The sequence below is a fragment of the Leuresthes tenuis genome, unplaced genomic scaffold, assembly GCF_036924035.1.
Source record: "Leuresthes tenuis unplaced genomic scaffold, fLeuTen1.0.hap1 SCAF_5, whole genome shotgun sequence".
NCBI classification, from domain to species: Eukaryota; Metazoa; Chordata; class Actinopteri; order Atheriniformes; family Atherinopsidae; genus Leuresthes; species Leuresthes tenuis.
The window spans coordinates 24,616,195-24,669,227 of NW_027325359.1; the positions used below are offsets into that span (position 1 = coordinate 24,616,195).

General features: G+C 45.5%; 6 non-coding genes across 6 annotated transcripts; all 6 read right to left on the minus strand.

Annotated features, from left to right (window-relative positions):
- Positions 1-11,087: 11,087 nt before the first annotated feature.
- LOC140308164 (U5 spliceosomal RNA) lies at positions 11,088-11,201 on the minus strand. Its single transcript, XR_011916136.1, has one exon. It is a non-coding gene; the product is annotated as a U5 spliceosomal RNA (small nuclear RNA).
- A 411-nt stretch (positions 11,202-11,612) lies between these two features.
- LOC140308387 (U2 spliceosomal RNA) lies at positions 11,613-11,803 on the minus strand. The gene has a single exon (XR_011916339.1). It is a non-coding gene; the product is annotated as a U2 spliceosomal RNA (small nuclear RNA).
- A 285-nt stretch (positions 11,804-12,088) lies between these two features.
- On the minus strand, positions 12,089-12,202 carry LOC140308385 (U5 spliceosomal RNA). The gene has a single exon (XR_011916337.1). It is a non-coding gene; the product is annotated as a U5 spliceosomal RNA (small nuclear RNA).
- Positions 12,203-33,665: 21,463 nt separating this feature from the next.
- On the minus strand, positions 33,666-33,779 carry LOC140308167 (U5 spliceosomal RNA). The gene has a single exon (XR_011916138.1). It is a non-coding gene; the product is annotated as a U5 spliceosomal RNA (small nuclear RNA).
- Positions 33,780-34,190: 411 nt separating this feature from the next.
- Positions 34,191-34,381, minus strand: LOC140307873 (U2 spliceosomal RNA). Its single transcript, XR_011915898.1, has one exon. It is a non-coding gene; the product is annotated as a U2 spliceosomal RNA (small nuclear RNA).
- Positions 34,382-34,666: 285 nt separating this feature from the next.
- On the minus strand, positions 34,667-34,780 carry LOC140308168 (U5 spliceosomal RNA). The gene has a single exon (XR_011916139.1). It is a non-coding gene; the product is annotated as a U5 spliceosomal RNA (small nuclear RNA).
- Positions 34,781-53,033: the final 18,253 nt, after the last annotated feature.

The window sequence follows — 53,033 nt, forward strand, 5'->3', positions numbered from 1 at the left end:
CCTCAGAATCGGGTCTCTGCTTTTTGCAGATGATGTGGTTCTGTTAGCGTCGTCAGGCCGTGACCTTCAGCTCTCACTGGAGCGATTCGCAGCCGAGTGTGAAGCGGCTGGGATGAGAATCAGCACCTCCAAATCCGAGACTATGGTTCTCAGCCGGAAAAGGGTGGAATGCTCTCTCCGGGTCGGGAATGAGATCCTTCCCCAAGTGGAGGAGTTCAAGTATCTCGGGGTCTTGTTCACGAGTGAGGGACGAATGGAGCGGGAGATTGACGGGCGGATCGGTGCGGCGTCTGCAGTGTTGCGGGCTCTGCACCGACCCGTCGTTGTGAAGAGGGAGCTGAGCCAGAAGGCGAAGCTCTCTACTTACTGGTCAATCTACGTTCCCATCCTCACCTATGGTCACGAGTTGTGGGTAGTGACCGAAAGAACAAGATCGCGAATACAAGCGGCCGAAATGGGTTTCCTCCGCAGGGTGTCTGGGCTCTCCCTTAGAGATAGGGTGAGAAGCTCAGTCATCCGGGAGGGGCTAGGAGTAGAACCGCTGCTCCTCCGCATTGAGAGGAGTCAGATGAGGTGGCTCGGGCATCTGGTTAGGATGCCCCCTGGGCGCCTCCCTGGGGAGGTGTTCCGGGCACGTCCCACTGGGAGGAGACCCCGGGGAAGACCCAGGACACGCTGGAGAGACTATGTCTCTCGGCTGGCCTGGGAACGCCTCGGGGTCCCCCCGGAAGAGCTGGAGGAAGTGGCCGGGGACAGAGACGTCTGGGTTTCTCTGCTCAAGCTGCTGCCCCCGCGACCCGACCCCCGGATAAGCGGCAGATGATGGATGGATGGATGGATCTGACATCCACACCTACTTGCAGTCGAACAGTTCTGCTCCCGCTTTTGATTATGTTTGGTTGGATATTCGAACCTTTTCTTAACTGCTTTTTACAAACTTTGGTTGGACGTTCACACCTTCTTGTAGCCGAACACATCTACAGCTGCTTTTGATGATGTATGGTTGGGCATTCGCACCATTTTTTTCCCCTTTTTTCAGGAATTATGGGTGGATATTCACATCTTCTTGCAGCGGAACACCTCCTCTCCCACTTATGATCATGTGCGGTTTGATTTTCGAAATTTTTACTTTCATGTTTTCTAGCAATTATTGATGGACATTCAGACCTTCTTGCAGCTGAACACCTCCGCTCCCGCTTTTGATCATACATTGTTGGGCATTCGCACCTTGTCTTACCAGATTTTTACGAACTTTAGTCGAACATTCACACCTTCTTGCAGCTGAACACCTCCGCTCCCGCTTTTGATGGTGTAAAGTCGGGCTTTCGAGCCTTTTCTTACCCGGTTTTTAGAAATTATGGCTGGACATTCAGACCTTGCAGCCAAACACCTCCGCTCCCTCTTTTGATCATACATGGCAAATGGATTTAATTTTAACAAGTCAGGGGTGAAACTGTTCACCTCCAACATATTTTATTTCCTACGTCATCCATCTGTGCTCGGGGCCAAGGCTGAGATAAACAAGGAGTTATCTCATAGAGAGGAACAAACAAATCCCAGCAGAAACCTTGAGGAGGAACTCCATCTGCCCCCACCCAAGAGGAACTTTGGAAAGGAGAGACATCAGAGGCAAGAAGAGAGGTCTTTATTTGCCCCAAACCCTCTCAACAGCACTAATGACCAGGACCAGGGACCAGGACCAGGACCTTCCCCAGCCCCCCAAACCCCTGACAGGTCATTGTGCTCCTCACCCTCCCTTTCTCCCTCCTCCTCCCCTCACCTGAAATTCACTGAGGAGATGATGGAACGGGTCAATGCTGGGCTTAGATCTACCCCCCAGCCCAATCCCTTTTTATCCCCCATAAACCCCCCACCAAAGCGGCCAAAGGTTCCCCGCCGAGCCCCGCCCCTACTAGAGCAGCCGAAGCGACGGAGCCCAGCCCCACCCCCTTCTGTCCCTTCACGCTGCCACCATGTACTGTCTCCGCAGTCTGATGTGTGATGTGTGAGGGGTCCAGGCTGTGTGAATTCTGACAGTCGTGACTTTTCCCAGGACAAGCTGGGACCCTGTTTATTAGAAGATCTTAAAATTTCTGTACTTTTAGGTGACAGAAGGAGAAATGTGACCCAGTCAAAACACAGAGAGTTGCACTCAAAAAGATCTTTAAATAAAGTAAACATACCTTGTGTGCCACAGACTGCACCCAAACACGAGGGGGCAAATAATACCTCTAAAACACTTAAGTTGGCTTTATTAAATGTTAGGTCTTTAGCTGGGAAAACATTCTTAATTGATGATTTTATCACTGAGCACACCCTGGATTTTATGTTTTTAACTGAAACTTGGTTGGAACAAAATAACAGTGCTGCTGTTCTTATTGAGTCAACCCCTCCTGGTTACAGTTTTATCAGCGAGGCCAGAGTGAGCAGGAGAGGAGGAGGGGTCGCAGTCTTATTCAATGAATCCTTTCAATGTAAGCAGTTATCTCCTGGAAGTTTTCAGTCCTTTGAATATATGGCTATACAGGTGAAGGCCTCACCCAGTGTCCTGTTTCTGAATATTTACAGGCCCCCTAAATACTGTTCAGATTTTTCTGAAGACCTCAGTGAACTGCTGTCTATGATCTGTGTTGATTTTGACTGTATAATTATTGTTGGTGATTTTAACATCCATATGGACAATCCTCAGGACAGAGGGACTAAAGACCTGAGTAACACTCTGGACAACTTTGGGCTGACTCAGCATATAACAGAGCCTACGCACAATAGGGGGCACACTCTAGACTTAGTGATCTCCAAGGGTCTAAGCATTTCAAAGATTACTGTGTCTGATGTGGGCCTGTCTGACCATTCCTGTGTTTTCTTTGAGAGTACGATTTCAGTGCACACAAATGTCTCAACAGCAGTGATCTCAAAACTGAAAACAGTAGTAAGATCTTTAACCAGGTTTTCTCCTTAGCACCTGCCCTGTCCGGGGGTTCAGTCAGTGAGCTCGTCAGTAGCTTTAATACTAAAATGTTAAATGTTATGGATACTATTGCTCCCATTAAGGTGAAGGTTATCTCTGGAAGGAAGAAGTCTCCATGGCGAAATTCCACACTGGTGAAAAATGGGAAAAGAGTGTGTCGGAAAGCTGAGCGCCGATGGAGAAAAACAAATCTCCAGGTTCATTATGACATCTATAAAGAGAAACTTCACTCTTATAATTTACAACTGAGGAATGCAAGGAAATCCTACTTCCCTGACATCATCACCAAAAACAGTCATAATGCTCGGGCCTTATTTGCTACAGTTGACAGGCTAACAAACCCTCCTGTGTCAGTGGCAAATGAACTCCATTCCACCATGGCCTGCAATGACTTTGCCAAATTCTTCATAGACAAAGTCCAAAATATTAGACAAGCAGTTGGTACATCAGCAGCAGGTTCAGCATATGTACTGTGTCCACCGAAAACCGGTTTAAACACCATGACACTATTTCAACCCATTAACAGTAAAGACCTGGAGGACATCTTACGTCACCTGAAGTCCTCCTCTTGCTGTTTAGACATCCTACCAACAGGTTTTTTCAAAGGGGTCTCAGAGACTTTGGAGTCAGACCTGTTACTGATTGTGAACCTGTCCTTAACGTCAGGTGTGTTTCCAGAGCCACTAAAAACAGCTGTAATTAAACCTCTGCTGAAAAAGGACAATCTTGATAAGACGCAAATGAACAACTACAGGCCCATCTCAAATCTCCCATTTTTAAGTAAGATCATTGAAAAAGCGGTTTTTCAACAGCTTAATTACTTTTTAACACAAAATAACTGCTATGATACCTTCCAGTCAGGCTTTAGACAGCACCACAGCACTGAGACTGCTCTGACCAAAGTGTTTAATGACATATGTCTGAATACAGACAGTGGAAAAATGTCAGTCTTAGTTTTACTGGATCTCAGTGCTGCCTTTGATACAGTTGACCACAATATATTACTCAAACAACTGGAGAACTGGGCTGGTCTTTCCGGAACTGTACTAAACTGGTTCAAAACATACTTAGAGAACAGGAAGTACTTTGTGTCAATAGGTAACTTTACATCTGAGCAGACAAGAATCACAAGTTCCCCAAGGTTCCATCCTGGGACCTCTTCTGTTTAACATCTACATGCTCCCACTGGCACAGATTATAAAAAACAACCAAATAAACTACCATAGCTATGCAGATGACACACAGATGTATATAACAATGTCACCAGGAGACAGAGGGCCTGTACAGGCCCTTGGAAAATGCATTGAGGAGATTAATGACTGGATGTGCCACAACTTCCTCCAGCTAAACAAAAACAAAACTGAGGTAATTGTCTTTGGAGCCAAAGATAAACGATTGAAAGTCACCACAGAGCTTCAATCTATAAATCTAAAAACGACCAACCAGGCCAGAAATCTGGGTGTAGTGATGGACTCAGACCTAAATTTGGACAAACACATTAAGGCATTAACAAAGTCAGCCTACTATCACCTTAAGAATATATCAAGGCTAAAAGATCTGATGTCTCAGCAGGACCTGGAAAAACTAGTCCATGCATTCATCTTTAGTAGGCTTGATTATTGTAATAGCATCTTTACAGGTCTGCCTAAAAAGTCAGTTAGACAACTGCAGCTCATCCAGAACTCAGCTGCTCGAGTCCTCACTAAGACCAAAAAAGTGGAGCACATCACAGTCCAGCTCTCAAGTCTTTACACTGGCTGCCTGTCCATCAGAGGATAGACTTTAAAGTTCTGATGCTGGTCTATAAAGCTCTGAATGGTCAAGGACCAAAATACATCAGTGACCTCCTGACCCACTATGAACCTTCCAGACCCCTCAGGTCATCTGGATCCGGTATTTTATCAGTTCCCAGAGTCAAAACCAGACATGGAGAAGCTGCATTCAGCTTCTATGCTCCACATGTCTGGAACAAAGTCCCAGAAAGCCTCAGATCAGCTGAAACACTCAGTGTATTTAAGTCCAGGTTGAAGACACATCTATTTTCAGCTGCATTTGAATAAGCTTGAGTTTCAAAACGGAATCATGTTTTAACTATTGATTTTATCTTTCATATATATAATTTTTTCTGATTTTATCTATTGTTCTTATTTCCTTCTTTTGTTTAAATTTTAAATCATGCTTTTTATTTCTTCTGTTTTAATGTCTCTGTGAAGCACTTTGAATCACCTTGTTGTTGAATTGTGCTATACAAATATACTTGCCTTGTCTTGCCTTGCCTTACATTGTCGGGCATTCGCACCTTGTCTTACCTGCTTTTTACAAACTATAGTCAGACATCCACACCTTCTTGCAGCTGAACCACCTCCGCTTACTGTTTTGATCATGTATGGTCTGGCAATACTACCTTTTCTTACCCGTTTGTGAGTAATTATGGCTGGACATTCACACCTACTTTCAGCAGAACACCACCTCTCTCGCTTTTGATGATGTATGGACCGGCATTCTTACCTTTTCTAACACATTTTTCAGCAATTATGTTCGGAGATTCACACCTACTCACAGACGAACAACTCCGCTCCCGCATTTGATGGTGTATAGTCGGGCATTCTCACCCTTTCTCATCAGCTTTTTGCAAATTATGATCTGACATCCACACCTACTTGCAGTCGAACAGTTCTGCTCCCGCTTTTGATTATGTTTGGTTGGATATTCGAACCTTTTCTTAACTGCTTTTTACAAACTTTGGTTGTACGTTCACACCTTCTTGTAGCCGAACACATCCACAGCTGCTTTTGATGATGTATGGTTGGGCATTCGCACCTTTTTTTTACCCATTTTTCAGTAATTATGGGTGGATATTCACACCTTCTTGCAGCTGAACACCTCCTCTCCCACTTATGATCATGTGCGGTTTGATTTTAGAAATTTTTACTTTCATGTTTTCTAGCAATTATTGATGGACATTCACACCTTCTTGCAGCTGAACACCTCCTCTCCCACTTATGATCATGCGCGGTTTGATTTTAGAAATTTTTACTTTCATGTTTTCTAGCAATTATTGATGGACATTCAGACCTGCTTGCAGATGAACACCTCCGCTCCCGCTTTTGATCATACATTGTCGGACATTCATACCTTGTCTTACCAGATTTTTACAAACTTTAGTCGAACATTCACACCTTCTTGCAGCTGAACACCTCCGCTCCCGCTTTTGATGGTGTAAAGTCGGGCTTTCGAGCCTTTTCTTACCCGGTTTTTAGAAATTATGGTTGGATATTCAGACCTTGCAGCCGAACACCTCCGCTCCCACTTTTGATCATACATTGTCGGGCATTCGCACCTTGTCTTACCCGCTTTTTACAAACTATAGTCAGACATTCACACGTTGCAGCTGAACCACCTCCGCTCCCTGTTTTGATCATGTATGGAGTGGCAATACTACCTTTTCTTACCCGTTTGTGAGTAATTATGGCTGGACATTCACACCTACTTGCAGTCGAACAGCTCTGCTCCTGCTTTTGATTTTGTTTGGTTGGATATTCGAACCTTTTCTTAACTGCTTTTTACAAACTTTGGTCGGACGTTCACACCTTCTTGCAACCGAACACCTCCGCTTCCGCTTTTGATGGTATATATTCGGGAATTCGAACCTTTTCTTACCCGTTTTTTAAAAACCATGGTCGGACTTTCACACCTTCTTGTAGCCGAACAACTCCACTCCCGCTATTGATTGTGTACAGTCGTGTAGTTTAACCTTTTCTTACCCGCTTTTTAACAACTATGGTCGGACATTCACACCGTCTACAGCGGAACACCTCCGCTTCCGCTTTTGATGGTGTATAGTCGGGCATTCGAACCTTTTCTTACCCGCTTTTTACAAACTATGGTCGGACATTCAAACCTTCTTGTAGCCGAAAAGCTCCGCTCCCTCTTTTGATCATACATTGTCGGGCATTTGCACCTTTTCTTACCCGCTTTTTACAAACCATGGTCGGACTGTCACACCTTCTTGTAGCCGAACACATCTGCTCCCGCTATTGATTGTGTACAGTCGGGTTTTTTAACCTTTTCTTACCCGCTTTTTACCAACTCTGGTCGGACATTCACACCTTCTTACAGCGGAACACCTCCGCTCCCTCTTTTGATGGTGTATGTTCGGGCATTCGAACCTTTTCTTACCCGCTTTTTACAAATTATGCTCGGACATTCAAACCTTTTTATAGCCGAACACATCCACTCCTGCTTTTGATGATGAGTGGTTGGGCATTCGAACCTACTTCTTGCCCGCTTTTCATTAATTATGGGTGGACATTCACACCTTGTCGCAGCCAAACACCTCCGCTCCCTGTTTTGATGGTGTATGGTTGGACATTCGCACCTTTTCTCACCCGCTTTTTGCCAACTATGGTCAGCAATTCACAGCTTCCTCTCCACCATACTTGTATGGTGGGATATTCACACCCACTTGCATCCGAAGACCTCCGCCCCCACTTTTGTTGATATTTAGTCGGTCATTCGCACCTTACCCGCTTTTGGCAAACTATGGCCTTCTTGCAGCCAAACACCTCTGATCTCACTTTTGATGATGTAAGGTTGGGCATTCAGACCTTGCTTCACCTGCTTTTCACCAAATATAGTCGGACATTCACACCTTCTTGCAGCCGAACACTTCCGCTCCACCTTTTAGTGTTCTATCACACCTTTTTTTCACCGCATTTTATAGATTATGGTTGGAAATTCTCAACCAATCTATCCGAAGACCTCTCCTCCCGCTTTTGTTAATATATTTGAACTTTAGTCAGACATTCACACCTTCTTGCAGCTGAACCACCTCCGCTCCCTGTTTTGATCATGTATGGTCTGGCAATACTACTTTTTTTTACCCGTTTGTGAGTAATTATGGCTGGACATTCACACCTACTTTCAGCAGAACACCACCTCTCTCGCTTTTGATGATGTATGGACCGGCATTCTTACCTTTTCTAACACATTTTTCAGCAATTATGGTCGGAGATTCACACCTACTCACAGACAAACAACTCCGCTCCCGCATTTGATGGTGTATAGTCGGGCATTCTCACCCTTTCTCATCAGCTTTTTGCAAATTATGATCTGACATTAACACCTGCTTTTGATGATGTATGGTTGGGTATTCGCACCTTTTTTTTACCCATTTTTAAGGAATTATGGATGGACATTCACACCTTCTTGCAGCTGAACACCTCCTCTCCCACTTATGATCATGTGCGGTTTGATTTTCGAAATTTTTACTTTAATTTTTTCTAGCAATTATTGATGGACATTCAGACCTTCTTGCAGCTGAACATCTCCGCTCCCGCTTTTGATCATACATTGTCGGACATTCATACCTTGTCTTACCAGATTTTTACAAACTTTAGTCGAACATTCACACCTTCTTGCAGCTGAACACCTCCGCTCCCGCTTTTGATGGTGTAAAGTCGGGCTTTTGAGCCTTTTCTTACCCGGGTTTTAGAAATTATGGTTGGACATTCAGACCTTGCAGCCGAACACCTCCGCTCCCTCTTTTGATTATACATTGTCGGGCATTCGCACCTTGTCTTACCCGCTTTTTACAAACTATAGTCAGACATTCACACGTTGCAGCTGAACACCTCCGCTCCCGCTTTTGATGGTGTAAAGTCGGGCTTTTGAGCCTTTTCTTACCCGGTTTTTAGAAATTATGGTTGGACATTCAGACCTTGCAGCCGAACACCTCCGCTCCCTCTTTTGATTATACATTGTCGGGCATTCGCACCTTGTCTTACCCGCTTTTTACAAACTATAGTCAGACATTCACACGTTGCAGCTGAACACCTCCGCTCCCGCTTTTGATGGTGTAAAGTCGGGCTTTTGAGCCTTTTCTTACCCGGTTTTTAGAAATTATGGTTGGACATTCAGACCTTGCAGCCGAACACCTCCGCTCCCTCTTTTGATTATACATTGTCGGGCATTCGCACCTTGTCTTACCCGCTTTTTACAAACTATAGTCAGACATTCACACGTTGCAGCTGAACCACCTCCGCTCCCTGTTTTGATCATGTATGGTCTGGCAATACTACCTTTTCTTACCCGTTTGTGAGTAATTATGGCTGGACATTCACACCTACTTTCAGCAGAACACCACCTCTCTCGCTTTTGATGATGTATGGACCGGCATTCTTACCTTTTCTAACACATTTTTCAGCAATTATGGTCGCAGATTCACACCTACTCACAGACAAACAACTCCGCTACCGCATTTGATGGTGTATAGTCGGGCATTCTCACCCTTTCTCATCAGCTTTTTGCAAATCATGATCTGACATTCACACCTACTTGCAGTCGAAAAGCTCTGCTCCCGCTTTTGATTATGTTTGGTTGGATATTCGAACCTTTTCTTAACTGCTTTTTACAAACTTTGTTCGGAGGTTCACGTCTTCTTGAAGCCGAACACCTCCGCTTCCGCTTTTGATGGTGTACAGTCGGGCATTTTAACCTTTTCTTACCCGCTTTTTACCAACTATGGTCGGACATTCACACCTTCTTGCAGCTGAACACCTCCGCTCCCGCTTTTGATGGTGTATAGTCGGGCTTTTGAGCCTTTTCTTCCCCGGTTTTTACAAATTATGGTTGGACATTCAGACCTTGCAGCCGAAAACCTCCGCTCCCTCTTTTGATCATACATTGTTGGGCATTCGCACCTTGTCTTACGCGCTTTTTACAAACTTTAGTCAGAAATTCACACCTTGCAGCTGAACCACCTCCGCTCCCTGTTTTGATCATGTATTGTCTGGCAATACTACCATTTCTTACCCGTTTGTGAGTAATCTTCTAAAAGGTCATACCTGTCATTTTTTCCATTGAAACCATAAATATTTAAGAGGTTAAAGTCTTGCCCCATAAAATTCAAGTGTGCTAAAAGTGCCCGTCCGTCTCGCACCAGAACATGCGGATTTTTAATTAGAATGGCCACACCATCATTTTTAATTTGATTTGAGCCACTCCATATCGATAAATTGGGCCACATTTCCTCCCATTGTCTATGGTTTTTCAAAAAAGGTAGTCCACATTCTTGTATTAAAAACACATCTGATTTTATGGAGTCTAAGAAGGATATAATACTCTGGGCTCTTGTCTTTGATTTCACACTTCTCACATTTAGTGTTGAGAAGGTGAGAACCATTAAAAGGATAAAGGAAAGTAGGTATGTCATTTTCGTTTTTCTAAGTTATCAAAACAAATTACACACTCAGGTTATTTCTTGGGAAACTAGCTCTCCTTTTCGGACTCTCGTGTTGGCCTCTGATGCAATGTTGCATTTAACTTTGAGTCCCTGGGGGTTGATTGCAGAGCTAAAGGGAATCAGAGGACAACTCAGATGCCGTCCTCCTCGGCTGTTGACCTTCGGGGAGGTGAGTACCTTCACTAGACTCACCTGTCTGCTCTTCCTCCTCATTTAGCTTAGCTCCACCCTCTGCCTGTGAATTCTCACAGACTTCAGCACTGAGTGGTGAGGCCTCTACAGGCCCCTCTCCTTTTTGCTCCTCACTTCCAATCCAAGCTTTTAGCGGGAAGTTTGAATTTATTGGGTCAACCTCTTCACTTTGTTCACCAACTGCCACCTCTGGTCCTTCTCTTTGTTGGCTTGACTGTGGCTTTACCGTCTTTAATTTGTTGGCAAAAGATTTAGGGCAATCTCAGAAGAGGTGATTTAATTCTCCACAGAGATTACATTTCCTGCCATTTGGACACTCTCCAAAAGTGTCCCCAATTTCTCTGCACTTCCCACATATCACCTTGGTACAAGCCTCAACCAGGTGCCCATGCTCACCACACTTGCGGCAGAGCTTGGGCTGCCCCTGGTACTGGATGTAACCTCGGTTTTCGAGGTGGCCAGAGTGTCACTTTGCATCTCCGCCCACCCGCTGCACTGAGCACTCTTCAGCCCTTTTAAATGGTATAACTTTGCACTCCCGCACGCTCCAGCAAGCACCATCCAAGCAACAACGTTGCACTCCAGCTTCAAACATCGGCACAGTCGCAACAAGTAAGGCGACTCTACTCAGAGAAGTCACTCTGCACAGTAACAAGATTTCTTTTGCACAGACGGAAAGGGCTTCACCCGCAAAGGTAAAGCCTGCCAAAAATAGAAACAACTCATTAGTGCTGCTTTCCACGGAAGTCTTTAGTAAAAGGCGAAAGACTTGTACGTTATGAAGAGAAACCAGAGTACGATTATCCGTCACTGCGGGAGCAGGGCATCAGGCTAGTTGGCATAGCCACCTTCCCCATGGTGAGCTTTGCTTGGTTGAGACGCTTGCTCCCCCTCCATGATCCTCGGCTGACCAAGTAGGAAAAATCGGGCCCTATTCGATGGCTGCCTTGTCTTTTACTCTGTGCAAAAGACAAGGCAGCCACAAACACCACGGGAACACTGTATTGAGGCTTTGTTCTGACCGCTCATTCAGTGTCGCGTTTCTTTCAAGTAATTCTCCCGGTTAGCCCGCACTCGGCTTGCCCCCAGAGCTGTGTTAAAGTCTACTTCGCATTCACTCTCTTTTCTCAGCAGACTAAAAGAAAGTTTCATCTTGGGCTCCCTGAAACTTCCATCCTGCACCACTGTTTGCTTTTTCACAAGAGCAGAGAAGAGCGCACCGTTCCCAGCGGCACTGCAGTACCGGGTCGATGCTTGGAGTGAACGGAGCAAGCTCCTTTTTCAACTCCTATTGCTAAAAATCAATTTAATATGTAGTCCTCGTACAAAGGCCATATCAGATATTAAACTGATAAGAACAGGTACTACACTTGATCTTAGCCAAAAGGCCGAGAAGTGATATCTGTCCACTGGTTCACGTCCAAGGGCCCTTCCTGGCACAATGCGCACTTGTAGCGGTGTTCTTTTTATGGCCATAGGTGGCCAGAGTGTCACTTTGCACCTCCGCCCACCCGCTGCACTGAGCACTCTTCAGCCCTTTTAAATGGTATAACTTTGCACTCCCGCACGCTCCAGCAAGCACCATCCAAGCAACATCGGCACAGTTGCAACAAGTAAGGCGACTCTACTCAGAGAAGTCACTCTGCACAGTAACAAGATTTCTTTTGCACAGACGGAAAGGGCTTCACCCGCAAAGGTAAAGCCTGCCAAAAATAGAAACAACTCATTAGTGCTGCTTACCACGGAAGTCTTTAGTAAAAGGCGAAAGACTTGTACGTTATGAAGAGAAACCAGAGTACGATTATCCATCACTGCGGGAGCAGGGCATCAGGCTAGTTGGCATAGCCACCTTCCCCATGGTGAGCTTTGCTTGGTTGAGACGCTTGCTCCCCCCCTTGCTCCTCGGCTGACCAAGTAGGAACAATCGGGCCCTATTCGATGGCTGCCTTGTCTTTTACTCTGTGCAAAAGACAAGGCAGCAACAAAAACACCACGGGAAAACCGTATTGAGGCTTTGTTCTGACCGCTCATTCGGTGTCGCGTTTCTTTCAAGCAATTCTCCCGGTTAGCCCACACTCGGCTCGCTCCTAGAGCCGTGTTAAAGTCTACTTCGCATTCATTCTTGATTCTCAGCAGACTCTTGGGATTTTATCTATAAAATGAATTCCTTCACTCAAACTATGTTAAAACTGCTTTGTCCTTCATATTTACCATGTCTAGAAAGATTTAAACAAAAAAAACAACGTTGTACTTTGCAGTAAAAGACAGAGCAAATCTAAAGTTTCATGAATCCGAGAATAAGCTTACTTTCATGAGTTCTTCACGATTTGGGATTTTGCTATAAAATGAATTCCTTCACTCAAACTAAATCGCTAATCTGTTACATGTAAGGCAGATGTCAAATTCACCGAAATAGGATCTAAGGGTATTCGGCCAATCGAGCTGTAGCAGCTTCGGTAAAAGAGTATAAGTTGAAGAGTTTGTGAATAAAGGTGTGCGCACACATAGTGAGCTGTAGGAAAATAGGCAGGGAGCAATGCCGGCTGGGGTATATGTTCTTGTATGTTGTCTGACTGTTTGATTTGAATGTGTTGTGTAAGTGTCCCGTTGAATGTTACATGTTTGGGCTTTGACACGCTTCACTGTGGTTGTTAACTGTGTGGTGTGTCCTGAAATGTTATATGTTTGGGCTGTGTGACATGCTTAATGCTTGTCAGTAGCTACCCACTTATTCATATATAGCAACTGACAACATAAGAAGTCCGGACATACTTTGATAGTAGTTGTAGAAGTATCCTTATTGATAATAGATAAACTAATTCATAGTGATAGAACAGTAGATGAACAGGTGCCTGCACATGTCTCACGAAAATAAAATGGGTGTATGATTGCTGACGGCAGAGCAATACTGCCAAACTTATGAGTTCTTGTGGCAAACTTGATTCAGTGTCTTGACGTGTATATGCTGTTTCGCTGACTTGATTGTCACAAGAAACAAAGTGTGTTTGATAAGATCCGACCATTTTATTACGGGAGGATCAGTATCAGTATTCGGCTGCAAGTAGGTGTGAATGTCCAACCATAATTTGTAAAAAGCGGGTAAGAAAAGGTTCTCATGCCCGACTATACATTAACAAAAGCGGGAGGAGAGGTCTTCGGATGAGAGTGGGTGAGAATTTCCAACCATAATCTATAAAATGCGGTGAAGAAAAAGGTGTGAATGCTACATAGAACACTCAAAAGTGGAGCGGAAGTGTTCGGCTGCAAGAAGGTGTGAATGTCCGACTATATTTGGTGAAAAGTAGGTGAAGCAAGGTCTGAATGCCCAACCTTACATCATCAAAAGCGAGATCAGGTGTTTGGCTGCAAGAAGGCCATAGTTTGCCAAAAGCGGGTAAGGTGCGAATGACCGACTAAATATCAACAAAAGTGGGGGCGGAGGTCTTCGGATGCAAGTGGGTGTGAATATCCCACCATACAAGTATGGTGGAGAGGAAGCTGTGAATGGCCGACCATAGTAAAAAGCGGGTGAGAAAAGGTGCGAATGTCCACCATTATACACCATCAAAACAGGGAGCGGAGGTGTTTGGCTGCGACAAGGTGTGAATGTCCACCCATAATTAATGAAAAGCGGGCAACAAGTAGGTTTGAATGCCCAACCATACATCATCAAAATAAGGAGCGGAGGTGTTCCGTTGTAAGAAGTTATGAATGTCCGACCATAGTTGGTAAAAAGCGGGTAAGAAAAGGTTAAAATACCCGACTGTACACAATCAATAGCGGGAGCGGAGTTGTTCGGCTACTAAAAGGTGTGAAAGTCCGACCAAGTTTTGTAAAAAGCGGGTAAGAAAAGGTTCGAATGCCCGACAATTTATGATCAAAAGAGGGAGCGGAGTTGTTCAGCTGCAAGAAGGTCTGAATGTCCATCAATAATTGCTAGAAAAAATTAAAGTAAAAATTTTGAAAATCAAACCGCACATGATCATAAGTGGGAGAGGAGGTGTTCAGCTGCAAGAAGGTGTGAATGTCCACCCATAATTACTGAAAAATGGGTAAAAAAAAGGTGCGAATACCCAACCATACATCATCAAAAGCAGGTGTGGATGTGTTCGGCTACAAGAAGGTTTGAACGTCCAACCAAAGTTTGTAAAAAGCAGTTAAGAAAAGTTTCGAATATCCAACCAAACATAATCAAAAGCGGGAGCAGAACTGTTCAACTGCAAGTAAGTGTGAATGTCAGATCATAATTTGCAAAACAACAACTATACACCATCAAATGCGGGAGCGGAGTTGTTCGTCTGTTAGTAGGTGTGAATCTCCGACCATAATTGCTGAAAAATGTGTTAGAAAAGGTAAGAATGCCGGTCCATACATCATCAAAAGCGAGAGAGGTGGTGTTCTGCTGAAAGTAGGTGTGAATGTCCAGCCATAATTACTCACAAACGGGTAAGAAAAGGTAGTATTGCCAGACCATACATAATCAAAACAGGGAGCGGAGGTGATTCAGCTGCAAGAAGGTCTGAATGTCCGAGCATAGTTTGTAAAAAGCGGGTAAGAAAAGGTTTGAATGCCCGAAAATACACCATCAAAAGAGGGAGCGGACATGTTCCGCTGTAAGAAGGTGTGAATGTCCGACCAGAGCTGGTAAAAAGCGGGTAAGAAAAGGTTAAAAAACCCAACTGTACACAATCGATAGCGGGAGCAGATGTGTTCGGCTACAAGAAGTTGTGACAGTCCGACCATGGTTTTATAAAAAGCGGGTAAGAAAGGGTGCGAATGCCCGACAATGTATGATCAAAAGAGGCAGCGGAGGCTTTCGGCTACAAGAAGGTTTGAATGTCCGACCATAGTTTGTAAAAAGCGGGTAAGAAAAGGTTCGAATTCCCGACTATACACCATCAAAAGCGGAAGCGGAGGTGTTCCGCTGTAAGACGGTGTGAATGTCCGACCATAGTTGGTAAAAAGCGGGTAAGAAAAGGTTAAACTACCCGACTGTACACAATAAATAGCGGGAGTGGAGTTGTTCGGCTGCAAGAAGGTGTGAACGTCCGACCAAAGTTTGTAAAAAGCAGTTAAGAAAAGGTTCGAATATCCAACCAAACAAAATCAAAAGCGGGAGCAGAGCTGTTCGACTGCAAGTAGGTGTGAATGTCCAGCCATAATTACTCACAACCAGGTAAGAAAAGGTAGTATTGCCAGACCATACATAATCAAAACAGGGAGCAGAGGTGGTTCAGCTGCAACGTGTGAATGTCTGACTATAGTTTGTAAAAAGCGGGTAAGACAAGGTGCGAATAACCGACAATGTATGATCAAAAGAGGGAGCGGAGGTGTTCGGCTGCGAGGTCTGAATGTCCAACCATAATTTCTAAAAACCAGGTAAGAAAAGGCTCGAAAGCCCGACTATACACCATCAAAAGCGGAAGCGGAGGTGTTCGGCTTCAAGAAGACGTGTACCTCCGAACAAAGTTTGTAAAAAGCAGTGAAGAAAAGGTTCGAATATCCAACCAAACATAATCAAAAGCGGGAGCAGAGCTGTTCGACTGCAAGTAGGTGTGAATGTCAGATCATAATTTGCAAAAAGCTGATGAGAAAGGGTGAGAATGCCCGACTATACACCATCAAATGCGGTAGCGGAGTTGTTCGGCTTTGAGTAGGTGTGAATGTCCAGCCAAAATTACTCACAAACGGGTAAGAAAAGGTAGTATTGCCAGACCATACATGATCAAAACAGGGAGCGGAGGTGGTTCAGCTGCAAGAAGGTCTGAATGTCCGACTAAAGTTTGTAAAAAGCGCGTAAGACAAGGTGCGAATGCCAGACAATGTATGATCAAAAGAGGGAGCGGAGGTGTTAGGTTGCAAGAAGGTCTGAATGTCCAACCATAATTTGTAAAAACCGGGAAGAAAAGGCTCGAAAGCCCTACTATACACCATCAAAAGCGCGAGCAGAGGGGTTCAGCTGCAAGAAGGTCTGAATGTCCATCAATAATTTCTTTAAAACATGAAAGAAAATTTTCGAATATCAAACCGCACATGATCATAAGCGGGAGAGGATGTTTTCAGCTGCAAGACGGTGTGAATGTCCACCCATAATTCCTGAAAAATGGGTAAAAAAAGGTGCGAATGCCCAACCATACATTATCAAAAGCAGCTGTGAATATCAGATCATAATTTGCAAAAAGCTGATGAGAAAGAGTGAGAATGCCCGACTATACACCATCAAATGCGGGAGCGGAGGTGTTCGGCTCTGAGTAGGTGGGAATGTCCGACCATAATTGCTGAAAAATGTGTTAGAAAAGGTAAGAATGCCGGTCCATACATCATCAAAAGCGAGAGAGGTGGTGTTCTGCTGAAAGTAGGTGTGAATGTCCAGCCATAATTACTCACAAACGGGTAAGAAAAGGTAGTATTGCCAGACCATACATGATCAAAACAGGGAGCGGAGGTGGTTCAGCTGCAAGAAGGTGTGAATGTCCGACTAAAGTTCAAATATATTAACAAAAGCGGGAGGAGACAATGGTTGAGAATTTCCAACCATAATCTATAAAATGCGGTGAAAAAAAGGTGTTATAGAACACTAAAAGGTGGAGCGGAAGTGTTCGGCTGCAAGAAGGTGTGAATGTCCGACTATATTTGGTGAAAAGCAGGGGAAGCAAGGTCTGAATGCCCAACCTTACATCATCAAAAGCGAGATCAGAGGTGTTTGGCTGCAAGAAGGCCATAGTTTGCCAAAAGCGGGTAAGGTGCGAATGACCGACTAAATATCAACAAAAGTGGGGGCGGAGGTCTTCGGATGCAAGTGGGTGTGAATCTTCCACCATACAAGTATGGTGGAGAGGAAGCTGTGAATTGCTGACCATAGTTTGCAAAAAGCGGTTGAGAAAAGGTGCGAATGTCCAACCATACATGATCAAAACAGGGAGCGGAGGTGTTTGGCTGCGACAAGGTGTGAATGTCCACCCATAATTAATGAAAAGCGGGCAAGAAGTAGGTTCGAATGCCCAACCACACATCATCAAAAGCAGGAGTGGATGTGTTCGGCTACAAGAAGGTTTGAATGTCCGAGCATAGTTTGTAAAAAGCGGGTAAGAAAAGGTTCGAATGCCCAAACATACACCATCAAAAGAGGGAGCGGACGTGTTCCGCTTTAAGAAGGTGTGAATGTCCGACCAGAGTTGGTAAGAAGCGGGTAAGAAAACGTTAAAAAACCTGACTGTACACAATCAATAGTGGGAGCGGATGTGTTCAGCTACAAGAAGGTGTGACAGTCCGACCATGGTTTGTAAAAAGCGGGTAAGAAAAGTTGCAAATGCCCGACAATGTATGATCAAAAGAGGGAGCGGAGCTTTTCGGCTACAAGAAGGATTGAATGTCCGACCATAGTTTGTAAAAAGCGGGTAAGAAAAGGTTCGAATGCCCGACTATACACCATCAAAAGCGGAAGCGGAGGTGTTCCGCTGTAAGACGGTGTGAATGTCCAACCATAGTTGGTAAAAAGCGGGTAAGAAAAGGTTAAACTACCCGACTGTACACAATCAATAGCGTGAGTGGAGTTGTTCGGCTACAAGAAGGTGTGAAAGTCCGACCATGGTTTGTAAAAAGCGGGTAAGAAAAGGTTCGAATTCCCGAATATATACCATCAAAAGCGGAAGCGGAGGTGTTCGGTTGCAAGAAGGTTTGAACGTCCGACCAAAGTTTGTAAAAAGCAGTTAAGAAAAGCGTCGAATATCCAACCAAACAAAATCAAAAGCGGGAGCAGAGCTGTTCGACTGCAAGTAGGTGTGAATGTCCAGCCATAATTACTCACAAACGGGTAAGAAAAGCTAGTATTGCCAGACCATACATGATCAAAACAGGGAGCGGAGGTGGTTCAGCTGCAACGTGTGAATGTCTGACTATAGTTTGTAAAAAGCGGGTAAGACAAGGTGCGAATGCCCAACAATGTATGATCAAAAGAGGGAGCGGAGGTGTTCGGCTACAAGAAGGTGTGAAAGTCCGACCATGGTTTGTAAAAAGCAGGTAAGAAAAGGTTCGAATGCCCGAACATACACCATCAAAAGAGGGAGCGGACGTGTTCCGCTGTAAGAAGGTGTGAATGTCCGACCATAGTTGGTAAAAAGCGGGTAAGAAAAGGTTAAAATACCCGACTGTACACAATCAATAGCGGGAGCAGAGTTGTTCGGCTACAAGAAGGTGTGAAAGTCCACCCATGGTATGTAAAAAGCGGGTAACAAAAGGTTCGAATGCCCAAATATGTACCATCAAAAGCGGAAGCAGAGGTGTTCGACTGCAAGTAGGTGTGAATATCAGATCATATGCAAAAAGTTGATGAGAAAGGGTGAGAATGCCTGACTAAACACCATCAAATGCGGGAGCGGAAGTGTTTGGCTGTGAGTAGGTGTGAATGTCCGACCATAATTGCTGAAAAATGTGTTAGAAAAGGTAAGAATGCTGGACCATACATCATCAAAAGCGGGAGAGGTGGTGTTCGGCTGCAAGAAGGTGTGAAAGTCCGACCATGGTTTGTAAAAAGCGGGTAAGAAAAGGTTTGAATGCCCGAATATACACCATCAAAAGTGGAAGCGGAATTGTTCGGCTGCAAGAAGGTGTGAACGTCCGACCAGTTTGTAAAAAGCAGTGAAAAGCGAGAAAAAGCTTTTCGTTAGTTTTGCATGATTTGGGATTTTGCTTATAAAATGCATTCCTTCACTCAAACTATGTTAAAACTGATTTGTCCTTCATATTTACCTTGTCTAGAAAGATTTAAACAAAAAAAAACCCCAACGTACTTTGCAGTAAAAGAAAGAGCAAATCTAAGATCTAAAAGTTTCAGGAATCCGAGTATAAGCTTGCTTTCATGAGTTCTTCACGATTTCGGATTTTGCTACAAAATGAATTGCTTTGCTCAAACCAAGTTAAACCTGCTTTGTCCTTCCATATTTATCAATGTCGAGATAGATTTAAACAAAACAAAGAAAACACGTTGTACTTTGCAATATAACAAATAGCAACACTGAAGGATCAGGAATCCGAGAATAAGCTTTTCATGTGTTGTGCATGTTTTGAGATTTTGTTTTAAAATGAATTCCTTCACTCAAACTATGTTAAAACTGCTTTGACATTGATAAATATGAAGACAAAGCAATTTTAACTTGGTTTGAGCAAAGCAATTCATTTTATAGGAAAATCCGAAATCATGCAGAACGTATGAAAATAAGCTTATTCTCGGATTCCTGTTCCTTCAGTGTTGCTCTTTCTTCTACTGCAATATACAATGTTGTTCTTTGTTGAAGTCGATCTAGACATTGATAAATATGAAGTTAAAAGCAGTTTTAACATAGTTTGAGTGAAGGAATTCATTTTATAGCAAAATCCCAAATCATGCAGAACGTATGAAAAGAAGCTTATTCTCGGATTCCTGTTCCTTCAGTGTCTCTCTTTCTTCTACTGCAATATACAATGTTGTTCTTTGTTGAAGTCGATCTAGACATTGATAAATATGAAGGACAAAGTAGTTTTCACTTGGTTTGAGTGAAGGAATTCATTTTATACATAAAATCCCAAATCATGCAGAACGTATGAAAGTAAGCTTATTCTCGGATTCCTGTTCCTTCAGTGTTGCTCTTTCTTCTACTGCAATATACAATGTTGTTCTTTGTTGAAGTCGATCTAGACATTGATAAATATGAAGGACAAAGTAGTTTTCACTTGGTTTGAGTGAAGGAATTCATTTTATACATAAAATCCCAAATCATGCAGAACGTATGAAAGTAAGCTTATTCTCGGATTCCTGTTCCTTCAGTGTTGCTCTTTCTTCTACTGCAATATACAATGTTTCTTCTTTGTTGAAGTCGATCTAGACATTGATAAATATGAAGGTAAAAGCAGTTTTAACATAGTTTGAGTGAAGGAATTCATTTTATAGCAAAATCCCAAATCATGCAGAACGTATGAAAATAAGCTTATTCTCGGATTCCTGATCCTTCAGTGTCTCTCTTTCTTCTACTGCAAAATCTAATGTTGTTCTTTGTTGAAGTCGATCTAGACATTGATAAATATGAAGGTAAAAGCCGTTTTACCATAGTTTGATTGAAGGAATGCATTTTATAAGCAAAATCCCAAATCATGCAGAACTCATGAAAAGCTTTTTCTCGGATTTCTGAACCTTTCTTTCTTTTACTGCAAAATACTACGTTGTTTTTTGTTCAAATCTATCTAGACATTTATAAATACCAGCCGAACATCTCTGCTGCCGCTTTTGATAATTTATGGTTTGGTATTCTTACCTTTTCTTACCCGTTTGTGAGTAATTATGGCTGGATATTCACACCTTCTTGCAGCCGAACACCACCTCTCCCGCTTTTGATGATGTATGGGCTGGCATTCTTACCTTTTCTAACACATTTTTCAGCAACTAGGGTGGGACATTCACACCTACTCACAGACAAACACCTCCGCTCTCGCATTTGATGGTGTATAGTAGGGCATTCTCACCCTTTCTCATCAGCTTTTTGCAAATTATGATCTGACATTCACACCTACTGCTTTTTACAAACTATGGTCAGACATTCACACCGTCTTACAGTGCAACACCTCCGCTCCCGCTTTTGATGGTGTATAGTCGGGCATTCAAACCTTTCTTACCCGCTTTTTACAAACTTTGGTCGGACATTCAGACCTTCTTGTAGCCGAAAACCTCCGCTCCCTCTTTTGATCATACATTGTCGGGCATTCGCACCTTTTCTTACCCGCTTTTTACAAACCATGGTGAGACTTTCACACCTTCTTGTAGCCGAACACATCCGCTCCCGCTATTGATTGTGTACAGTCGGATATTTGAACCTTTTCTTACCTTCTTTTTACCAACTATGGTTGGGCATTCACACCTACTTACAGCGGAACACGTCCGGTCTGTCTTTTGATGGTGTATGTTCGGGCATTCGAAGCTTTTCTTACCCGCTTTTTACAAACTATGCTCGGACATTCAAACCTTCTTGTAGCCGAACACATCCACTCCTGCTTTTGATGATGTATGGTTGGGCATTGGAACCTACTCGTTGCCCGCTATTCATTAATTATGGGTGGACATTAAAACCTTGTCGCAGCCAAACACGTCCGCTCCCTGTTTTGATCATGTATGGTTGGACATTCGCACCTTTTCTCACCCGCTTTTTGCAAACAATGGTCAGCAATTTATAGCTTCCTCTCCACCATACTTGTATGGTGGAATATTCACACCCACTTGCATCCGAAGACCTCCGCCCCCACTTTTGTTGATATTTAGTCGGTCATTCGCACCTTACCCGCTTTTGGCAAACTATGGCCTTCTTGCAGCCAAACACCTCTGATCTCGCTTTTGATGATGTAAGGTTGGGCATTCAGACCTTGCTTCACATGCTTTTCACCAAATATAGTCGGACATTCACACCTTCTTGCAGCCGAACACTTCCGCTCCACCTTTTAGTGTTCTATAACACCTTTTTTTCACCGCATTTTATAGATTATGGTTGGAAATTCTCAAACACTCTCATCCGAAGACTTCTCCTCTCGCTTTTGTTAATATATTTGAACTTTAGTCGGACATTCACACCTTCTTGCAGCTGAACCAACTCCGCTCCCTGTTTTGATCATGTATGGTCTGGCAATACTACCTTTTCTTACCCGTTTGTGAGTAATTATGGCTGGACATTCACACCTACTTTCAGCAGAACACCACTTCTCTCGCTTTTGATGATGTATGGACCGGCATTCTTACCTTTTCTAACACATTTTTCAGCAATTATGGTCGGAGATTCACACCTACTCACAGACGAACAACTCCGCTCCCGCATTTGATGGTGTATAGTTGGGCATTCTCACCCTTTCTCATCAGCTTTTTGCAAATTATGATCTGACATCCCTCCCTCCTGAGCTGTCACCTTATCGTGGTGGGGGAGTTTGCGTGCCCCAATGAGTCCGGGAGCTATGTTGCTCGGGGCTTTAAGCCCCTGGTAGGGTCACCCAAGGCAAGCAGATCCTAGATGAGGGACCAGACAAAGAACAGCTCAAAAGACCCCTTATGATGAACAAAAAATTTGGACCTCGTGATCCCTTGCCCGGATATGGGACACCGGGGCCTCCCCCCGGAGCCAGGCCCGGGGGTGGGGCCCGGCAGCGGGCGCCTGGTGGCCGGGTCTGTGCCCATGGGGCTCGGTCGGGCATAGCCCGAAATGATGACGTGGGTCCCCCTTCCGACGGGCTCACCACCCGTGGGAGGGGCCAAGGGGGTCGGGTGCGATGTGAGCTGGGTAGCGGCCGAAGGCAGAGGCCTTGGCGGTCTGATCCTCGGCTACTGAAGCTAGCTCTTGGGACGTGGAATGTCACCTCTCTGTTGGGGAAGGAGCCGGAGCTGGTGCGCGAGGCTGAGCGGTTCCGGCTAGATATAGTCGGACTCACCTCGACGCACGGCTTGGGCTCTGGAACCAGTCCTCTTGAGAGGGGTTGGACTCTCTTCCACTCTGGAGTTGCCCGTGGTGAGAGGCGCAGAGCAGGTGTGGGCATACTTATTGCCCCCCGGCTGTGTGCCAGTACATTGGGGTTTACCCCAGTGAACGAGAGGGTAGCCTCCCTCCGCCTTCGGGTGGGGGGACGAGTCCTGACTGTTGTTTGTGCCTATGCGCCAAACAGCAGTTCAGAGTACCCACCCTTTTTGGAGTCTCTGGGGGAGGCACTGGAGAATGCTCCTACCGGAGACTCCCTCGTTCTGCTGGGGGACTTCAATGCTCACGTGGGCAATGACAGTGAGACCTGGAGGGGTGTGATTGGGAGGAACGGCCCCCCCGATCTGAACCAGAGTGGTGTTATGTTGTTGGACTTCTGTGCTGGTCATGGACTGTCCATAACGAACACCATGTTCAGACATAAGGGTGTCCATATGTGCACTTGGCACCAGGACACCCTTGGCCGCAGTTCGATGATCGACTTTGTGGTTGTATCATCGGACTTGCGGCCGTATGTCCTGGACACTCGGGTGAAGAGAGGGGCGGAGCTGTCAACTGATCACCACCTGGTGGTGAGTTGGCTCCGCTGGTGGGGGAGGATGCCGATCAGACCTGGCAGGCCCAAACGTATTGTGAGGGTCTGCTGGGAGCGTTTGTCAGAATCCCCCGTCAGAAGGAGCTTTAACTCCCACCTCCGGCAGAGCTTCAACCATATCCCGGGGGAGGTGGGGGACATTGAGTCCGAATGGGCCATGTTCCGTGACTCCATTGCCGAGGCAGCTGATCGGAGTTGTGGCCGTAAGGTGGTCGGTGCCTGTCGTGGCGGCAACCCTCGAACCTGCTGGTGGACACCAGTGGTGAGGGAAGCCGTCAAGCTGAAGAAGGAGTCCTATCGGGCCTTTTTGGCCAGTGGGACCCTGGAAGCAGCTGATAGGTACCGACAGGCCAGACGGGCTGCGGCTTCGGCGGTTGCTGAGAAAAAAACTCGGGCCTGGGAGGAGTTCGGTGAGACCATGGAGAACGATTTCCGGACGGCCTCGAAGAGATTCTGGTCCACCATCCGGCGTCTCAGGGGGGGGAAGCGGCTCACAGTCAACACTGTTTACAGTGGGGACGGGGCTTTGCTGACCTCAACTAGGGATGTTGTGAGTCGGTGGGGGGAGTACTTCGAGGAACTCCTCAATCCTACCAACACGTGCTCGGAAGAGGCAGAGTCGGAGAGCTCGGAGACGGGGCCTCCCATTTCTGGGGCTGAGGTTGCCGAGGTGGTCAAAAAGCTCCTCGGTGGCAAGGCCCCGGGGGTGGATGAGGTCCGTCCTGAGTTTCTCAAGGCTCTGGATGTTGTAGGGCTGTCTTGGCTGACACGCCTCTGCAGCATCGCGTGGACATCGGGGACAGTGCCTCTGGACTGGCAGATTGGGGTGGTGGTCCCCCTCTTTAAAAAGGGGGACCGGAGGGTGTGTTCCAACTATAGGGGTATCACACTCCTCAGCCTCCCTGGTAAGGTCTATTCGGGGGTATTGGAGAGGAGGATCCGTCGGATAATCGAGCCTCGGATTCAGGAGATGCAGTGTGGCTTTCGTCCTGGCCGTGGAATAGTGGACCAGCTCTATACCCTCGGCAGGATCCTGGAGGGTGCATGGGAGTTCGCCCAACCAGTCTACATGTGTTTTGTGGACTTGGAGAAAGCGTTCGACCGTGTCCCTCGTGGAGTCCTGTGGGGGGTGCTCCGGGAATATGGAGTGCCGGACCCCTTGATAGGGTCCGTTCGGTCTCTGTATGACCGGTGCCAGAGTTTGGTCCGCATTGCCAGCAGTAAGTCGGATACGTTTCCGGTGAGAGTTGGACTCCGTCAGGGCTGCCCTTTGTCACCGATTCTGTTCCTAACTTTTATGGACAGAATTTCTAGGCGCAGCCAGGGCGTTGAGGGTGTCCGATTTGGCGACCTCAGAATCGGGTCTCTGCTTTTTGCAGATGATGTGGTTCTGTTAGCGTCGTCAGGCCGTGACCTTCAGCTCTCACTGGAGCGATTCGCAGCCGAGTGTGAAGCGGCTGGGATGAGAATCAGCACCTCCAAATCCGAGACTATGGTTCTCAGCCGGAAAAGGGTGGAATGCTCTCTCCGGGTCGGGAATGAGATCCTTCCCCAAGTGGAGGAGTTCAAGTATCTCGGGGTCTTGTTCACGAGTGAGGGACGAATGGAGCGGGAGATTGACGGGCGGATCGGTGCGGCGTCTGCAGTGTTGCGGGCTCTGCACCGACCCGTCGTTGTGAAGAGGGAGCTGAGCCAGAAGGCGAAGCTCTCTACTTACTGGTCAATCTACGTTCCCATCCTCACCTATGGTCACGAGTTGTGGGTAGTGACCGAAAGAACAAGATCGCGAATACAAGCGGCCGAAATGGGTTTCCTCCGCAGGGTGTCTGGGCTCTCCCTTAGAGATAGGGTGAGAAGCTCAGTCATCCGGGAGGGGCTCGGAGTAGAACCGCTGCTCCTCCGCATTGAGAGGAGTCAGATGAGGTGGCTCGGGCATCTGGTTAGGATGCCCCCTGGGCGCCTCCCTGGGGAGGTGTTCCGGGCACGTCCCACTGGGAGGAGACCCCGGGGAAGACCCAGGACACGCTGGGGAGACTATGTCTCTCGGCTGGCCTGGGAACGCCTCGGGGTCCCCCCGGAAGAGCTGGAGGAAGTGGCCGGGGACAGAGACGTCTGGGTTTCTCTGCTCAAGCTGCTGCCCCCGCGACCCGACCCCCGGATAAGCGGCAGATGATGGATGGATGGATGGATCTGACATCCACACCTACTTGCAGTCGAACAGTTCTGCTCCCGCTTTTGATTATGTTTGGTTGGATATTCGAACCTTTTCTTAACTGCTTTTTACAAACTTTGGTTGGACGTTCACACCTTCTTGTAGCCAAACACATCTACAGCTGCTTTTGATGATGTATGGTTGGGCATTCGCACCATTTTTTTCCCCTTTTTTCAGGAATTATGGGTGGATATTCACATCTTCTTGCAGCGGAACACCTCCTCTCCCACTTATGATCATGTGCGGTTTGATTTTCGAAATTTTTACTTTCATGTTTTCTAGCAATTATTGATGGACATTCAGACCTTCTTGCAGCTGAACACCTCCGCTCCCGCTTTTGATCATACATTGTTGGGCATTCGCACCTTGTCTTACCAGATTTTTACAAACTTTAGTCGAACATTCACACCTTCTTGCAGCTGAACACCTCCGCTCCCGCTTTTGATGGTGTAAAGTCGGGCTTTCGAGCCTTTTCTTACCCGGTTTTTAGAAATTATGGCTGGACATTCAGACCTTGCAGCCAAACACCTCCGCTCCCTCTTTTGATCATACATGGCAAATGGATTTAATTTTAACAAGTCAGGGGTGAAACTGTTCACCTCCAACATATTTTATTTCCTACGTCATCCATCTGTGCTCGGGGCCAAGGCTGAGATAAACAAGGAGTTATCTCATAGAGAGGAACAAACAAATCCCAGCAGAAACCTTGAGGAGGAACTCCATCTGCCCCCACCCAAGAGGAACTTTGGAAAGGAGAGACATCAGAGGCAAGAAGAGAGGTCTTTATTTGCCCCAAACCCTCTCAACAGCACTAATGACCAGGACCAGGGACCAGGACCAGGACCTTCCCCAGCCCCCCAAACCCCTGACAGGTCATTGTGCTCCTCACCCTCCCTTTCTCCCTCCTCCTCCCCTCACCTGAAATTCACTGAGGAGATGATGGAACGGGTCAATGCTGGGCTTAGATCTACCCCCCAGCCCAATCCCTTTTTATCCCCCATAAACCCCCCACCAAAGCGGCCAAAGGTTCCCCGCCGAGCCCCGCCCCTACTAGAGCAGCCGAAGCGACGGAGCCCAGCCCCACCCCCTTCTGTCCCTTCACGCTGCCACCATGTACTGTCTCCGCAGTCTGATGTGTGATGTGTGAGGGGTCCAGGCTGTGTGAATTCTGACAGTCGTGACTTTTCCCAGGACAAGCTGGGACCCTGTTTATTAGAAGATCTTAAAATTTCTGTACTTTTAGGTGACAGAAGGAGAAATGTGACCCAGTCAAAACACAGAGAGTTGCACTCAAAAAGATCTTTAAATAAAGTAAACATACCTTGTGTGCCACAGACTGCACCCAAACACGAGTGGGCAAATAATACCTCTAAAACACTTAAGTTGGCTTTATTAAATGTTAGGTCTTTAGCTGGGAAAACATTCTTAATTGATGATTTTATCACTGAGCACACCCTGGATTTTATGTTTTTAACTGAAACTTGGTTGGAACAAAATAACAGTGCTGCTGTTCTTATTGAGTCAACCCCTCCTGGTTACAGTTTTATCAGCGAGGCCAGAGTGAGCAGGAGAGGAGGAGGGGTCGCAGTCTTATTCAATGAATCCTTTCAATGTAAGCAGTTATCTCCTGGAAGTTTTCAGTCCTTTGAATATATGGCTATACAGGTGAAGGCCTCACCCAGTGTCCTGTTTCTGAATATTTACAGGCCCCCTAAATACTGTTCAGATTTTTCTGAAGACCTCAGTGAACTGCTGTCTATGATCTGTGTTGATTTTGACTGTATAATTATTGTTGGTGATTTTAACATCCATATGGACAATCCTCAGGACAGAGGGACTAAAGACCTGAGTAACACTCTGGACAACTTTGGGCTGACTCAGCATATAACAGAGCCTACGCACAATAGGGGGCACACTCTAGACTTAGTGATCTCCAAGGGTCTAAGCATTTCAAAGATTACTGTGTCTGATGTGGGCCTGTCTGACCATTCCTGTGTTTTCTTTGAGAGTACGATTTCAGTGCACACAAATGTCTCAACAGCAGTGATCTCAAAACTGAAAACAGTAGTAAGATCTTTAACCAGGTTTTCTCCTTAGCACCTGCCCTGTCCGGGGGTTCAGTCAGTGAGCTCGTCAGTAGCTTTAATACTAAAATGTTAAATGTTATGGATACTATTGCTCCCATTAAGGTGAAGGTTATCTCTGGAAGGAAGAAGTCTCCATGGCGAAATTCCACACTGGTGAAAAATGGGAAAAGAGTGTGTCGGAAAGCTGAGCGCAGATGGAGAAAAACAAATCTCCAGGTTCATTATGACATCTATAAAGAGAAACTTCACTCTTATAATTTACAACTGAGGAATGCAAGGAAATCCTACTTCCCTGACATCATCACCAAAAACAGTCATAATGCTCGGGCCTTATTTGCTACAGTTGACAGGCTAACAAACCCTCCTGTGTCAGTGGTAAATGAACTCCATTCCACCATGGCCTGCAATGACTTTGCCAAATTCTTCATAGACAAAGTCCAAAATATTAGACAAGCAGTTGGTACATCAGCAGCAGGTTCAGCATATGTACTGTGTCCACCGAAAACCGGTTTAAACACCATGACACTATTTCAACCCATTAACAGTAAAGACCTGGAGGACATCTTACGTCACCTGAAGTCCTCCTCTTGCTGTTTAGACATCCTACCAACAGGTTTTTTCAAAGGGGTCTCAAAGACTTTGGAGTCAGACCTGTTACTGATTGTGAACCTGTCCTTAACGTCAGGTGTGTTTCCAGAGCCACTAAAAACAGCTGTAATTAAACCTCTGCTGAAAAAGGACAATCTTGATAAGACGCAAATGAACAACTACAGGCCCATCTCAAATCTCCCATTTTTAAGTAAGATCATTGAAAAAGCGGTTTTTCAACAGCTTAATTACTTTTTAACACAAAATAACTGCTATGATACCTTCCAGTCAGGCTTTAGACAGCACCACAGCACTGAGACTGCTCTGACCAAAGTGTTTAATGACATATGTCTGAACACAGACAGTGGAAAAATGTCAGTCTTAGTTTTACTGGATCTCAGTGCTGCCTTTGATACAGTTGACCACAATATATTACTCAAACAACTGGAGAACTGGGCTGGTCTTTCCGGAACTGTACTAAACTGGTTCAAAACATACTTAGAGAACAGGAAGTACTTTGTGTCAATAGGTAACTTTACATCTGAGCAGACAAGAATCACAAGTTCCCCAAGGTTCCATCCTGGGACCTCTTCTGTTTAACATCTACATGCTCCCACTGGCACAGATTATAAAAAACAACCAAATAAACTACCATAGCTATGCAGATGACACACAGATGTATATAACAATGTCACCAGGAGACAGAGGGCCTGTACAGGCCCTTGGAAAATGCATTGAGGAGATTAATGACTGGATGTGCCACAACTTCCTCCAGCTAAACAAAAACAAAACTGAGGTAATTGTCTTTGGAGCCAAAGATAAACGATTGAAAGTCACCACAGAGCTTCAATCTATAAATCTAAAAACGACCAACCAGGCCAGAAATCTGGGTGTAGTGATGGACTCAGACCTAAATTTGGACAAACACATTAAGGCATTAACAAAGTCAGCCTACTATCACCTTAAGAATATATCAAGGCTAAAAGATCTGATGTCTCAGCAGGACCTGGAAAAACTAGTCCATGCATTCATCTTTAGTAGGCTTGATTATTGTAATAGCATCTTTACAGGTCTGCCTAAAAAGTCAGTTAGACAACTGCAGCTCATCCAGAACTCAGCTGCTCGAGTCCTCACTAAGACCAAAAAAGTGGAGCACATCACAGTCCAGCTCTCAAGTCTTTACACTGGCTGCCTGTCCATCAGAGGATAGACTTTAAAGTTCTGATGCTGGTCTATAAAGCTCTGAATGGTCAAGGACCAAAATACATCAGTGACCTCCTGACCCACTATGAACCTTCCAGACCCCTCAGGTCATCTGGATCCGGTATTTTATCAGTTCCCAGAGTCAAAACCAGACATGGAGAAGCTGCATTCAGCTTCTATGCTCCACATGTCTGGAACAAAGTCCCAGAAAGCCTCAGATCAGCTGAAACACTCAGTGTATTTAAGTCCAGGTTGAAGACACATCTATTTTCAGCTGCATTTGAATAAGCTTGAGTTTCAAAACGGAATCATGTTTTAACTATTGATTTTATCTTTCATATATATAATTTTTTCTGATTTTATCTATTGTTCTTATTTCCTTCTTTTGTTTAAATTTTAAATCATGCTTTTTATTTCTTCTGTTTTAATGTCTCTGTGAAGCACTTTGAATCACCTTGTTGTTGAATTGTGCTATACAAATATACTTGCCTTGTCTTGCCTTGCCTTACATTGTCGGGCATTCGCACCTTGTCTTACCCGCTTTTTACAAACTATAGTCAGACATCCACACCTTCTTGCAGCTGAACCACCTCCGCTTACTGTTTTGATCATGTATGGTCTGGCAATACTACCTTTTCTTACCCGTTTGTGAGTAATTATGGCTGGACATTCACACCTACTTTCAGCAGAACACCACCTCTCTCGCTTTTGATGATGTATGGACCGGCATTCTTACCTTTTCTAACACATTTTTCAGCAATTATGGTCGGAGATTCACACCTACTCACAGACAAACAACTCCGCTCCCGCATTTGATGGTGTATAGTTGTTGTTTTGCAAATTATGATCTGACATTCACACTTACTTGCAGTCGAACAGTTCTGCTCCCGCTTTTGATTATGTTTGGTTGGATATTCGAAACTTTTCTTAACTGCTTTTTACAAACTTTGGTTGGACGTTCAAACCCTCTTGTAGCCGAACACATCCACAGCTGCTTTTGATGATGTATGGTTGGGTATTCGCACCTTTTTTTTACCCATTTTTCAGGAATTATGGGTGGATATTCACACCTTCTTGCAGCTGAACACCTCCTCTCCCACTTATGATCATGTGTGGTTTGATTTTAGAAATTTTTACTTTCATGTTTTCTAGCAATTATTGATGGACATTCAGACCTGCTTGCAGATGAACACCTCCGCTCCCGCTTTTGATCATACATTGTCGGACATTCATACCTTGTCTTACCAGATTTTTACAAACTTTAGTCGAACATTCACACCTTCTTGCAGCTGAACACCTCCGCTCCCGCTTTTGATGGTGTAAAGTCGGGCTTTCGAGCCTTTTCTTACCCGGTTTTTAGAAATTATGGTTGGATATTCAGACCTTGCAGCCGAACACCTCCGCTCCCACTTTTGATCATACATTGTCGGGCATTCGCACCTTGTCTTACCCGCTTTTTACAAACTATAGTCAGACATTCACACGTTGCAGCTGAACCACCTCCGCTCCCTGTTTTGATCATGTATGGAGTGGCAATACTACCTTTTCTTACCCGTTTGTGAGTAATTATGGCTGGACATTCACACCTACTTGCAGTCGAACAGCTCTGCTCCTGCTTTTGATTTTGTTTGGTTGGATATTCGAACCTTTTCTTAACTGCTTTTTACAAACTTTGGTCGGACGTTCACACCTTCTTGCAACCGAACACCTCCGCTTCCGCTTTTGATGGTATATATTCGGGAATTCGAACCTTTTCTTACCCGTTTTTTACAAACCATGGTCGGACTTTCACACCTTCTTGTAGCCGAACAACTCCACTCCCGCTATTGATTGTGTACAGTCGTGTAGTTTAACCTTTTCTTACCCGCTTTTTAACAACTATGGTCGGACATTCACACCGTCTACAGCGGAACACCTCCGCTTCCGCTTTTGATGGTGTATAGTCGGGCATTCGAACCTTTTCTTACCCGCTTTTTACAAACTATAGTCAGACATTCACACGTTGCAGCTGAACCACCTCCGCTCCCTGTTTTGATCATGTATGGTCTGGCAATACTACCTTTTCTTACCCGTTTGTGAGTAATTATGGCTGGACATTCACACCTACTTTCAGCAGAACACCACCTCTCTCGCTTTTGATGATGTATGGACCGGCATTCTTACCTTTTCTAACACATTTTTCAGCAATTATGGTCGCAGATTCACACCTACTCACAGACAAACAACTCCGCTACCGCATTTGATGGTGTATAGTCGGGCATTCTCACCCTTTCTCATCAGCTTTTTGCAAATCATGATCTGACATTCACACCTACTTGCAGTCGAAAAGCTCTGCTCCCGCTTTTGATTATGTTTGGTTGGATATTCGAACCTTTTCTTAACTGCTTTTTACAAACTTTGTTCGGAGGTTCACGTCTTCTTGAAGCCGAACACCTCCGCTTCCGCTTTTGATGGTGTACAGTCGGGCATTTTAACCTTTTCTTACCCGCTTTTTACCAACTATGGTCGGACATTCACACCTTCTTGCAGCTGAACACCTCCGCTCCCGCTTTTGATGGTGTATAGTCGGGCTTTCGAGCCTTTTCTTCCCCGGTTTTTACAAATTATGGTTGGACATTCAGACCTTGCAGCCGAAAACCTCCGCTCCCTCTTTTGATCATACATTGTTGGGCATTCGCACCTTGTCTTACGCGCTTTTTACAAACTTTAGTCAGAAATTCACACCTTGCAGCTGAACCACCTCCGCTCCCTGTTTTGATCATGTATAGTCTGGCAATACTACCATTTCTTACCCGTTTGTGAGTAATCTTCTAAAAGGTCATACCTGTCATTTTTTCCATTGAAACCATAAATATTTAAGAGGTTAAAGTCTTGCCCCATAAAATTCAAGTGTGCTAAAAGTGCCCGTCCGTCTCGCACCAGAACATGCGGATTTTTAATTAGAATGGCCACACCATCATTTTTAATTTGATTTGAGCCACTCCATATCGATAAATTGGGCCACATTTCCTCCCATTGTCTATGGTTTTTCAAAAAAGGTAGTCCACATTCTTGTATTAAAAACACATCTGATTTTATGGAGTCTAAGAAGGATATAATACTCTGGGCTCTTGTCTTTGATTTCACACTTCTCACATTTAGTGTTGAGAAGGTGAGAACCATTAAAAGGATAAAGGAAAGTAGGTATGTCATTTTCGTTTTTCTAAGTTATCAAAACAAATTACACACTCAGGTTATTTCTTGGGAAACTAGCTCTCCTTTTCGGACTCTCGTGTTGGCCTCTGATGCAATGTTGCATTTAACTTTGAGTCCCTGGGGGTTGATTGCAGAGCTAAAGGGAATCAGAGGACAACTCAGATGCCGTCCTCCTCGGCTGTTGACCTTCGGGGAGGTGAGTACCTTCACTAGACTCACCTGTCTGCTCTTCCTCCTCATTTAGCTTAGCTCCACCCTCTGCCTGTGAATTCTCACAGACTTCAGCACTGAGTGGTGAGGCCTCTACAGGCCCCTCTCCTTTTTGCTCCTCACTTCCAATCCAAGCTTTTAGCGGGAAGTTTGAATTTATTGGGTCAACCTCTTCACTTTGTTCACCAACTGCCACCTCTGGTCCTTCTCTTTGTTGGCTTGACTGTGGCTTTACCGTCTTTAATTTGTTGGCAAAAGATTTAGGGCAATCTCAGAAGAGGTGATTTAATTCTCCACAGAGATTACATTTCCTGCCATTTGGACACTCTCCAAAAGTGTCCCCAATTTCTCTGCACTTCCCAAATATCACCTTGGTACAAGCCTCAACCAGGTGCCCATGCTCACCACACTTGCGGCAGAGCTTGGGCTGCCCCTGGTACTGGATGTAACCTCGGTTTTCGAGGTGGCCAGAGTGTCACTTTGCATCTCCGCCCATCCGCTGCACTGAGCACTCTTCAGCCCTTTTAAATGGTATAACTTTGCACTCCCGCACGCTCCAGCGAGCACCATTCAAGCAACAACTTTGCACTCCAGCTTCAAACATCGGCACAGTCGCAACAAGTAAGGCGACTCTACTCAGAGAAGTCACTCTGCACAGTAACAAGATTTATTTTGCACAGACGGAAAGGGCTTCACCCGCAAAGGTAAAGCCTGCCAAAAATAGAAACAACTCATTAGTGCTGCTTTCCACGGAAGTCTTTAGTAAAAGGCGAAAGACTTGTACGTTATGAAGAGAAACCAGAGTACGATTATCCGTCACTGCGGGAGCAGGGCATCAGGCTAGTTGGCATAGCCACCTTCCCCATGGTGAGCTTTGCTTGGTTGAGACGCTTGCTCCCCCTCCATGATCCTCGACTGACCAAGTAGGAAAAATCGGGCCCTATTCGATGGCTGCCTTGTCTTTTACTCTGTGCAAAAGACAAGGCAGCCACAAACACCACGGGAACACTGTATTGAGGCTTTGTTCTGACCGCTCATTCAGTGTCGCGTTTCTTTCAAGTAATTCTCCCGGTTAGCCCGCACTCGGCTTGCCCCCAGAGCTGTGTTAAAGTCTACTTCGCATTCACTCTCTTTTCTCAGCAGACTAAAAGAAAGTTTCATCTTGGGCTCCCTGAAACTTCCATCCTGCACCACTGTTTGCTTTTTCACAAGAGCAGAGAAGAGCGCACCGTTCCCAGCGGCATTGCAGTACCGGGTCGATGCTTGGAGTGAACGGAGCAAGCTCCTTTTTCAACTCCTATTGCTAAAAATCAATTTAATATGTAGTCCTCGTACAAAGGCCATATCAGATATTAAACTGATAAGAACAGGTACTACACTTGATCTTAGCCAAAAGGCCGAGAAGTGATATCTGTCCACTGGTTCACGTCCAAGGGCCCTTCCTGGCACAATGCGCACTTGTAGCGGTGTTCTTTTTATGGCCATAGGTGGCCAGAGTGTCACTTTGCACCTCCGCCCACCCGCTGCACTGAGCACTCTTCAGCCCTTTTAAATGGTATAACTTTGCACTCCCGCACGCTCCAGCAAGCACCATCCAAGCAACATCGGCACAGTTGCAACAAGTAAGGCGACTCTACTCAGAGAAGTCACTCTGCACAGTAACAAGATTTCTTTTGCACAGACGGAAAGGGCTTCACCCGCAAAGGTAAAGCCTGCCAAAAATAGAAACAACTCATTAGTGCTGCTTTCCACGGAAGTCTTTAGTAAAAGGCGAAAGACTTGTACGTTATGAAGAGAAACCAGAGTACGATTATCCATCACTGCGGGAGCAGGGCATCAGGCTAGTTGGCATAGCCACCTTCCCCATGGTGAGCTTTGCTTGGTTGAGACGCTTGCTCCCCCCCTTGCTCCTCGGCTGACCAAGTAGGAACAATCGGGCCCTATTCGATGGCTGCCTTGTCTTTTACTCTGTGCAAAAGACAAGGCAGCAACAAAAACACCACGGGAAAACCGTATTGAGGCTTTGTTCTGACCGCTCATTCGGTGTCGCGTTTCTTTCAAGCAATTCTCCCGGTTAGCCCACACTCGGCTCGCTCCTAGAGCCGTGTTAAAGTCTACTTCTCATTCATTCTTGTTTCTCAGCAGACTCTTGGGATTTTATCTATAAAATGAATTCCTTCACTCAAACTATGTTAAAACTGCTTTGTCCTTCATATTTACCATGTCTAGAAAGATTTAAACAAAAAAAACAACGTTGTACTTTGCAGTAAAAGACAGAGCAAATCTAAAGTTTCATGAATCCGAGAATAAGCTTACTTTCATGAGTTCTTCACGATTTGGGATTTTGCTATAAAATGAATTCCTTCACTCAAACTAAATCGCTAATCTGTTACATGTAAGGCAGATGTCAAATTCACCGAAATAGGATCTAAGGGTATTCGGCCAATCGAGCTGTAGCAGCTTCGGTAAAAGAGTATAAGTTGAAGAGTTTGTGAATAAAGGTGTGCGCACACATAGTGAGCTGTAGGAAAATAGGCAGGGAGCAATGCCGGCTGGGGTATATGTTCTTGTATGTTGTCTGACTGTTTGATTTGAATGTGTTGTGTAAGTGTCCCGTTGAATGTTACATGTTTGGGCTTTGACACGCTTCACTGTGGTTGTTAACTGTGTGGTGTGTCCTGAAATGTTATATGTTTGGGCTGTGTGACATGCTTAATGCTTGTCAGTAGCTACCGACTTATTCATATATAGCAACTGACAACATAAGAAGTCCGGACATACTTTGATAGTAGTTGTAGAAGTATCCTTATTGATAATAGATAAACTAATTCATAGTGATAGAACAGTAGATGAACAGGTGCCTGCACATGTCTCACGAAAATAAAATGGGTGTATGATTGCTGACGGCAGAGCAATACTGCCAAACTTATGAGTTCTTGTGGCAAACTTGATTCAGTGTCTTGACGTGTATACGCTGTTTCGCTGACTTGATTGTCACAAGAAACAAAGTGTGTTTGATAAGATCCGACCATTTTATTACGGGAGGATCAGTATCAGTATTCGGCTGCAAGTAGGTGTGAATGTCCAACCATAATTTGTAAAAAGCGGGTAAGAAAAGGTTCTCATGCCCGACTATACATTAACAAAAGCGGGAGGAGAGGTCTTCGGATGAGAGTGGGTGAGAATTTCCAACCATAATCTATAAAATGCGGTGAAGAAAAAGGTGTGAATGCTACATAGAACACTCAAAAGTGGAGCGGAAGTGTTCGGCTGCAAGAAGGTGTGAATGTCCGACTATATTTGGTGAAAAGTAGGTGAAGCAAGGTCTGAATGCCCAACCTTACATCATCAAAAGCGAGATCAGGTGTTTGGCTGCAAGAAGGCCATAGTTTGCCAAAAGCGGGTAAGGTGCGAATGACCGACTAAATATCAACAAAAGTGGGGGCGGAGGTCTTCGGATGCAAGTGGGTGTGAATATCCCACCATACAAGTATGGTGGAGAGGAAGCTGTGAATGGCCGACCATAGTAAAAAGCGGGTGAGAAAAGGTGCGAATGTCCACCATTATACACCAACAAAACAGGGAGCGGAGGTGTTTGGCTGCGACAAGGTGTGAATGTCCACCCATAATTAATGAAAAGCGGGCAACAAGTAGGTTTGAATGCCCAACCATACATCATCAAAATAAGGAGCGGAGGTGTTCCGTTGTAAGAAGTTATGAATGTCCGACCATAGTTGGTAAAAAGCGGGTAAGAAAAGGTTAAAATACCCGACTGTACACAATCAATAGCGGGAGCGGAGTTGTTCGGCTACTAAAAGGTGTGAAAGTCCGACCAAGTTTTGTAAAAAGCGGGTAAGAAAAGGTTCGAATGCCCGACAATTTATGATCAAAAGAGGGAGCGGAGTTGTTCAGCTGCAAGAAGGTCTGAATGTCCATCAATAATTGCTAGAAAAAATTAAAGTAAAAATTTTGAAAATCAAACCGCACATGATCATAAGTGGGAGAGGAGGTGTTCAGCTGCAAGAAGGTGTGAATGTCCACCCATAATTACTGAAAAATGGGTAAAAAAAAGGTGCGAATACCCAACCATACATCATCAAAAGCAGCTGTGGATGTGTTCGGCTACAAGAGGGTTTGAACGTCCAACCAAAGTTTGTAAAAAGCAGTTAAGAAAAGTTTCGAATATCCAACCAAACATAATCAAAAGTGGGAGCAGAACTGTTCGACTGCAAGTAAGTGTGAATGTCAGATCATAATTTGCAAAACAACAACTATACACCATCAAATGCGGGAGCAGAGTTGTTCGTCTGTTAGTAGGTGTGAATCTCCGACCATAATTGCTGAAAAATGTGTTAGAAAAGGTAAGAATGCCGGTCCATACATCATCAAAAGCGAGAGAGGTGGTGTTCTGCTGAAAGTAGGTGTGAATGTCCAGCCATAATTACTCACAAACAGGTAAGAAAATGTAGTATTGCCAGATCATACATGATCAAAACAGGGAGCGGAGGTGGTTCAGCTGCAAGAAGGTGTGAATGTCCGACTAAAGTTCAAATATATTCACAAAAGCGGGAGGAGAGGTCTTCGGATGAGAGTGGTTGAGAATTTCCAACCATAATCCATAAAATGCGGTGAAAAAAAGGTGTGATAGAACACTAAAAGGTGGAGCAGACGTGTTCCGCTGTAAGAAGGTGTGAATGTCCGACCATAGTTTGTAAAAAGCGGGTAAGAAAAGGTTAAAATACCCGACTGTACACCACCAATAGCGGGAGCAGGGTTGTTCGGGTACAAGAAGGTGTGAAAGTCCACCCATGGTTTGTAAAAAGCGGGTAACAAAAGGTTCGAATGCCCGAATATATACTATCAAAAGCGGAAGCGGAGGTGTTCGGCTGCAAGAAGGTGTGAACGTCCGACCAAAGTTTGTAAAAAGCAGTTAAGAAAAGGTTCGAATATCCAACCAAACAAAATCAAAAGCGGGAGCAGAGCTGTTCGACTGCAAGTAGGTGTGAATGTCCAGCCATAATTACTCACAACCGGGTAAGAAAAGGTAGTATTGCCAGACCATACATAATCAAAACAGGGAGCAGAGGTGGTTCAGCTGCAACGTGTGAATGTCTGACTATAGTTTGCAAAAAGCGGGTAAGACAAGGTGCGAATAACCGACAATGTATGATCAAAAGAGGGAGCGGAGGTGTTCGGCTGCAAGGTCTGAATGTCCAACCATAATTTCTAAAAACCAGGTAAGAAAAGGCTCGAAAGCCCGACTATACACCATCAAAAGCGGAAGCGGAGGTGTTCGGCTTCAAGAAGACGTGTACCTCCGAACAAAGTTTGTAAAAAGCAGTTAAGAAAAGGTTCGAATATCCAACCAAACATAATCAAAAGCGGGAGCAGAGCTGTTCGACTGCAAGTAGGTGTGAATGTCAGATCATAATTTGCAAAAAGCTGATGAGAAAGGGTGAGAATGCCTGACTATACACCATCAAATGCGGTAGCGGAGTTGTTCGGCTTTGAGTAGGTGTGAATGTCCAGCCAAAATTACTCACAAACGGGTAAGAAAAGGTAGTATTGCCAGACCATACATGATCAAAACAGGGAGCGGAGGTGGTTCAGCTGCAAGAAGGTCTGAATGTCCGACTAAAGTTTGTAAAAAGCGCGTAAGACAAGGTGCGAATGCCAGACAATGTATGATCAAAAGAGGGAGCGGAGGTGTTAGGTTGCAAGAAGGTCTGAATGTCCAACCATAATTTGTAAAAACCGGGAAGAAAAGGCTCGAAAGCCCTACTATACACCATCAAAAGCGCGAGCAGAGGGGTTCAGCTGCAAGAAGGTCTGAATGTCCATCAACAATTTCTTTAAAACATGAAAGAAAATTTTCGAATATCAAACCGCACATGATCATAAGCGGGAGAGGATGTTTTCAGCTGCAAGACGGTGTGAATGTCCACCCATAATTCCTGAAAAATGGGTAAAAAAAGGTGCGAATGCCCAACCATACATTATCAAAAGCAGCTGTGAATATCAGATCATAATTTGCAAAAAGCTGATGAGAAAGAGTGAGAATGCCCGACTATACACCATCAAATGCGGGAACGGAGGTGTTCGGCTCTGAGTAGGTGGGAATGTCCGACCATAATTGCTGAAAAATGTGTTAGAAAAGGTAAGAATGCCGGTCCATACATCATCAAAAGCGAGAGAGGTGGTGTTCTGCTGAAAGTAGGTGTGAATGTCCAGCCATAATTACTCACAAACGGGTAAGAAAAGGTAGTATTGCCAGACCATACATAATCAAAACAGGGAGCGGAGGTGATTCAGCTGCAAGAAGGTCTGAATGTCCGAGCATAGTTTGTAAAAAGCGGGTAAGAAAAGGTTTGAATGCCCGAAAATACACCATCAAAAGAGGGAGCGGACGTGTTCCGCTGTAAGAAGGTGTGAATGTCCGACCAGAGCTGGTAAAAAGCGGGTAAGAAAAGGTTAAAAAACCCAACTGTACACAATCGATAGCGGGAGCAGATGTGTTCGGCTACAAGAAGTTGTGACAGTCCAACCATGGTTTTATAAAAAGCGGGTAAGAAAGGGTGCGAATGCCCGACAATGTATGATCAAAAGAGGCAGCGGAGGCTTTCGGCTACAAGAAGGTTTGAATGTCCGACCATAGTTTGTAAAAAGCGGGTAAGAAAAGGTTCGCATGCCCGACTATACACCATCAAAAGCGGAAGCGGAGGTGTTCCGCTGTAAGACGGTGTGAATGTCCGACCATAGTTTGTAAAAAGCGGGTAAGAAAAGGTTAAACTACCCGACTGTACACAATAAATAGCGGGAGTGGAGTTGTTCGGCTGCAAGAAGGTGTGAACGTCCGACCAAAGTTTGTAAAAAGCAGTTAAGAAAAGGTTCGAATATCCAACCAAACAAAATCAAAAGCGGGAGCAGAGCTGTTCGACTGCAAGTAGGTGTGAATGTCCAGCCATAATTACTCACAACCGGGTAAGAAAAGGTAGTATTGCCAGACCATACATAATCAAAACAGGGAGCAGAGGTGGTTCAGCTGCAACGTGTGAATGTCTGACTATAGTTTGTAAAAAGCGGGTAAGACAAGGTGCGAATAACCGACAATGTATGATCAAAAGAGGGAGCGGAGGTGTTCGGCTGCGAGGTCTGAATGTCCAACCATAATTTCTAAAAACCAGGTAAGAAAAGGCTCGAAAGCCCGACTATACACCATCAAAAGCGGAAGCGGAGGTGTTCGGCTTCAAGAAGACGTGTACCTCCGAACAAAGTTTGTAAAAAGCAGTGAAGAAAAGGTTCGAATATCCAACCATACATAATCAAAAGCGGGAGCAGAGCTGTTCGACTGCAAGTAGGTGTGAATGTCAGATCATAATTTGCAAAAAGCTGATGAGAAAGGGTGAGAATGCCCGACTATACACCATCAAATGCGGTAGCGGAGTTGTTCGGCTTTGAGTAGGTGTGAATGTCCAGCCAAAATTACTCACAAACAGGTAAGAAAAGGTAGTATTGCCAGACCATACATGATCAAAACAGGGAGCGGAGGTGGTTCAGCTGCAAGAAGGTCTGAATGTCCGACTAAAGTTTGTAAAAAGCGCGTAAGACAAGGTGCGAATGCCAGACAATGTATGATCAAAAGAGGGAGCGGAGGTGTTAGGTTGCAAGAAGGTCTGAATGTCCAACCATAATTTGTAAAAACCGGGAAGAAAAGGCTCGAAAGCCCTACTATACACCATCAAAAGCGCGAGCAGAGGGGTTCAGCTGCAAGAAGGTCTGAATGTCCATCAATAATTTCTTTAAAACATGAAAGAAAATTTTCGAATATCAAACCGCACATGATCATAAGCGGGAGAGGATGTTTTCAGCTGCAAGACGGTGTGAATGTCCACCCATAATTCCTGAAAAATGGGTAAAAAAAGGTGCGAATGCCCAACCATACATTATCAAAAGCAGCTGTGAATATCAGATCATAATTTGCAAAAAGCTGATGAGAAAGAGTGAGAATGCCCGACTATACACCATCAAATGCGGGAGCGGAGGTGTTCGGCTCTGAGTAGGTGGGAATGTCCGACCATAATTGCTGAAAAATGTGTTAGAAAAGGTAAGAATGCCGGTCCATACATCATCAAAAGCGAGAGAGGTGGTGTTCTGCTGAAAGTAGGTGTGAATGTCCAGCCATAATTACTCACAAACGGGTAAGAAAAGGTAGTATTGCCAGACCATACATGATCAAAACAGGGAGCGGAGGTGGTTCAGCTGCAAGAAGGTGTGAATGTCCGACTAAAGTTCAAATATATTAACAAAAGCGGGAGGAGAGGTCTTCGGATGACAATGGTTGAGAATTTCCAACCATAATCTATAAAATGCGGTGAAAAAAAGGTGTGATAGAACACTAAAAGGTGGAGCGGAAGTGTTCGGCTGCAAGAAGGTGTGAATGTCCGACTATATTTGGTGAAAAGCAGGTGAAGCAAGGTCTGATTGTCCAACCTTACATCATCAAAAACGAGATCAGTGGTGTTTGGCTGCAAGAAGGCCATAGTTTGCCAAAAGCGGGTAAGGTGCGAATGACCGACTAAATATCAACAAAAGTGGGGGCGGAGGTCTTCGGATGCAAGTGGGTGTGAATCTTCCACCATACAAGTATGGTGGAGAGGAAGCTGTGAATCGCTGACCATAGTTTGCAAAAAGCGGTTGAGAAAAGGTGCGAATGTCCAACCATACATGATCAAAACAGGGAGCGGAGGTGTTTGGCTGCGACAAGGTGTGAATGTCCACCCATAATTAATGAAAAGCGGGCAAGAAGTAGGTTCGAATGCCCAACCACACATCATCAAAAGCAGGAGTGGATGTGTTCGGCTACAAGAAGGTTTGAATGTCCGAGCATAGTTTGTAAAAAGCGGGTAAGAAAAGGTTCGAATGCCCAAACATACACCATCAAAAGAGGGAGCGGACGTGTTCCGCTTTAAGAAGGTGTGAATGTCCGACCAGAGTTTGTAAAAAGCGGGTAAGAAAATGTTCGAATGCCCGACTATACACCATCAAAAGCGGAAGCGGAGGTGTTCCGCTGTAAGACGGTGTGAATGTCCAACCATAGTTGGTAAAAAGCGGGTAAGAAAAGGTTAAACTACCCGACTGTACACAATCAATAGCGTGAGTGGAGTTGTTCGGCTACAAGAAGGTGTGAAAGTTCGACCATGGTTTGTAAAAAGCGGGTAAGAAAAGGTTCGAATTCCCGAATATATACCATCAAAAGCGGAAGCGGAGGTGTTCGGTTGCAAGAAGGTTTGAACGTCCGACCAAAGTTTGTAAAAAGCAGTTAAGAAAAGCGTCGAATATCCAACCAAACAAAATCAAAAGCGGGAGCAGAGCTGTTCGACTGCAAGTAGGTGTGAATGTCCAGCCATAATTACTCACAAACGGGTAAGAAAAGCTAGTATTGCCAGACCATACATGATCAAAACAGGGAGCGGAGGTGGTTCAGCTGCAACGTGTGAATGTCTGACTATAGTTTGTAACAAGCGGGTAAGACAAGGTGCGAATGCCCAACAATGTATGATCAAAAGAGGGAGCGGAGGTGTTCGGCTACAAGAAGGTGTGAAAGTCCGACCATGGTTTGTAAAAAGCAGGTAAGAAAAGGTTCGAATGCCCGAACATACACCATCAAAAGAGGGAGCGGACGTGTTCCGCTGTAAGAAGGTGTGAATGTCCGACCATAGTTGGTAAAAAGTGGGTAAGAAAAGGTTAAAATACCCGACTGTACACAATCAATAGCGGGAGCAGAGTTGTTCGGCTACAAGAAGGTGTGAAAGTCCACCCATGGTATGTAAAAAGCGGGTAAGAAAAGGTTCGAATGCCCAAATATGTACCATCAAAAGCGGAAGCAGAGGTGTTCGACTGCAAGTAGGTGTGAATATCAGATCATATGCAAAAAGTTGATGAGAAAGGGTGAGAATGCCTGACTAAACACCATCAAATGCGGGAGCGGAAGTGTTTGGCTGTGAGTAGGTGTGAATGTCCGACCATAATTGCTGAAAAATGTGTTAGAAAAGGTAAGAATGCTGGACCATACATCATCAAAAGCGGGAGAGGTGGTGTTCGGCTGCAAGAAGGTGTGAAAGTCCGACCATGGTTTGTAAAAAGCGGGTAAGAAAAGGTTTGAATGCCCGAATATACACCATCAAAAGTGGAAGCGGAATTGTTCGGCTGCAAGAAGGTGTGAACATCCGACCAGTTTGTAAAAAGCAGTGAAAAGCGAGAAAAAGCTTTTCGTTAGTTTTGCATGATTTGGGATTTTGCTTATAAAATGCATTCCTTCACTCAAACTATGTTAAAACTGATTTGTCCTTCATATTTACCTTGTCTAGAAAGATTTAAACAAAAAAAACCCCCAACGTACTTTGCAGTAAAAGAAAGAGCAAATCTAAGATCTAAAAGTTTCAGGAATCCGAGTATAAGCTTGCTTTCATGAGTTCTTCACGATTTCGGATTTTGCTACAAAATGAATTGCTTTGCTCAAACCAAGTTAAACCTGCTTTGTCCTTCCATATTTATCAATGTCGAGATAGATTTAAACAAAACAAAGAAAACACGTTGTACTTTGCAATATAACAAATAGCAACACTGAAGGATCAGGAATCCGAGAATAAGCTTTTCATGTGTTGTGCATGTTTTGAGATTTTGTTTTAAAATGAATTCCTTCACTCAAACTATGTTAAAACTGCTTTGACATTGATAAATATGAAGACAAAGCAATTTTAACTTGGTTTGAGCAAAGCAATTCATTTTATAGGAAAATCCGAAATCATGCAGAACGTATGAAAATAAGCTTATTCTCGGATTCCTGTTCCTTCAGTGTTGCTCTTTCTTCTACTGCAATATACAATGTTGTTCTTTGTTGAAGTCGATCTAGACATTGATAAATATGAAGTTAAAAGCAGTTTTAACATAGTTTGAGTGAAGGAATTCATTTTATAGCAAAATCCCAAATCATGCAGAACGTATGAAAAGAAGCTTATTCTCGGATTCCTGTTCCTTCAGTGTCTCTCTTTCTTCTACTGCAATATACAATGTTGTTCTTTGTTGAAGTCGATCTAGACATTGATAAATATGAAGGACAAAGAAGTTTTCACTTGGTTTGAGTGAAGGAATTCATTTTATACATAAAATCCCAAATCATGCAGAACGTATGAAAGTAAGCTTATTCTCGGATTCCTGTTCCTTCAGTGTTGCTCTTTCTACTACTGCAATATACAATGTTGTTCTTTGTTGAAGTCGATCTAGACATTGATAAATATGAAGGTAAAAGCAGTTTTAACATAGTTTGAGTGAAGGAATTCATTTTATAGCAAAATCCCAAATCATGCAGAACGTATGAAAATAAGCTTATTCTCGGATTCCTGATCCTTCAGTGTCTCTCTTTCTTCTACTGCAAAATCTAATGTTGTTCTTTGTTGAAGTCGATCTAGACATTGATAAATATGAAGGTAAAAGCCGTTTTACCATAGTTTGATTGAAGGAATGCATTTTATAAGCAAAATCCCAAATCATGCAGAACTCATGAAAAGCTTTTTCTCGGATTTCTGAACCTTTCTTTCTTTTACTGCAAAATACTACGTTGTTTTTTGTTCAAATCTATCTAGACATTTATAAATACCAGCCGAACATCTCTGCTGCCGCTTTTGATAATTTATGGTTTGGTATTCTTACCTTTTCTTACCCGTTTGTGAGTAATTATGGCTGGATATTCACACCTTCTTGCAGCCGAACACCACCTCTCCCGCTTTTGATGATGTATGGGCTGGCATTCTTACCTTTTCTAACACATTTTTCAGCAACTAGGGTGGGACATTCACACCTACTCACAGACAAACACCTCCGCTCTCGCATTTGATGGTGTATAGTAGGGCATTCTCACCCTTTCTCATCAGCTTTTTGCAAATTATGATCTGACATTCACACCTACTGCTTTTTACAAACTATGGTCAGACATTCACACCGTCTTACAGTGCAACACCTCCGCTCCCGCTTTTGATGGTGTATAGTCGGGCATTCAAACCTTTCTTACCCGCTTTTTACAAACTTTGGTCGGACATTCAGACCTTCTTGTAGCCGAAAACCTCCGCTCCCTCTTTTGATCATACATTGTCGGGCATTCGCACCTTTTCTTACCCGCTTTTTACAAACCATGGTGAGACTTTCACACCTTCTTGTAGCCGAACACATCCGCTCCCGCTATTGATTGTGTACAGTCGGATATTTGAACCTTTTCTTACCTTCTTTTTACCAACTATGGTTGGGCATTCACACCTACTTACAGCGGAACACGTCCGGTCTGTCTTTTGATGGTGTATGTTCGGGCATTCGAAGCTTTTCTTACCCGCTTTTTACAAACTATGCTCGGACATTCAAACCTTCTTGTAGCCGAACACATCCACTCCTGCTTTTGATGATGTATGGTTGGGCATTGGAACCTACTTGTTGCCCGCTATTCATTAATTATGGGTGGACAATAAAACCTTGTCGCAGCCAAACACGTCCGCTCCCTGTTTTGATCATGTATGGTTGGACATTCGCACCTTTTCTCACCCGCTTTTTGCAAACAATGGTCAGCAATTCATAGCTTCCTCTCCACCATACTTGTATGGTGGAATATTCACACCCACTTGCATCCGAAGACCTCCGCCCCCACTTTTGTTGATATTTAGTCGGTCATTCGCACCTTACCCGCTTTTGGCAAACTATGGCCTTCTTGCAGCCAAACACCTCTGATCTCGCTTTTGATGATGTAAGGTTGGGCATTCAGACCTTGCTTCACATGCTTTTCACCAAATATAGTCGGACATTCACACCTTCTTGCAGCCGAACACTTCCGCTCCACCTTTTAGTGTTCTATAACACCTTTTTTTCACCGCATTTTATAGATTATGGTTGGAAATTCTCAAACACTCTCATCCGAAGACTTCTCCTCTCGCTTTTGTTAATATATTTGAACTTTAGTCGGACATTCACACCTTCTTGCAGCTGAACCACCTCCGCTCCCTGTTTTGATCATGTATGGTCTGGCAATACTACCTTTTCTTACCCGTTTGTGAGTAATTATGGCTGGACATTCACACCTACTTTCAGCAGAACACCACTTCTCTCGCTTTTGATGATGTATGGACCGGCATTCTTACCTTTTCTAACACATTTTTCAGCAATTATGGTCGGAGATTCACACCTACTCACAGACGAACAACTCCGCTCCCGCATTTGATGGTGTATAGTTGGGCATTCTCACCCTTTCTCATCAGCTTTTTGCAAATTATGATCTGACATCCCTCCCTCCTGAGCTGTCACCTTATCGTGGTGGGGGAGTTTGCGTGCCCCAATGAGTCCGGGAGCTATGTTGCTCGGGGCTTTAAGCCCCTGGTAGGGTCACCCAAGGCAAGCAGATCCTAGATGAGGGACCAGACAAAGAACAGCTCAAAAGACCCCTTATGATGAACAAAAAATTTGGACCTCGTGATCCCTTGCCCGGATATGGGACACCGGGGCCTCCCCCCGGTGCCAGGCCCGGGGGTGGGGCCCGGCAGCGGGCGCCTGGTGGCCGGGTCTGTGCCCATGGGGCTCGGTCGGGCATAGCCCGAAATGATGACGTGGGTCCCCCTTCCGACGGGCTCACCACCCGTGGGAGGGGCCAAGGGGGTCGGGTGCGATGTGAGCTGGGTAGCGGCCGAAGGCAGAGGCCTTGGCGGTCTGATCCTCGGCTACTGAAGCTAGCTCTTGGGACGTGGAATGTCACCTCTCTGTTGGGGAAGGAGCCGGAGCTGGTGCGCGAGGCTGAGCGGTTCCGGCTAGATATAGTCGGACTCACCTCGACGCACGGCTTGGGCTCTGGAACCAGTCCTCTTGAGAGGGGTTGGACTCTCTTCCACTCTGGAGTTGCCCGTGGTGAGAGGCGCAGAGCAGGTGTGGGCATACTTATTGCCCCCCGGCTGTGTGCCAGTACATTGGGGTTTACCCCAGTGAACGAGAGGGTAGCCTCCCTCCGCCTTCGGGTGGGGGGACGAGTCCTGACTGTTGTTTGTGCCTATGCGCCAAACAGCAGTTCAGAGTACCCACCCTTTTTGGAGTCTCTGGGGGAGGCACTGGAGAATGCTCCTACCGGAGACTCCCTCGTTCTGCTGGGGGACTTCAATGCTCACGTGGGCAATGACAGTGAGACCTGGAGGGGTGTGATTGGGAGGAACGGCCCCCCCGATCTGAACCAGAGTGGTGTTATGTTGTTGGACTTCTGTGCTGGTCATGGACTGTCCATAACGAACACCATGTTCAGACATAAGGGTGTCCATATGTGCACTTGGCACCAGGACACCCTTGGCCGCAGTTCGATGATCGACTTTGTGGTTGTATCATCGGACTTGCGGCCGTATGTCCTGGACACTCGGGTGAAGAGAGGGGCGGAGCTGTCAACTGATCACCACCTGGTGGTGAGTTGGCTCCGCTGGTGGGGGAGGATGCCGATCAGACCTGGCAGGCCCAAACGTATTGTGAGGGTCTGCTGGGAGCGTTTGTCAGAATCCCCCGTCAGAAGGAGCTTTAACTCCCACCTCCGGCAGAGCTTCAACCATATCCCGGGGGAGGTGGGGGACATTGAGTCCGAATGGGCCATGTTCCGTGACTCCATTGCCGAGGCAGCTGATCGGAGTTGTGGCCGTAAGGTGGTCGGTGCCTGTCGTGGCGGCAACCCTCGAACCTGCTGGTGGACACCAGTGGTGAGGGAAGCCGTCAAGCTGAAGAAGGAGTCCTATCGGGCCTTTTTGGCCAGTGGGACCCTGGAAGCAGCTGATAGGTACCGACAGGCCAGACGGGCTGCGGCTTCGGCGGTTGCTGAGAAAAAAACTCGGGCCTGGGAGGAGTTCGGTGAGACCATGGAGAACGATTTCCGGACGGCCTCGAAGAGATTCTGGTCCACCATCCGGCGTCTCAGGGGGGGGAAGCGGCTCACAGTCAACACTGTTTACAGTGGGGACGGGGCTTTGCTGACCTCAACTAGGGATGTTGTGAGTCGGTGGGGGGAGTACTTCGAGGAACTCCTCAATCCTACCAACACGTGCTCGGAAGAGGCAGAGTCGGAGAGCTCGGAGACGGGGCCTCCCATTTCTGGGGCTGAGGTTGCCGAGGTGGTCAAAAAGCTCCTCGGTGGCAAGGCCCCGGGGGTGGATGAGGTCCGTCCTGAGTTTCTCAAGGCTCTGGATGTTGTAGGGCTGTCTTGGCTGACACGCCTCTGCAGCATCGCGTGGACATCGGGGACAGTGCCTCTGGACTGGCAGATTGGGGTGGTGGTCCCCCTCTTTAAAAAGGGGGACCGGAGGGTGTGTTCCAACTATAGGGGTATCACACTCCTCAGCCTCCCTGGTAAGGTCTATTCGGGGGTATTGGAGAGGAGGATCCGTCGGATAATCGAGCCTCGGATTCAGGAGATGCAGTGTGGCTTTCGTCCTGGCCGTGGAACAGTGGACCAGCTCTATACCCTCGGCAGGATCCTGGAGGGTGCATGGGAGTTCGCCCAACCAGTCTACATGTGTTTTGTGGACTTGGAGAAAGCGTTCGACCGTGTCCCTCGTGGAGTCCTGTGGGGGGTGCTCCGGGAATATGGAGTGCCGGACCCCTTGATAGGGTCCGTTCGGTCTCTGTATGACCGGTGCCAGAGTTTGGTCCGCATTGCCGGCAGTAAGTCGGATACGTTTCCGGTGAGAGTTGGACTCCGTCAGGGCTGCCCTTTGTCACCGATTCTGTTCCTAACTTTTATGGACAGAATTTCTAGGCGCAGCCAGGGCGTTGAGGGTGTCCGATTTGGCGACCTCAGAATCGGGTCTCTGCTTTTTGCAGATGATGTGGTTCTGTTAGCGTCGTCAGGCCGTGACCTTCAGCTCTCACTGGAGCGATTCGCAGCCGAGTGTGAAGCGGCTGGGATGAGAATCAGCACCTCCAAATCCGAGACTATGGTTCTCAGCCGGAAAAGGGTGGAATGCTCTCTCCGGGTCGGGAATGAGATCCTTCCCCAGGTGGAGGAGTTCAAGTATCTCGGGGTCTTGTTCACGAGTGAGGGACGAATGGAGCGGGAGATTGACGGGCGGATCGGTGCGGCGTCTGCAGTGTTGCGGGCTCTGCACTGACCCGTCGTTGTGAAGAGGGAGCTGAGCCAGAAGGCGAAGCTCTCTACTTACTGGTCAATCTACGTTCCCATCCTCACCTATGGTCACGAGTTGTGGGTAGTGACCGAAAGAACAAGATCGCGAATACAAGCGGCCGAAATGGGTTTCCTCCGCAGGGTGTCTGGGCTCTCCCTTAGAGATAGGGTGAGAAGCTCAGTCATCCGGGAGGGGCTCGGAGTAGAACCGCTGCTCCTCCGCATTGAGAGGAGTCAGATGAGGTGGCTCGGGCATCTGGTTAGGATGCCCCCTGGGCGCCTCCCTGGGGAGGTGTTCCGGGCACGTCCCACTGGGAGGAGACCCCGGGGAAGACCCAGGACACGCTGGAGAGACTATGTCTCTCGGCTGGCCTGGGAACGCCTCGGGGTCCCCCCGGAAGAGCTGGAGGAAGTGGCCGGGGACAGAGACGTCTGGGTTTCTCTGCTCAAGCTGCTGCCCCCGCGACCCGACCCCCGGATAAGCGGCAGATGATGGATGGATGGATGGATCTGACATCCACACCTACTTGCAGTCGAACAGTTCTGCTCCCGCTTTTGATTATGTTTGGTTGGATATTCGAACCTTTTCTTAACTGCTTTTTACAAACTTTGGTTGGACGTTCACACCTTCTTGTAGCCGAACACATCTACAGCTGCTTTTGATGATGTATGGTTGGGCATTCGCACCATTTTTTTCCCCTTTTTTCAGGAATTATGGGTGGATATTCACATCTTCTTGCAGCGGAACACCTCCTCTCCCACTTATGATCATGTGCGGTTTGATTTTCGAAATTTTTACTTTCATGTTTTCTAGCAATTATTGATGGACATTCAGACCTTCTTGCAGCTGAACACCTCCGCTCCCGCTTTTGATCATACATTGTTGGGCATTCGCACCTTGTCTTACCAGATTTTTACAAACTTTAGTCGAACATTCACACCTTCTTGCAGCTGAACACCTCCGCTCCCGCTTTTGATGGTGTAAAGTCGGGCTTTCGAGCCTTTTCTTACCCGGTTTTTAGAAATTATGGCTGGACATTCAGACCTTGCAGCCAAACACCTCCGCTCCCTCTTTTGATCATACATGGCAAATGGATTTAATTTTAACAAGTCAGGGGTGAAACTGTTCACCTCCAACATATTTTATTTCCTACGTCATCCATCTGTGCTCGGGGCCAAGGCTGAGATAAACAAGGAGTTATCTCATAGAGAGGAACAAACAAATCCCAGCAGAAACCTTGAGGAGGAACTCCATCTGCCCCCACCCAAGAGGAACTTTGGAAAGGAGAGACATCAGAGGCAAGAAGAGAGGTCTTTATTTGCCCCAAACCCTCTCAACAGCACTAATGACCAGGACCAGGGACCAGGACCAGGACCTTCCCCAGCCCCCCAAACCCCTGACAGGTCATTGTGCTCCTCACCCTCCCTTTCTCCCTCCTCCTCCCCTCACCTGAAATTCACTGAGGAGATGATGGAACGGGTCAATGCTGGGCTTAGATCTACCCCCCAGCCCAATCCCTTTTTATCCCCCATAAACCCCCCACCAAAGCGGCCAAAGGTTCCCCGCCGAGCCCCGCCCCTACTAGAGCAGCCGAAGCGACGGAGCCCAGCCCCACCCCCTTCTGTCCCTTCACGCTGCCACCATGTACTGTCTCCGCAGTCTGATGTGTGATGTGTGAGGGGTCCAGGCTGTGTGAATTCTGACAGTCGTGACTTTTCCCAGGACAAGCTGGGACCCTGTTTATTAGAAGATCTTAAAATTTCTGTACTTTTAGGTGACAGAAGGAGAAATGTGACCCAGTCAAAACACAGAGAGTTGCACTCAAAAAGATCTTTAAATAAAGTAAACATACCTTGTGTGCCACAGACTGCACCCAAACACGAGGGGGCAAATAATACCTCTAAAACACTTAAGTTGGCTTTATTAAATGTTAGGTCTTTAGCTGGGAAAACATTCTTAATTGATGATTTTATCACTGAGCACACCCTGTATTTTATGTTTTTAACTGAAACTTGGTTGGAACAAAATAACAGTGCTGCTGTTCTTATTGAGTCAACCCCTCCTGGTTACAGTTTTATCAGCGAGGCCAGAGTGAGCAGGAGAGGAGGAGGGGTCGCAGTCTTATTCAATGAATCCTTTCAATGTAAGCAGTTATCTCCTGGAAGTTTTCAGTCCTTTTAATATATGGCTATACAGGTGAAGGCCTCACCCAGTGTCCTGTTTCTGAATATTTACAGGCCCCCTAAATACTGTTCAGATTTTTCTGAAGACCTCAGTGAACTGCTGTCTATGATCTGTGTTGATTTTGACTGTATAATTATTGTTGGTGATTTTAACATCCATATGGACAATCCTCAGGACAGAGGGACTAAAGACCTGAGTAACACTCTGGACAACTTTGGGCTGACTCAGCATATAACAGAGCCTACGCACAATAGGGGGCACACTCTAGACTTAGTGATCTCCAAGGGTCTAAGCATTTCAAAGATTACTGTGTCTGATGTGGGCCTGTCTGACCATTCCTGTGTTTTCTTTGAGAGTACGATTTCAGTGCACACAAATGTCTCAACAGCAGTGATCTCAAAACTGAAAACAGTAGTAAGATCTTTAACCAGGTTTTCTCCTTAGCACCTGCCCTGTCCGGGGGTTCAGTCAGTGAGCTCGTCAGTAGCTTTAATACTAAAATGTTAAATGTTATGGATACTATTGCTCCCATTAAGGTGAAGGTTATCTCTGGAAGGAAGAAGTCTCCATGGCGAAATTCCACACTGGTGAAAAATGGGAAAAGAGTGTGTCGGAAAGCTGAGCGCAGATGGAGAAAAACAAATCTCCAGGTTCATTATGACATCTATAAAGAGAAACTTCACTCTTATAATTTACAACTGAGGAATGCAAGGAAATCCTACTTCCCTGACATCATCACCAAAAACAGTCATAATGCTCGGGCCTTATTTGCTACAGTTGACAGGCTAACAAACCCTCCTGTGTCAGTGGCAAATGAACTCCATTCCACCATGGCCTGCAATGACTTTGCCAAATTCTTCATAGACAAAGTCCAAAATATTAGACAAGCAGTTGGTACATCAGCAGCAGGTTCAGCATATGTACTGTGTCCACCGAAAACCGGTTTAAACACCATGACACTATTTCAACCCATTAACAGTAAAGACATGGAGGACATCTTACGTCACCTGAAGTCCTCCTCTTGCTGTTTAGACATCCTACCAACAGGTTTTTTCAAAGGGGTCTCAAAGACTTTGGAGTCAGACCTGTTACTGATTGTGAACCTGTCCTTAACGTCAGGTGTGTTTCCAGAGCCACTAAAAACAGCTGTAATTAAACCTCTGCTGAAAAAGGACAATCTTGATAAGACGCAAATGAACAACTACAGGCCCATCTCAAATCTCCCATTTTTAAGTAAGATCATTGAAAAAGCGGTTTTTCAACAGCTTAATTACTTTTTAACACAAAATAACTGCTATGATACCTTCCAGTCAGGCTTTAGACAGCACCACAGCACTGAGACTGCTCTGACCAAAGTGTTTAATGACATATGTCTGAACACAGACAGTGGAAAAATGTCAGTCTTAGTTTTACTGGATCTCAGTGCTGCCTTTGATACAGTTGACCACAATATATTACTCTGGAGAACTGGGCTGGTCTTTCCGGAACTGTACTAAACTGGTTCAAAACATACTTAGAGAACAGGAAGTACTTTGTGTCAATAGGTAACTTTACATCTGAGCAGACAAGAATCACAAGTTCCCCAAGGTTCCATCCTGGGACCTCTTCTGTTTAACATCTACATGCTCCCACTGGCACAGATTATAAAAAACAACCAAATAAACTACCATAGCTATGCAGATGACACACAGATGTATAT